The sequence below is a fragment of the Panicum hallii genome, chromosome 9 (genome assembly GCF_002211085.1).
Source record: "Panicum hallii strain FIL2 chromosome 9, PHallii_v3.1, whole genome shotgun sequence".
In the NCBI taxonomy this organism is placed as follows: domain Eukaryota; kingdom Viridiplantae; phylum Streptophyta; class Magnoliopsida; order Poales; family Poaceae; genus Panicum; species Panicum hallii.
Genome location: NC_038050.1, coordinates 56830837 through 56896595, shown reverse-complemented (window position 1 = coordinate 56896595; position 65759 = coordinate 56830837). Strand labels below are relative to the sequence as shown.

General features: G+C 45.7%; 5 protein-coding genes, 1 non-coding gene and 1 pseudogene across 10 annotated transcripts; 3 read left to right on the top strand and 4 right to left on the bottom strand.

Moving 5' to 3' along the window:
* Positions 1 to 4911: 4911 nt before the first annotated feature.
* LOC112877601 lies at positions 4912 to 7776 on the top strand (annotated as a pseudogene).
* Positions 7777 to 10021: 2245 nt separating this feature from the next.
* Positions 10022 to 11238, bottom strand: LOC112876550 (glutathione S-transferase F11-like). The gene is made up of 3 exons (XM_025940681.1): positions 11002 to 11238; positions 10859 to 10907; positions 10022 to 10758 (listed from the first exon to the last, which is right to left on the bottom strand). The coding sequence occupies exons 1-3, from the start codon at positions 11146 to 11148 to the stop codon at positions 10229 to 10231; spliced, it is 726 nt and encodes a 241-aa protein (XP_025796466.1). The 5' UTR covers positions 11149 to 11238; the 3' UTR covers positions 10022 to 10228.
* Positions 11239 to 14149: 2911 nt separating this feature from the next.
* On the bottom strand, positions 14150 to 15144 carry LOC112873177 (glutathione S-transferase F11-like). Its single transcript, XM_025936198.1, has 3 exons — positions 14989 to 15144; positions 14802 to 14850; positions 14150 to 14685 (listed from the first exon to the last, which is right to left on the bottom strand). The coding sequence occupies exons 1-3, from the start codon at positions 15142 to 15144 to the stop codon at positions 14150 to 14152; spliced, it is 741 nt and encodes a 246-aa protein (XP_025791983.1).
* Positions 15145 to 42707: 27563 nt separating this feature from the next.
* On the bottom strand, positions 42708 to 43522 carry LOC112876750. The gene has a single exon (XM_025940923.1). It carries the CDS (start codon positions 43437 to 43439, stop codon positions 43119 to 43121), a length of 321 nt encoding a protein of 106 aa, XP_025796708.1. The 5' UTR covers positions 43440 to 43522; the 3' UTR covers positions 42708 to 43118.
* A 1341-nt stretch (positions 43523 to 44863) lies between these two features.
* Positions 44864 to 44936, top strand: TRNAA-AGC. The gene has a single exon. It is a non-coding gene; the product is annotated as a tRNA-Ala (tRNA).
* Positions 44937 to 46565: 1629 nt separating this feature from the next.
* On the top strand, positions 46566 to 49374 carry LOC112874628 (DDB1- and CUL4-associated factor 8). Its single transcript, XM_025938063.1, has 5 exons — positions 46566 to 46821; positions 47258 to 47509; positions 47597 to 47740; positions 47826 to 48551; positions 48845 to 49374. The coding sequence occupies exons 1-5, from the start codon at positions 46681 to 46683 to the stop codon at positions 49076 to 49078; spliced, it is 1497 nt and encodes a 498-aa protein (XP_025793848.1). The 5' UTR covers positions 46566 to 46680; the 3' UTR covers positions 49079 to 49374.
* Positions 49375 to 50384: 1010 nt separating this feature from the next.
* Positions 50385 to 56014, bottom strand: LOC112874629 (hippocampus abundant transcript 1 protein). 5 transcript variants are annotated; one of them, XM_025938064.1, is made up of 14 exons: positions 55573 to 55983; positions 54079 to 54190; positions 53818 to 53930; positions 53597 to 53719; positions 53303 to 53508; positions 52182 to 52257; positions 51872 to 51958; positions 51682 to 51762; positions 51559 to 51591; positions 51425 to 51478; positions 51291 to 51332; positions 51055 to 51133; positions 50842 to 50912; positions 50385 to 50738 (listed from the first exon to the last, which is right to left on the bottom strand). In XM_025938064.1, the coding sequence occupies exons 1-14, from the start codon at positions 55735 to 55737 to the stop codon at positions 50673 to 50675; spliced, it is 1308 nt and encodes a 435-aa protein (XP_025793849.1). In that variant the 5' UTR covers positions 55738 to 55983; the 3' UTR covers positions 50385 to 50672. The 5 variants fall into 5 exon arrangements, 2 of the variants coding, with proteins under 2 accessions (XP_025793849.1, XP_025793850.1); XR_003225010.1 differs by lacking the exon at positions 51055 to 51133 and adding an exon at positions 51008 to 51054 and having other exon boundaries at positions 50670 to 50738; positions 55573 to 56014; XR_003225008.1 differs by having other exon boundaries at positions 50670 to 50738; positions 51008 to 51133; positions 55573 to 56007.
* Between the last annotated feature and the right edge of the window lie 9745 nt (positions 56015 to 65759).

Genomic DNA, 65759 nt, shown 5'->3' with positions numbered 1-65759 from the left:
TGAATAGGCGCATCTGAAATTTTGAATCCAAAATAGCGGAAAAAATTAACCCGGAACTTCCGGGTGAGCAAATTCGGAACTTTCGAATTTAAGCAGTGGATGAACTCGGAACTTTCAGCTTCTATAAACCGGAACTTCTGGGTTTACATAACTTTCAGGTTCTATAAACCGGAACTTCTGGGTTTACGTGTCAGACCCGGGGCCACCGGGCTGGGCACATAACGTAGTTTAAAGAGGTCTAAGAGATTAAGTCCGTCTTATCTCTTATTCATCTTATTTATCTCTTATTTATTCCGTTTAAATAAGAGATAAGGCTAACCGATATAGGGGGAATCTCCTCGAGATATGTTCTGGTACGATTCCTCAGCTGGTATTGGTTAGTATCTTTATAACCCTAGCCTCTCGGATATATAAGGGAGGTCAGCGACCCCTCTCAAAAAACAGAAGATCATTAGGTCATTCTACACCAAAGGCAATACAAGCCATACAGGACGTAGGGTGTTACGCTCCGTGCGGCCCGAACCTGTCTAAGTCTTGTGTTCCTTGCACCTTCGAGTTCCTGATCTCGGCGTCTCTTCACCCAAAACTTACCACCTTGGTCATATCCCTCGGTGGGCAGCCGGTTAAACACCGACATCACGTAAAGTAAAGTGAAGACAGTAAATCTAGTGCGAATAAATAGTTACAAGTTCAAACTCCAGATGTAGAGTAGGCTAAAAGAAATTTATGGAGCAGGTACACACAGTTTCTGTAAATAAAAAACAATAATCTTTTCAAGAACACATGCAAGTGTTCAATGGAGAGCTCCTCAAATCTACGAGATAAAATCGAACACAATTGACACCAAAATTTTTATCGAAGTTTTGAATCACCGCATGTTCTACACAAACTTAGTGAATCCTACTCTCCGTTGAGGAGTGCCGCAAAGCCTCCCCTATCAGGGCGCTACACAAGCACACCTTGATCTTCCATTATCTTGATTCCCTTCCCTTTCGGAGGTGGAAACCGACACTTACAAACCTCCCATGATAGTTCACACAATTGGATGCTCGCTGGACAACACCTAGCCGTCTAGAAGCTAAAGCTCCAAGAGTAACAAATGTGAAACACACGATTTCGGCCAAACTCAAGTGCTCAAGGTTTGCTGTGCACTCTAGTGCTCTCAAGCTTTCACATTCTCAAACCCAACTCAAGAATATTACAAGAATCACACAATCTCATAAATAGAGGTTGGGGAGAGCTCAACAAGGCTACCAAGCTTTCTTAGAACGACCAGTAAGCAGCAGAAAAATACCTGAAACAGCAGCCCACCAAGGAGGGGGCTCAAGCGTATAAATAGCTGGGTCCAAAGAAACTAGTCGTTATGTGACAGTTAGAATCCGGAACTTCCTGATTCTCATACCAGGAACTTCCAGGTTTTCAAACCTACTAGCCGTTAGTACCACGTAAGCAAAATCCGAAACTTCCGGGTTAAAAAACCCGGAACTTTCGGGTTGCCCTATTAATTCCACTCAATGTGCGCTTGAGATTTTTGTGTCTCTCTTAATTCACTTGGATTACTTGAGCACTGAGGCTAAACCAAAACACAATGTGATGCATCCCTCTTAATAGTGCGGCACACCAATACTCAAGATCAAAGATAGATTACATTTCAACCATTTGAGTTTCTCAAAAGTGTACCATGTGATGCCTTGATCATTCTCAATCTGAGGAGTGCATCCAACTTGATTTCTATAACTTGAGCACAACTTTCTTTAGCTAGTGACTTAAACCATTATCTTTGAATGAAATTCACTTTTTGTTCAAACCACAATCTTTACATTAAGATTCTAGACGGATTGATACTTGCTAATATGAACACCCTACATGACCAAGATTCTTCAAGTTGAATCCAAAGAAAGTTTCTTCATCCTAGCGTTGGTACCTCGGCACAAACCAATTGCCCTTTGTCAAGATTAGTCCCTCGAAACACTATCCCGAATTCCAACTCTTCATCCTTGCATCACATAGAGTTCCATATAGGTTTGTATCATAATTAAATCATCAATAAAATTCATTCTTCACAATTCTTTATAACTTATCTGCTATTTAGATTGTCTATTTCTTCACAAGAAATTTCCTTCTGGTGCTATAATTTTATCAACAAGCTTCATTTGTATATGAGAATAAATGGTTATCATCAACATATGACTCAATCTATATAGTAATTATTGTTTGTCAATATTGTCACTTTAATCATAGCTTAATTACACATCTTGTCATAGGAGCCTTTTATCTTTACTTTCAGTATCTTTCATCATAAATATTTCATTGATATACCAATCAACTCTTGCTCATATACTCAATAAAATCATTAGTTCTTTAATCACGGTGTCAATCTATTCATCAAAACCCACTAGGGGCCTAAATGCACTTCCAGATTTTCAGTTGTCCTCCTAGCTGTCGAACCGGTTTGTAACTATATAACACTGTAAATATCGGATGGTGAATTTTGCGGAGCACGACACGCTAAGGTCTGAAAACTTTGCTTATCTCCAGTGCAGGTCCCGCAAATCGGTTTCAGGACGTGCCAGTCAATTTGACCTACAAATGACAAGGGAAAAGAAATTTAATCAGTAAAACAATAACAAACTGGGTTTCCGAATAGTTCCAACAAATGCATCGGCCAGGATGTCCGAAGCACAGTACCGAATATCGGCTACAAAGCCGATTCCGTGATGAAATAGGATTAAGGATAAAAATCTCATATCTAAACACATACATTTAATTAAGCTAAATTTATTATCACCATTAGTCGGATCGGGTATAACCGAGACAGCGCTAACAGCAAGGTGACAAGCTAAACATAATTAACCGATGCATCTAATTATTTAGAATTTACACTTACCGTTGAGCGACAAGCTAAACATAATTAACCAATGCATCTAATTATTTAGAATTTACACTTACCGTTCAGCTCAGAATCGGCTAGGAAAGCCGATTGATACTACCGAACCATCACCATCATGCCATCGCTAACCAGTAAACAAATCCAGCTGATAAGACTCGACTTAGCATCATTACTCAAGGATCGGACTTAACCGCGATAGCCTGAGATAATGACGACAAGGCAAGCGAATCGTCCAATCGGACTACACGCAACGAAGAACTAGATCGTAGATAATTTAGTAGTATAAGCGATAATTAAAGAATAAATCATCTATAAACTAATTGCATGAAAAGATTTGATGAAGCCGATGACCCGATGACTACCACTAGATAAATTGTGAAATCTAATAAGAACTAGCAAGAGATCCAACGATGCAGACTTACATGAACTTGACTTGTAGATTGAACTAGACGAAACTACAACGATCGAGCGATAGCTAAAGCCTACAAAATTTGATAAACACGAACTTACTGACAAGCCGGAGATCGATTCGATGCAGCCCTACTTGCTGAAGAATTCGCTAAGAGAGTACTCTACTCCTATTCCTAGGGTTTTGGCGAAATGCCAAGAAAAGTTGTATTGATTGATGATTGCTCGTTTACAAAATCCTAAGGTCCACTGTTTATAGCCTGAGGCCATGACTCCTAACTTATCACGACTTAACAAACTTGTTCCGAAAGAAAGCAACTAAATCTACTATATTTATAAGATTTTTCTAAAAAGAAATCGGACTCCTAGATCTTCTGATGATGTCATCTTCTAGTTCGATTCGAACTCCTCCTAACTGTCTCTTCGACCGAATCCACGTCATTTTAACCGAAGTCATGCCTGACAGCCTCGACTCAGACGACTCCTCCCGACCTCATTGGCTTCTTCCCTTTTCAAAAACATCTCTGCAAAATTTTGACGTCAACACCATAGTCTAGTAACCTTTTCCTCTTATTTCAGAAAAAAGAAGCTAATATAAAATCCAGTGTATATTTATCTCTATATAACCATGAGTTTATTATCAACTAGGAAGATGGCTCGCCGCTCCTGCAGGTGCATTCACTTGATTTCCATCTCCCCTACATGTAAGCGCGCGGACTAGCAAGGAAACACTGCACAAACACCAAGCGTTACTTCCACAACCGAAGCTGCAATATGTGCCACATGCGTTAATCCTAGTAGTAGAGTGGCGGATGAGACTACTACTACTGGTAGTTCCAGTGAGGGAAAAATGTGAAAAACATAACACATGCATCGTCCAGTGAGTAGTATAGTAGCAGTAGGGGCCGTGTACTGGAGTACGTACATTGTGCGTCGTAGGAAGAGCTGATCGCGCGGGCCGTGGGTACACGTCTTCAAGCGGACGCATCCATGTGCTGGACGGCCGGGCCGGCGAGACAAAAGAGAAAAAAAGCAGGGCGTTGACTGGGGGCGGGCGCCGCCGCCCGTCGGCGCGGCTCTGCCGCAGCCCGCAGGCTGCTCGCGCGCTCTGCGTCTGCGGCGCAGGCCGGGTTCAATGCGTGGGAATCTCCTGCCACGCTCACCCAACTCTGAACTCACTGCGCAGAACCCCGAGGGCAGCTTCAACGCGTCATCGCGTCGCGTCCCTGTCGATCCCTGCTTCGGCCGCTCCATCTGTGCCGATGCGTTTCTGATGCAGTTCTGACCAGTGCGGTGCTCTTTGGCAGCAAGGAGCAAAGGTCGTTGCGCACAAAGTGAGTAACGAAATGCCACCATCAAACCGCGGCGTGCTGAGGTATTCTATCATGTGGACGGATCCAATCCAACACCCTTCTCAAACAACAGCCGTTCACTATCACCAAAATTTTTAGTCTTCCACGACCTGTTCAAACCAATACTACAAAGTCTTCTCGCTGATGCCTATACATGGACGGTTCACTGCCCAACCGTTTCTCAGTTTCTGAACAAAGAGAACTCTGATACATGTAGCGTTAAAGATGTAAGTGGATGTCTAATAGTATTCTTTTGTCACGTCGTGGAGAAGGACCAGGAACGAGCAGCGCGCACACGTCGTACACGTGCGCTCGACCGTATCCACGCTCGCCAAAGAACAAGCGCTCCAAAAATGGACGTGGAGCGTTCCGTATCATCCCCGAATCCCTATCCGCTCATAGACAACTAACTTCTCGGGCGCTCGGGGGCGCGGCCGTTGTGCTGTGCGGCGCCGGCGCCTCGTAGGCGGCGATACGGCCCACGCCATGGCGGCGGCGGGGCTCGGTTTCTTGAAGGCCGTGGCGCTGATCCTGGCGCCGGTGGCGCTGGCCGTCGCGCTATACAGCCCCATGGACTTCTCGCCGGCGCCGATGCCACCGGAGTACTCGTACGGGCCCGACGTGTCCGCGCTGCGGCACGAGGCGAGCGCAGCGCGCGCGTGGGCGAGGGGCGGCTCCCGGGCCCCGAGGACCTCGCGTACGACCGCGCCGGCGCGTGGCTGTACACGGGGTGTGCCGACGGGTGGGTCCGGAGGGTGAGCGTGCCTGGCGGGGACGTCGAGGACTGGTCCGGACCGGGGGGCGCCCGCTCGGCGTCGTGCTCGCGGCGGACGGCGACCTGATCGTAGCCAACGCGGACATCGTGAGCTAACTGCTCGATTGTTCTTCAGGATATCCGTGAACTGAAAAAAGAATTATTTTGAGTGACGGGCTGCAGAAGGTGAGCCCGGGAAGGAAGGTGGAGCTGCTGACCGACGCGGCGGAGAAGTTCGCGCTGACCGACGGCGTGGACGTCCCCGCCGACGGCACCATCTACTTCTCGGACGTGTCGTACAAGTACAACCTCGACAACCACATGACGGACATCCTCGAGACGCGGCCCCACGGGCGGGCGGGCGGCTCATGAGCTTGTCGAGAATACATGCAAACGCAGAATTAAATTTCATATGAAATTAATTATGATAAATATAGGAATTAGCATGCATGGATCCAACGTACTAGACAATATAAACAGTATAGTCAAGATTTGAGCTTAAGGGACAGATTAGATCACAGATTACGTACTAAGACTTGGTTGGAAGGTTGATGACGACGAACCGATGCTGCTGGAGATGACGAAGGCGGTTGGCCCGTAAGGTGATAGAGTTGGGTGGAAGACGCATCGTGGTGAAGACCTTAAGCAGTCGCACGAAGCGCTTCCGAAAATTTTTATTTGCCCTCTCCTGGTGCAGAATCCCAAAGGCGAAGGGTTCCGGAGATCTGCTTTCCCGTTCGCCGATGCACACCGGTGCTTGGGATGAAGAAGGCTACAGTGGCGGCGTAGCAGCGAGAATAGGCAAATCCCTAGGTCGTTTAGATGTGTTTTCTGGTGGAGACCGATGGGTCATATATAGGGAAGTAAAACAAACCTCGTGTCGTGTTAGCAATCTAAATCGATTAGGTTTAGAATTTAGAATTCCATATCTCGCAGACTTAAAGATCAAGTCACCAAAAATAAAAACTGCAAAAGAAAGCCACATTCCCGCAAGACTAGAGGTCGGATTTTGGCAGACCATTCACGCAGGTGCCGCGCGCCCGTGCTCTTCGCCCTGCCCGGTCTGGCCATGCTCGAACCCGGGGAGGTGAGGCATGCGCGCGTGTGGTGTTTCTCTTTTCTCCCCTATCGTATAGCTTGGAGGGGTGGAGACAAACTTAGTATTTATATCGATCATCTCACTTCTCTGCTAGCTAAGATTTGCACTATTTTCTCTTGCACACGTGAGGAATTCTGAATTTTCAAATCAACCAAGCCCATTAATATCAATAGAGCTTCGACCCGGCCGCGGGACGCACGGAGCGTGCTCGCGCGCGGCCTCTACTTCGCCAACGGCGTCGCGGGTCTCGCCGGACCAGACGGACCTCCCTCATCTACTGCGATACGGTGATGTGAATAGTGCCAGCCCGACTGATCGATCACACTACTCCCTTTCAGAAGCGAGCTAGCACATCTGTGATGCCTCGCGTGCCGCTGCAGGAGGCGGTGCTCGAGGTACCAGTGTACATCACAGGTCACCAGCGACAAGAAGGGCACGGTGGAGAAGTTCATCGACAACCTGCCGGGATTCCCCGACAACATTCGGTACGACACGGTGAAGGCCGGTAGTGGATCGCCTTGTCCAGGGTAACACCAAAAGTTCACAATCTTAACATTTTTTTAGGAACGGCAAGAGATTTCAAGACGACTACGAGAGAACAAGAAAAACGGGTACGGAGGAAAATCAATTGGAAAAAAAAAGCTCCAGCAACAACTATGCTATAAAACCAAACAACAAATTAGGGGATGGTCCCAAACTATTGGTAGCCGTTTGAAAAAGATGGATATCTTTTTTTATTAGGTACGCCATGTCTATAACTTTTTTGGATTCTTCCTGAAAAATTCGTCGATTGCGCTTCTTCCAGATATTCCACCAAAAAATATATCAATAGATCATCAAAGGTGGATTTTTGTTTTTTACTAAAATCCTTTCGGCACCTTTTCCACCGTCGATAAATTGTGCTTGCGGAATTACTCAGCAGCATTTGCCATCGTCTCCTGTTATCTCTGAAAATCTTTCTTCCAGGCAGTTGATCAATCGTTTGAACCTGCAAGGGAGGACTCCTCAGTGAGACCTGCTGACGAAGCACCCGTTCGTCCGGAAGCTGGTGTACCTCGTGGAGAAGTTCGCGGCGATTCCTCACGGGCCGAAGAACTCGGGCGCGATGAGCGTGACGCTGGACGGGGAGCCGGTGTCCATGTACAGCGACCCGGGGCTCGCCCTCGCCACCGGCTGGCTCAAGGTTGGCAAGCATCTGTACTACGGGTCACTGACGAAGACATACCTCAGCAGGATCGACCTCACTAAATCATCAGATGAGTTCCACGAGTGATCCACTTACCCCTCATATGTATGTAAACTAGCCCATCTGTGCTTAGAGCACATGCTAGCAATTTTTGGAGACAATATTAGAGGTTTCATGCCCGTATAGGTATAGCTAATAAACCTTTTATTTGCTATATATTAATTGTATAATGTATATTATTGTATTATTGTATATTATTGTATACAATAATACAATAATATTAATTGTATAATGTATTATTGTTACATTTATTATTGTATAATGTATATATGCCTTTGATCCTCGTTCATATTTTTTTTTCACCTTTTGTTACAGTATGTCAGGATCAAATGTTGCATTTGCTATATATTAATTGCCATGTATTGTACACTATAAACGTTGATCAATGTTGTGGAAGAAAGAAATTGATCAGCACAAGACAAGGAAGCAAAAAAAAAAAGAAACATTCCACATGAAAAGAAAGGGATTTAACAACACAAAGGGAGGGCCGGATGGGGAAATAGAGCCAACAGCTCCAAAATCAAAATATTTAATAGACAAAAGTAGTACGGAAGCGTGTTACGGGCTTACGGCCCAAAACGGGAGGAGGCAGCCACGCGTGCGGGCCCTCGAAGCGAGTCGGACTCGAGTCGAGTCTCGAGTAGGATTCGATTATTGCCACCGGTCTTGAATATGAGCGTATGATGGTATGAAGTACTACGATTCCTTCGTCCAAAGAAGAAACGGAGGAGATCAAAACAGTGTGATTGATCGTCGCAACAATGGCTGCTCGGTTCACCATGACCTTTACGACAGTGGGGAGCGCAGCAGGGACGACGGCGCCGGCGACGGTGCCACCGGCTTCGCGCGTCCGGCAGCTCCTCGACGAGCACCGCCCGCGGGAGACGGTGGACAACATGGCCTTGGTCATCATGCACCAGACGTATGGCGCCTTGCTCGAGATCCTCGGGACCGAGGCGCCGCGTTCCGGCGACGGGCACGTCCAGGTGACCAGGCCCATCGACCCCGCCGACCCCGCCTCGCCGCTGCTCAGCGCCAACGCCAGCGCCACGCACTGCTGCATCCGCCCGATCGACGGCCTACACGGCGGCGGCGCCGCCCCGGATTACTGCTACGCCGCCTCGCCGGAGCAGGAGGGCAGGGCGCAGCGGTACCGCCTGCCCCGGGCGACCATCACCGCCTCGCCCGGCACGCTTCACCTGGCCCGCCGAGACGTCGCCGCCGGCGCGGGGCCCCGGGGGGACCACTGGACGTGAGCGGACGTCCGGCCGGACGTCTCCAACAGGGGCGTGCTCGGGGTGCTGGAGGCGATCCAGGCGCGCGTGGACGCGGCGATCCGGCTGGGGGCCTCGCTGCTCAGGATGGCGAGGGACAGCGGATGCCAGCAGATGCAGATCCCCAAGGTCAGGGAGATCGCCGAGGTGCGCGTCGCGCTGGAGAAGATGAGGACGGCGGTGAACCTCGACGCGATCGTGCGCCGGCGGCGGCGCTGCCAGATGCGCCGCCCCCTCATTCAAGAAGAGGTCGCCTGCCGGGCGGATGTGGTGGATCGGGCGCACGACGACGCAGAGGCGCTGGCGAAAAGGCTAAGTACTGCGCTGTACGTAGGCCAGAAGCGCGGCCGCCGTGTTGAGGAGATGAGCTGCCGTCATGCCGACGATGCTGCCGAGGTGCTGGCGAAGAGGCTTAGGAAACTGCATGTGTGACACGTTGTTAGGACTTTGGAGACTGTTGATGCAGTCTCGCAGCTGAGCCATGGATCGGAGGCGGCGCGTGCAGAGATCGACAGAGCAAAATCCGAGTCGATCGGAACGGAGGATGAGAGAAACGTTGCTAGCAAGGATCCTTTGTAGTAACACCATCGGATTGGCCGTCTGGATTAGAGGTGCTAGGGAACATGGGAAACTTGTTCCCGTGAACTGCACGACAGTTTTGCCCTAACATTGTGTTGTACATTGTTTTTCTTTTGATTTTAACCCTAGAGCCCGCGCTCCAGCAGTACCCTGTAAATTGCATTGCTGATACTAGTGATTGTCCGTTGATTTATCAGTATATTAGACCCAATCACTGTACCTTTAACATGAATGTTCTTCGTAGATTGGATGCTTCCTGTAATCTGTTGTAATACAAGGCCCAAATAAGACCTCACTGGAATTGTACACGAGAGTTCTTTTTCATGACTTCTACTGGAATTTAACTGTTTTTTTGTGATATTTCCGGTTCAAAACAGTTCCTTAACATGCGTGAAGTGAGTTTGACAGCAAGCTCAACAGAAAAAACTTCAAGGCAATGAAGGCCAGTTCGATTCAATATCATGAAAAGGGGCAGCATTCTCTTGCACTACGATTTTATTACACGACGAACAACGGCCACTGACGCAGCCAGGCAGTGTTTATTCATTCAGAACAGTGGGAATTTGCAGAAACCAGGAACAGCAGAAGCACGATGAACAATGGCCACGGGCCGCTCGCGACCGGGCTCAGAACGGCGCCTCCGCGGACGGCGGGCGCTGCAGCTCCTTGACCCTCTTCCAGGAGTCGCGGCCGGAGATGGTGTACCACCACCTGCTGACGTTCTTGCGCGACTCGATGAGGCGCGCCGAGCGCGGGTCCGCGGCGAGGCGGTCGGCGTTGGGCAGGTGCGAGAGGTCAGCGAGCGTGAACTTGTCGTCCGCCAGGTACTCCATCTCGCCGAGGCGCTGCTCGTAGATGTCCAGCAGCTTGCCCAGGTCCCTGCGGCTCTTCTCGAAGAGCTGCAGCATCTCCTCCATCTTCTGCCGGTGCGACGGGTGCATCCCGGCCGCGGGCACGCCCCTGCCGTCGAGCGGCATGTCCGGCGGCAGGTAGGAGAGGCTGTAGACCATGTCAGCGCTGGGGATGTCGAAGCTGTGCGCCTCCGTCTGCAGCCACTGCTCGATGGAGGCCCGCTCCAGCGCGCCCTGGCCGAACAGGTCCTTGTACCCCTGGTGCTTGTACTTGGCCGCGATGTGCCGCAGGATCTTCCTCGACTCTGCAATCCATCCACGCATTGTAATCTAGTACTTAGAAACTAATCGATGAGCAGAAGCAGATGCTTGCAAGATTAGTTCTTGCATCGGTTCCGTACGTACCGACGAGGGTGACGTTGCCGTCCTCTAAGGTGAGCGCCTCGCCGTGCGGCTGCAGAATTTGGCACTCGCGCGTCAGAAATGAACACGTTCGATTCGATCTTGCATGTGCGTTCGAGCAGTAGATGATTGCGGAACCAAATTACCTGGAGCTTGAGGTACTGAGGCATGCGCTTGGGCCCGCGGAAGGAGTCGACGCGGATGAGCTGGAACTCGACGTCCTTCTCGAACAGGCAGGTCAGGACGCGCGCCACCTCCGACGACGCCGGCGACCCGAACACCTTTACCGGCATCTTCTCCGGCCGCCGGTGGATCGATCTGCCGCAGCCGCAGAGGTTTGCGAAACGATCAGGAACGAACCTGACTGCTGGGTGCTCTGGTTGCTGATGCTGCGTGTAGGTTTTTGGATGTTCTTGGTGGCTATATATACGCATCCAAAAGGGAGAAGAGGGATCAGAATGCCATTGCAGCTTGCTTCCCAGCAGGTCCATACGGGCAAAAGCGAAAGGGAGATAAAGAGGCAAAGCGCCGATTCAAAGAAGCGGCCTCAGGTTTGCCGCGATGCTGTCGTCTGCGTATCATGGCCTCCACAAGCAATCGAGGCAAGAATTTTCTTTTCATTACATTAATTAATCTGTGCCAAAGAAACAGACACTATCAAATCAAACTAGAGCTTTTTAGCTTTGAACAAAGGAAACAATTGGTGAGAAACGCGGATCGAACGAAGCAGGGCTGGCACTGGAAGTGGCAGTGATCTAGTCGCGTGCATGGAATTTTCATTGGTGACTGCCTTTGTGAAGAACTGAAGACCATAACTACTTGTTAAACTCTTTTCCTTCTAGGGCCACGCCGGTGCTGGTTAAACTCGACGGCACGTGCGAACCTACCTTAACTTAGAAATCCCATATGCTTGTAGCTCTCGATTAGCCTGTTTCCCGCTGGAAGTTCAGGACATGTTCTTTCCGTCGCCTTGCTACCAACTCTGCAGCATCAGACACAGTTCGTCTTTATATCGAGGTAAAGTATCAACTATTCTACATACCCACAAAAAAAAGTATCAACTATTTACTATTCAACAATATTCTACGTAGTTCGCGCATATGTTTCCCTGTTCTTTGCCAAAAAGGGGACAAATTGATTGCATGTTCGATTTATGTACGGGAACATGCAGATTTTGTACCGCCCTGTTGTCTCTGGGCTTTTTTTATTTTTCAGTTTAACAAATTATTTAACGCTTTCAAAAGAGTATCAAATATACGTTCTTGTCTCTCGGGGCGATCGATATACAAATTATCGACCAACGATGCCATAAAATGAGGTGGCAGCCATTTAATGGCCGATACATGTGGCGATCTATATGAATCATCTCCCCTCCGAGTAGCCAATTATTCCTCCATCGTATAGCACTTCAAAAAGTCATAACTTTTTAATATAAGCTCGGATGGGAACAAAATTCATATGAATTTTAATGCTCAATAAGATCTAGAATCTAGAAATTTATAATGTCATCACTTTTCCCCTTAAAGTCATCTTGTTGCCGAAATAATGTATACAAAAATATTGTATTGGTTATTTCAGCATCTATATGGCATCAAAAGAAAAATTTATGAACTATAAAATTGTAGATCTCAGCGAGTGCTATAATTTTCTTTAAACTTTATCTCATATCGTTTTAGATTCATGACTTTTCTTATAATCTCGAATGAAGATAACATTTCCAACAAAATCTTTTAGAGTTTGATAAGATCTACAACTTTGTAATTGAACGCCAACTCATTTGAAGCCATCTTTTTTTAGACAGAAACCGGATTTATATTTCATTCATATTTTGGTGATTACAGCCAAAAATTTACAAAGACATCTCTGGAAAAAAGCGGAAATACATTCTAGTCCTTGTAAGCACCTCCCAGTCTTGCTTGCCGCTGGCAGCCGGAGCCTGCAACTTGAAGCCGACTTCCTCTCTGGCGAAGAAACACAATTTTTGACGCCATCTTGAGCAGCACACCAAAAATGACATGCTTTGTTGACGCTGAACGACCCGGCTAAAAAAATATGGTCGTTGACCATCGCATCACTAGGCGACGAGGAATCCGACACCTCAAGGACTGCCGGAAACTCCAAATTGCCGGACGACGAAGAACTCCAAAGGGAAACTAAACCACCCAAAAAGGCGAAATCTGATGACCAACCCAATTTCTCTTCGTGTTTGTGAGCGAACACTGACGAGGAGCCACAGAGGAGCCACCGGAGAAGACAAATAGGAGCACACACAACCAAATCGACGCCATGGTCGATGGTAGAAGAAAACCTAACCTACCTACCTTTATTAGATGGAGGTATGTACATCCGACCAGCAAATCCCCGGTCCCCCCCCCCCCCCCCCCAACCCACCGGAGCGTGAGAGGCCACCGGGAGCGAAAGGAACCAGCGAGGATGAGGCCGCCGGAACGAAGCTCGCCCCTCTTCACCTTTTCGACGCTACGGTAGAGAGGAGAAGTTGAGAAAGAGCGTACACTTATTCTCGCCGACTGACAAAAGGCGAGGGAGATGATTGTGCTCCTGGACGCTGCCATTTGAAGCCATCTTGATGCCAAATCACCGGCTACAGTACTCATACCATGTGACCGAGGTTTCAGCCCAGCCCAATACATGAAGAAAGCCTAAATTAACATGGGCTGGGCAGCAATATCAACGTCCGGCCCTCATCTTGTTGCTGGGCTCACGCATCAACTCGCTGGCAGCCCATGGGAGTTGAAAATTAATGCCCGAAACAAATCCCACCCCGAAGCGGAAGTGGAAGGGCTGAAGCAGCTCGGGTGCATTTATACAACTCGCAAGCTTACAACGCACGCACAATAATTTTTATAAATACACGTACGTAAATCCTACCACTATAAGCATCTTCGAAGACTGAACCGATAAATTCTCGAAATTGAGCAACTGAAAACACAACGGGACCTGAGGTGCTATAGAAGCAATCACTAAATTACAAACATGTTATCTCTATTAATCTATTCATTCACCAAGGTCAAACACTCAAACTAGCTAGCCTCTGATCCATGTTAAACAGGGGCATATATAGCTATCACTCCACACACACACTACACGCATCGCATTCTTATATTCTAACTGACACAACAACGTTTGCACGCACACAAGCAACTACACAAGCAGGACGACGTGGCACCAAGCCACCAGCACGTTACGGCGCTGCAGCAAGCCAGCAAGCTCACGTCGCTTGCGCGCAGATCTCATCAGACGCAGCGCTGTACCGCAGCCGCCGTGACCTTTCAGTCACGCCTCGAGCGCGCACGGGCAGTGCGCGCTCCGGGCCTGCACGCCGACCACCCGCCTCCACGCCGGGCGCGCCGAGATGGCCGCGTACCACCGCGCCACGTTCCCCCTGGACGCCAGCAGCGCCCTGCCCCGCGCGGAGCACGCGACGTAGTGCGCGTTCGGGAGGTGGGACAGGTCCGCCAGCGTGAACTCGCCGCCGGCCAGGTACGCGCTCCGGCCGAGCGCGTCGTCGTACACGTCCAGCACGCGCAGCAGCAGCCGCTCGCTTTCCGCGACGGTGGCGGCGCGTCGTGCCTCCTCCTCGTCGTCGATGCCGTCCGGCGCGGCGGCCGGAGAAGATGACGGCACCCCGACCAGCCGCGGCGCGAACGCGAGGTGGAACGCCAGCGCGGCGCTCGGCGCGTCGAAGCTCTGCGCCTCCGCCTGCAGCCACTTCTCGACGGACGCGCGCTCCAGCGCGCCAGCGCCGTACAGGTCCCTGGTGCACCACCGCGGGAACTCAGTGCACACGTACCGGCAAATGTCTCTGGAATCTACAAGCACAGAGGAAAGAAGAATTGGCAGGAACAGTGATGAGGCACTAATCGCTAGCTGGGCGGCATCGATAAGCTGGCGAGTTCTCGGAGTTCAAAATTTCCTGCCCAGTTACCGGTGAGGGTGGTGTCGCCGTGCTTGAGCATCACCTTGCTGCTGGGATCCTGCACGCATGGACAGATCAATGAAGATAGATCACGAGCAGAACATGAGATGCACATGTGCCATTTGTTGCAGAGAGTCAGAGAGAATGTGTTGAGAGTTCTGAAGAACAAAGTTTGAAGTATTATTGATGAACGTGCCCTCATCTTGACGAGCTCGGGGAGCTTGCGCCCGCGCCTGAACGCGTCGGTGCGGACGAGCTCGAAATCGAGCTTCCGCTCGAGGAGGCACGCCATGACCCTCGCCACGTCCGTCGACGCCGGCTGCCCGAACACCTGCACCACCGCCGAAGCCATCGTCGAGAACTTGTAGTAGAAAATACCTGCGGCTTGCATGCATGGTGGCTCTTGGCTCTGGTCACACGCACGGTATTTATAGAGCAGCTACCCAGGCATGCCGTGTTACAACCTGATCACATGCATGGGGGGCGAAAATAAAGAGAAAGCGAAAGCGCGCAGGCCACCGGGCTACAGGAGCTAGACTCCTAGACATTGCCGAACTAGAACCTCGTCGCCACACTTTGGTGATTCCTTGCTTGGCGCGAGCTCTGGTTTGGACTGACGGGACATGGTGGAGAAGATGATACTGTTACTGTTGCCTGAACGGCACTCTTCGATCCACATGCATGGGGATTAAAGCTAGGAACGCTGCAGCTGCGTAACGTTGGTGGGCTTCGAGCTCGTGGCGATTGAAGGCAGCGTTGTTTTTGGTTGAAAGCTCGTGCCGACCAGGAGGATTGATGTAAAGCTCGATCGAGATGCGCGTGCAGGAAAGCAGGAAAGCCTGTGCTTGCTTGCCAGACAGTTACACGACACAAGACATGTGCATAAATGATGCGCGCTAGCTTCGTGAACTTGTCTTCTTCGCGATGGGTTTAAGCCTGCCGTGCGCTGGTCTTAAGCAATGTGGTTAAACTAAAAAGAAAGAAAGAAAGAAAGAAAGAAGAACTGAATCAGAAACGCATTGGCACCGATGGATCGACAGGGACGCGACACGATGACGCATTGAAGCTGTCCTCAGGGTTCTGCGCAGTGAGTTCAGAGTTGGGTGAGCGTGGCAGGAGATTCCCACGCATTGAACGAGCCCAGCCTGCGCCGGCAGAGGCAGAGCGCGCGAGCTGCCTGCATGCGGCAGAGCACAAGGACGCGTCGACTTGAAGACGCGTACGTGCGTGATCAGCTCTTCCTACGTACAATGTACGTACTCCAGTACACGGCCCCTACTGCTACTACACTACTCACTGGATCATGCATGTGTTGTGTAGTAGTGGCCTCAATGGCCACTCTACTAGTAGGATTCACGCATCTGACACATATTTCACCTTCTACGTCTCCAGTGAGCTCCGAATCTCCGACCCTATGCAACTCCGATGAGCTTGTTGCCTCCGGTGAAGAGGTTAGAGAGTCGGAAGCAGGATAGAATGTTAGGGGGCCGGCGCTTAACTTTCATGGCTTCCACTTTATAAAGTGATGTGTCCTACACACTACATATATATGTTTCTTGCCGATAAGATTGCATGAAGGATTAGGGGATCCAGTCACATATGGATTAGTTGCTAGAGGATTTGGTGGCACATTTACTTGCAGTGGTCGAAGTCTGGGTCGCGTCCACGGGCTCGGGGTCGAGGCGAAGGCGCGGACGGTGGCCGGCGGTGGAACTTCCCGTCGCTACTGCGCGTCCTTTAGATCGGCTAGGGTTGCGATGTCGGTGGGGTGGCGGCGGTGACGAACTTCATTACCCATGCCGCTGGCCCCCACCTATCTTTTATAGCGCAGCGCGACGGGGGCCCACCAGCTAGGGACGAGCCAGGGTGCCCCCGATCAAGGCGCGGGGTGAGGAGGCCCATCGGGCCCGTTAGGGTCCGATGGTCAACGGGAGATCAAACTAACAGTCTCCCCCTTGATCTCACCCTGTAATTTTCTTTTACTTTTACTTTTTCGCGTTTTGTCATAGATTTGTGCATAGAGCTTGCCTCATCGTCACGATCATCGGTCGATAGATTTAGCAGCTACAATACACACTTCTATTCAAATACGGATTCTTTAACCTTTTGGGCCCTTGTAGTCCGAAGATCACAGGCTTGCCGGCTACGTGTTCCTTGAACACGCTGGGTGGTAAGCCTTTCGTTAGCGGATCCGCAAGCATTTTTCCTGTGCTTATATACTCTAGATTTATAATCTGATCTCGGACTTTATCTTTCACAACATAATACTTTATATCTATGTGTTTGGCAGCACCACTTGTCTTGTTGTTGTGTGCATACATTACTGCGGGCTCATTATCGTAGTACAACTGTAATGGTCTAGATATGTCATCAACCATTTTTAGACCGGGAATAAACTTTTTTAGTCAGTTCACCTGCCTCGTAGTCTCATAACATGCAACAAACTCGGCATACATTGTGGATGATGTAGTGACGGTTTGTTTACAACTTTTCCATGATATTGCTCCCCCGGCAAGGGTGAACACGTATCCAGACGTGGATTTTCTATCATCTTCTGCATAATTGGAGTCTGAGAATCCTATGATACGCGGAGATTCTGTTTTTCTGTATGTTAACATGAGGCCTTTCGTTCCTTGCAAATAGCGCAAAACTTTCTTTACTAACTTTCAGTGTTCTGTTTTTGGATTACTCTGGAATCTGCCAAGCAACCCGGTAACGTAAGCTATATCAGGGCGTGTGCACACTTGTGCATACTGTAAGCTTCCCACGGCTGAAGCATATGGTACCATTTTTATTTGATCAATTTCATATTGAGTCTTGGGGCATTGGAATTCCCCATATCTGTCGCCCTTAACTATAGGTGCAGGTGAGGCACTGCATTTATGCATATTAAATTTTTTTAGGACCTTTTCTATATATATCTTTTGAGATAGTCCTAATACCCCTTTCATTCTGTCTCGATGAATCTCGATTGCTAGAACGAATCTTACTTCACCAAGATCTTTCATCTCGAAATGTGAGGATAAAAACTTTTTCGTTTCTAGTAGCAGACTGACGTCACTATTTGCCAGTAAGATGTCATCCACATACAGGATTAGAAAGATATACTTTCTATTCTTGAACTTTGCGTAAACGCAATTATCCTCAACATTTTTCTTTGAACCCGAATTCTTTTATTATTTTATCGAACTTTAAGTACCACTGTCTTGAAGCTTGCTTTAGCCCATAAATCGATTTCTTCAGACAGCATCCTAATTTTTCTTTACCTTCCATGACAAAACCTTTCGGCTGTGCCATGTAGACGGTTTCATCTAGGTCCCCGTTCAGGAATGCTGTCTTCACATCCATCTGATGTAATTCTAGATCATAATGAGCCACAAGAGCCATTATAATTCTGAAAGAATCTTTACATGAGACTGGAGAAAAAGTCTCATTGTAATCAATTCCTTCTCTTTGTGTGTATCCTTTTGCCACGTGTCGTGCTTTAAATTTATCTATATTCCCTTAGGAGTCATATTTAGTTTTGTAGACCCATTTGCAGCCTACTGTTTTGGCTCCTTTAGAAATTTCCTCTAAGTCCCACACTTCGTTGATACTCATCAATTTTATTTCATCTTTCATGGCATCAAGCCATTTAGACGAGTATTCACTTCTCATAGCTTTTTCAAATGAAGTGGAATCATCCTCCATTTGAATTTCTTCGCTATTATAGACTTCATAGTCGTCAGAAATAGCGGGCTTCCTTGTTCTTTGAGGTCTCCCACGAGCCTGAGCCTGCGGTGCCTCATCTGTTTAGGGCTGCTGTTGCTCCCCTTCTTGTGTGGCAATGGGCTCGTCAGGAGCCTGATGAATAGGTTCCACTTCCTCATTCATCATTACCACAGGAGGAGCCACTACACGTGTTGGCATCGCAATGACTTGCACTGGCGGTGCAGATACAGCGGGCAGCGAGAAGAAAGATTCCTGAATCACGGGATTGGGTGTATACACCCGCTTCTCCTCAAGATCAATCTTCCTAGCTGTGGCGCTTCCCCGGATCATTTGATCTTCAAGGAAAACTGCGTGTCTCGTTTCTACAAATTTTGTGGATCTGTCTGGGCAGTATAAACAAAAACCCTTTGACCTCTCTGGATAGCCAATGAAATGGCAAGATACTGTTTTGGAATCTAGTTTTGCAATGGTCGGGTTAAATACTTTTGCCTCAGCGGGACTCCCCCATACCCGCAGATGATTCACTGAGGGTACTCTACCTGTCCACATCTCATACGGTGTTTTCAGCACCAATTTATTGGGGACTCTGTTGAGAATATCAATGGCGGTTTTCAAAGCCTCCATCCATAAACTCATTGGCAACGTAGAGTAGCTGATCATGCTTCGCACCATATCCATTAGGGTACGATTACGTCTTTCAGCCACTCCGTTCTGCTGAGGTTCGCCCGGCATCGAATACGGGGCCACTATGCCTTGCTCCATCAGGAACTTCGCAAAAGATCCTGAAACTTGGCCATATGGGGTATGTCGACCGTAGTATTCCCCTCCACGATCGGATCTTACGATTTTAATCTTTAAATTGTGTTGATTTTCTACTTCGGCCTTGAATATTTTTAATTTATCCAAAGCCTCAGATCTTTCTTTAATTGGATAAATGTATCCATAACGGGAATAATCATCTGTGAATGTTATGAACGAGTCATAGCCATCCACACTCTTTACATTGAACGGACCACAGATATCTGTGTGAATTATCTCTAATACACCTGTGCTACTCTTAGCATTTTTTTTTATTTTTTTCATGAATTTTCCTTTTATGCATTCAATGCATTGTTCTAAGTCAGAGAATCTATTGGAAGAAGAATTTTATTTTTAACTAATCTCTCTATTCTCCCTCTCGAAATATGGCCTAAGCGATAGTGCCATAATTTCGACGATGCATCTTGAGTTCTTTTCCATTTTCTATTCTTGAGTGTAGACGAGAATACATTCGCGTTGTTATCACATACGGAATTCACACTTTCGCGTAACGACATCAAATAAATATCATTTTTTCTGAATGCAATGGAAATAACTGTATCATTACATTCGATCAAACACCTGCCATCTCCAAATAGACAGATATAACCATCTTTGTCCACGCAAGACACACTAATTAAGTTTCTGTGTAAAGAAGGTACATATAAAACATCTCTAAGAATTATAATAAAGCCAGTGTCGAGTTCCAAATGAACGTCTCCCACTGCTTCAACGTCTGCCTGGGCTCCGTTGGCCACTTTAACTTGCTTTTCGCTTCTTTGAATGGTTCTCGTCGAATGGAATCCCTGCAATGAATTTGCAACATGAACAGTTGCTCCTGAATCAATCCACCAAGTGGTTTTCGAATATTCTATGTACAAGGATTCATTTACGAATGAAATAATATTCTCACCTCTCTTTTCCATGATCATTTTTAAGTATCTGTGACAGTTCTTCTTGTAGTGTCCCCTTTCTTTGCAGTAGAGACACTGATCCTTCTCAACTAGAACCTGTCCTTCTTGAGGTCTGTGTTGATGAGAGCTTTTGCCTTTAGAGGAGGATGAAAAATTGCCTTTGACATTGGCATTCTTCTTTTTGTTCACATAGTTTAAAGATCCGCCAGTGGTGAACCTTATCCTTTCCTCCTCCTGAACACACATCGCAATAGTCTTTTCTATGTCCCAAGTATGTGGTTGGGTGTTGTAATTGACAACAAAAGTGTCAAATTCTTTTGGCAACGAAGCAAAGACCAAATGGACGATGTGATCCTCCTTAAAGGTAAGGTCCAAAGACTTAAGCTTGTTATTCTGGTTGACCATGCGATGAATGTGTTCTCTGATACCACCACCATTGTATCTTTCCGAAACCAGTTGTTTAATTAACTGGGTTGCATAAGTCTTTGAAGAACCAGTGTACTGGTTCTTTAATTTTTCAAGATACTCTGTTACAGTGGCACAATCTGGGATTGAGCCCATAATGGCAGGCTGAATCGTGTTCTTTACCACTGCCAAACACTTCTTGTTGGCAGGGAACCATTTAGCATAAAGCCGCTCATACTCTGCTTTTGCATTCATGTAAGAAAGCTCTGTTTGCTTCCAAGAAGCATCTGTGTCTGTGTCCTGCCTCACAGGAGTCACAGGCTCTGTGGGAGTCGGTGTCGCTAGAACCCAATCCAGTTCACCCATGATGAAATACAGGTCCAGCTTTCTATACCATTCATGGTAATTGTCTCCCTTTAATATAGGAATATCATTGATAATCCTCCTGAAAAAATATTCATGAGTGGTGAAAACATTAAAATAAATTCAAATAAATTTTTGCACATGTAAAAATACGACGTTGGTCGGAATTTAAAAATATGCAATAACCTTGTGTATTAAGTCTAAAACACCGTTGGGCAGAATTAGAGATAATACATGAAAATTATCTATCAAAAAGACTAAGGCATAATTTCTTTTTGTATTAAATCTAAAATATCGTTGGGCATAAATAGAAATAATACATAAAAATATCTATCAAAGGATAATACCATAATAATTGCAATATTGTCATTGTTAATGTTGGTCAAAAATAACAATATTACAATTCAGAAAATTATCTATTTGCCTTGTGAATTTAAATTCTCCTGTTGGTTCAAATTTAAATGACAAGACATGTAATCATTAAAATTGGATCTATTCAATCTTTGCAGCGGAAAATTTAAATTATGTTAAAATTATGTCTAATTTTGTCTTTTATAAGCAGTGCATCAAAGTTCAATCAATTTTGAATTTGAAATGCATCAAATTCATTCAAATTCTATTGAAAAGTACTTCTGGAAATTGAAAAAATGATGCACAGCTCTTTCTATTGGAACCAGCCCAGCCGGCCCATTCCCCTCGCGACGGCCCAACGCAACAGGCCCGCGCACGCGCGGCGGCCTGTGGCAGCGGCCTCGCGCAGCAGCCCACGGGTGAACAGACCCGCGCGCGCATCTGTGCTGGGCCGAGGCCTGTTAGCACCCGGCGTGCTTGCCCTTGCGTGCGCCTGCGCGAGCGCTCGCGGCCGCGGGTCGAGGCAACCTGGGCCCGGGCCGCCATTTCACTCTCCCGCCTGGGCCAAAAGGAGCCCGAGCTCATTTCCTCCCTTCTCCTTCCCCCGACGCCTCCTTCTTCCCTCCCCAGGAGCAAGCGAGAGAGAGAGGGCGGCGACCGGCGGCACAGAGCGAGCGGCGCCACGGCGAGCCCCCTCGCCGGCGCGTGCGTCCATCGCAAGGTGAGCGCGCCGCCGTCGAGCGGCATCACCGTGGTGCCCAGATCTAGGCGCGGCGAGCGGCCCCGCGGCGGCTCGCGCGGCCTCTGTCAACGCGAGGCCCAAGGCCTCGCGGGATCGGGTCGACGCGCCGGCGTCCCGTGCACGCCGACGGTGGGCGGCGCAAGGAGGAACCAAGTAAGTACTCCCTTGACCACCGCCCCTTTTCTGTTTGTGAGCTAGGGTTAGGGTTTCAGTGGTTCTAATCTAGGGTTTCTTTGGGGTTATCTGTGGGTTTTCTGGGTTCTTTCCTCTGGGAATCTTCCAATTTCTAATAAACGCAAGTAGATAGGCGTCTGATACCATTGTTAAGATTGGAGATTGGCTACCACATTGATTAGATTAGGAGAAACCATATGATACTAACACAAGCCGATCAACAAAGAGAGATAGAGAGACAGGCGAGGGGGCACGGGGTTATACCTTCGTGCCCTTGTGTAGCGCGTGATGCAGATGTGCCCGCCATGGTCGGACAGCGCTGGTGCTCGCGGTGGCCGAGGGTGTGGTACAGGTGCTCGCTGTGGTCGAAGTCCGGGTCGCGTCCACGGGCTCGGGGTCGAGGCGAAGGTGCGGACGGTGGCCGGCGGTGGAACTTCCCATCGCTACTGCGCGTCCTTTAGATCGGCTAGGGTTGCGATGTCGGTGGGGCGGCGGCGGCGACGAACTTCGTTACCCGTGCCGCTGGCCCCCACCTATCTTTTATTGCGCAGCGCGACGGGAGCCCACCAGCTAGGGACGAGCTGGGGCGCCCCCAATCAGGGCGCGGGGTGAGGAGGCCCATCGGACCCGTTAGCGGGTCCGATGGTCAACGGGAGATCAAACTAACAGTTTCAAGTTCAAAACAGGAAAATTTTAAATAAATTGAGCAGATACTACCCAAATTGGTGAACCGAAGTGATTTCAATTATGTTATGCTTTCTCTCATCTGCCATTCATCTTTGGATAATTCAGATAGAAAATCTCTAACCATGGCCTTGTTACCAGTTAAATCAAACCAGCACCTAGCAAAAATCCAGTTCAAAGTCCATAAGTTGATCAAGTGAAGTCATATCTGCTCGTTTTGGATTGCTTGTGCCTGATCTCTAGACAACAATTAGATGAGTGGCTCCATATGTTCCTTCCTCCCCCTCCCTCTTGTTCTTCTTCTTGTTGTTGACCTGCATCACATCGCCTTAGATTTCTAATATATCGAACTCCACATACCTAGATTGACTTTGGCTTCTTGTATCAATCTCCCTAAGGACTCTTTTGCAAGAAATGAATCAAACAAACAGACTAAAGACATGCCAAAGAAAAGGAGACAATAACTCATTAAAAAATGGCATGCTCCATGGCTGGCCGGACACATATATATTTATCTTTTTTCCCTCTTTAAAATTGATACATTATGGTGTAGAGTTGTATTCATTTAAGTTATCTAGGTACCTATATGTAGCCTTAAAGCCATGCAATCACACCAGTTAAACATATTATTGTTTGATTATTTATGCTCTAGAATGTTTAAGAAATATTTATGCACAAATATTGGTGTGTTTAGAAATTATTTTGTTAAATTCAATTCAAATAGGGTCAACACTTTCTAGGAGCATTTTAATGAATGTCAGCCATGTCTTGGTATTTTATTTCCCTACAAAATGTTTAAGCAATATTATCTCAACTTATAGTGCCCATCAGCTACATACATAGTATTTTGGCTCACGACATGTGTATGTTAGATAAAATAATCTATAGCATCAGGCTATATTAGCTTAACTGGTGTATACATATTTTTGTTTGACTTACTTTATTTTTCTTTACCTAATCCAATTCGTGAGCTTTTCAAGAATTGACACTCGTATCACAATGACATGGGTGAATCTGAGTCATTGACATATTGTCGATGTTATAGGTGACGAGTGTCATCACCTCGGGGGTATCACCGAGATCAGGAACTCGAAGGTGCAAAGGAAAACAAGGTTTAGATAGGTTCGGATCGTCGAGAGCATAATATCTTAGGTCCTGTGTGGTTTGTATTGTCTTTGATGGTGATTGTCTCCGAGAGGGTCCTTGTCCGCCCTTATATAGTCTTGGAGGACAGATTTACATGAAAGTCCTAGTTTGGTACAAGCCCAGGAGTCCTACCCGAGTACTTCTTGGGTAGTTTCCTACCATGTCCGACTAGCTTCACTACTGTATAAGTAATCCTACTGTATTACAAGTAATTACAGTAGATGTAGGGCGTGGACCATATCTTATCCCTTATCCTAAGAGAAATGTGCCACGTGGACAGTCCCGTGTGCCCGGATCTGACAAGTCCGCGAGCTCTTCGTAGCCGAGTACTACAGGCGTCCGAGTACTTCTGAAGGTGTCTTCGTGTTCTCCCGAACTCCATCTTGAAGGTGTCCTCCGAGTACTTTCTTGGCTGCGTCGAGGATGTGAGGTGCTCATGCCCCGAGTAGTTGTCCAGTCTTCTTTAAATGGGGTGCGATTAAACTCGCACTCCATATGGAGTAACCCCGAGCCTTAGGTTAACTCGTGGAATCAGGCTGAGAGTCAATTTAATCTTGAAACTTCTATCCTTATCTTCCAGCATATTTGAAAAATAAGTTATCGATGACACGTGTCCCGCAGCCTCTGAGCCTTCAATCCAAATCCTTCAGTTTTGAAATAAAGGATCTAAAGAATCGTGGCATGCAATATATGATAGGTAAAGATTTGATGTGAACATGGGCAAATTGGTGTGGTAAATTTGAAAATCTCATTTTCTGGGATGAATTTCCTGAAAAAATGGTTAAACAAAAAACATCCAAAAAACACCCAAAATTACCTCTCAAGTCAACTTTTATACCCTGAACCAATAACTAAATAAGTTCTCTGGGTAATAATTTGAACAAACCTCTTATTTTGGAATCAAATTGCTGAAATAATAATTAACAAACATCTACCTAAGATAAATCTTAAAAAGCCTCTTGGATCGTATTGTCAGTACAGCATCCAGCATGTAAGCATGAGAGCTGTCCCTTGAGGCATGCTGAGTGCCTTGTCCCATCAAGCTCCCGAGCCAAGAAGCCAGATGAGTATCATAGAGTATACATAGCAGTAGGAGGCGTCAGCCCCCGAGCCCAGACATCGAGCAAGTAGCCGCTGGTGTTTGTGCAGTCGATGAAGCCATCTAGTTGGAGTCGGTTCCGACTAGGATTGTAGTCAAGACGAGTAGTCGAACATGTGTAGAACTAGTCGTAAACTAGTAAATTTCTTATCACGGGAGCGAGTCCCCTTCAATAATATAGTGTACAAGTCGAAAACAAGCAATATGTTACTGGAAAATTAGGGAGCGAGGCCCCTTCAGCAAACTTGCGCGTAGTAGTTGTAAACCAGTAGAATGGTGTTGTACTGGAAGTATGAGGATAAGGCCCCTTCGGTATCCCAAGAGACTAGTCGGAAACTAGTAATTAGTTACTGAAAATATGGAAGCGAGGCCTCTTCAGTAAACATGCGTGTAGTACCAGTCGTGAACTAGTAAAACGGAGTTGTACTGAAAATATGAATCTCCAGGAATTCATAGAAGATGCCACCAGTTGATCAAGGATGAAACCGATGTAGATGTTCAATATTCCAAGAATTTGGTACCTCCTGGCCATCAGGGTACTGTAAGCGATAAGATCCAGGACCTGTAATCTTGTGCACAATGAAAGGTCCTTCCCATCATGAGTTAAGCTTGTGTAGTCCGGTATCATTCTGGATTCGTTGAAGAACCATATCACCAACGTTGAAAGAGCATCGTTGAACGTTCCTGTCATGGTAACGACAAACGTCTTGTAAGTAGCGGGCCGACTGGAACAATACATTGCATCGGATTTTCTCAGCTGAGTCAAGTTCGAGATGTCTTGCAGTGTCAGCCTCGCCTTCTTCAAACATCTTCAGTCATGGAGACTTCCACATCATGTCAGTTGGTAGTATAGCTTCAAAACCGTATACGAGAAAGAAAGGTGACTGTCCTGTGGCTTTGCTTAGTTGTGTGCGAAGCCCCCAGACTACTGATGAGATCTCATTGATCCACTTGCCGTCCTCTTTGTTTTTCTCGTCATAAAGCCTTTTCTTCAATCCATCAAGAATCAAGCCATTAGCGCGCTCAACCTGGCTATTGGCCTGCGGGTGAGCCACTGAAACATATTTGACTACAATGGAACTGCGTTCACAGAAATTTCAGAACTGATACGAGTGGAAATTGGATCTCAAATCTGTAATGATGGTATTGGGGAAGCCAAAGCGGTGTAAGATGTCGCAGATGAAAGTAACCATTCGATCTGTAGTGCGCGTTGCAATTGGCTTGTACTTGATCCACTTGGTAAATTTATCGATGGCCACCAACACGTGTGTGAAACCTCCTGTCGCAGTTGTCAATGGCCCTATCATATCCAAGCCCTAGCATGCCAACAGTTATGAAGGTGGTATGGTGATGAGGTTATGAGCTAGAAAATAGGGCCGTTTGCCAAAGAACTAGCAATTGGTATACCGGTGAACGAGTGCTTCGGCATCTGCCAAAGCAGTCGGCCAGTAGAAACCAGATCGAAACGCCTTGCCGACTAGTGTCCGAGAAGCCGCATGGTTCCCGCACACGCCTTCGTGAATCTCTTTGCCCTCCTCCGTGCTGACACACTTCATGAGTATGTCTGATGGTAAATCCACGCTTGTACAGGTTGCCCCCGACTAGAACAAACTCTTTGCTACATCTTAGGATGCGAGTAGCTTCAGCGCTCTTTGGATCGACGCCGGGGGGTAGTTTGTGTTCCTTGATGTAGTCAATGAAGGCCACCCTCCAGTCGATCTAGATCATCAAGATCTCTCGGTCGGGTTCCTTGGGACCCTGAACAATGGAACTTGAGTCTGGTGCTCGGATGGAAGCGTGATGCAATTCGTGAACAAAAACTTCCGGTGGGACGTTAGCTCGATCAGAACCCAGTTTGGAGAGCATATCCATGCCCACATTGTTGTCGCGAATCACATGGTGAATTTCCAACCTCGAGAAGTTGTTCTCGAGCTTGCGTATTTCTATAACATAGGCGCCCATGGTATCCTTGTTGATGTCCCACTTCTTTTTGACTTGTTGAACCACCAGTAAGGAATCACCATAGACAAGTAGTCATTTGATGCCAAGGGAGACTATTAGGCGTAGCCCGTGCAGTAATGCCTCATACTTTGCTTCATTGTTAGAGACCTCAAATAGTATTTGAAACACGTACTTGAACTGTTCTCCTCTCAGGCTAATGAAAAGTACGCCCGCACCACCACCACCGAGCTTGAGTGAGCCGTCAAAGTACATGACCCACTTCTCTGGCTGGTTGGTTGGGGCTTCCACTTGATTTTCTCGCCACTCCGCCATGAAATCGACTAGTGCCTGCGACTTGATGGCTATCCGGGGCTTGAAGTCGAGTGTAAGAGTTCCCAGCTCCATGGCCCACTTAGAGATGCACCCGGTAGTGTCCCGATTGTGGAGGATATCCGCCAATGGGAAGTCGGAGACCACCAGGATATTGTATACGTTGAAATAGTGACGAAGTTTTCTGGCAGTGATGAGTATACCGTAAAATATTTTCTGAATCGTTGGGTAACGAACCTTAGATTCAGAGAGGACTTCGATGATGAAGTAGACTGGTCGCTGCACCCCGAAGGCGTGGCCTTCCTCCTGGCGTTCCACCATGATTGCCGTACTGATGACGTGAGTAGTCGCGGCGATGTAGAGTAGCAGATTCTCGCCTTGTTGGGGAGCCGTCAGGATGGGTGGCGACTGTAAATGGTATTTGAGATCTTGCAGTGCTTGGTTTGCCTTCTCGGTCTACTAGAACTTGTCATGGAGCTTGAGCAATTTGAAGAAAGGAAGTCCCCTTTCTCCAAGTCGAGAGATGAATCGATTCAAAACTGCCATGCAGCCTGTGAGCTTCTGGACGTTCTTTATCATCCTTGGAGCGTCCATGGTAGTGATGGTGTTGATCTTCTCTGGGTTTGCTTCAATTCCTCGGTGACTAACAATGAACCCGAGAAGTTGTCCTTATGGCACACCAAAGACGCATTTCGTGGGGGTTAAGCTTCCATCGAAACCGTCGCAAGCTGTTGAACGTCTCCTCAAGATCAGTGATGAACTCATCGTGGGATCTGGTCTTGATGACCATGTCATCCATGTAGGCTTCAACGTTGTGGTGTAGCTGGTCCGCAAGGCACAGTTGGATGGTCCGTTGGTAGATGGCTCTTGCGTTCTTCAACCCAAATGATATTGTTGTGTATTCGTATGCTCCAAAGGGGGTGATGAATGTCATTTTGATCTAATCTTCCTCTTTGAGAGCTATCTGATGGTAGCCCGAGTAGCAGTCGAAAAAGGAGAGCAAGACGCAACCAGCCGTAGAGTCGATGACTTGATCGATGCGTGGGAGCGCGAAGGGGTCCTTCGGGCAGTGTTTATTGAGATCAGTATAATCCACACACATCCTCCATTCATTATTATTCTTTTTTAAGACTAGTACAGGGTTCGCTAACCACTCGAGGTGGTACACTTGTTTAATAAAACCAACCGCGAGTAGTTTTGCTAGCTCCTTCTTGGTGGCCTTCCTCTTGTTGGGGGCAAAGTGTCATAGTCGTTGCTTCTTCGGAGTGGCTTTAGGGTTGATTTTTAGGCAATGCTCGATCAACTCCTTGGGTACCCCTGGCATATCTGCTGGTTTCCACGTGAATATATCACGGTTAGCCCTAAGGAAGCTGACGAGCGCTTTCCTGTTTGTCACCCAAGCCGCCCCCGATCAAAGCAGTCTTGGATGGATCACCTTCTTGCAGCTGGATGGTCTTGATACCAATGTCGCTGGGGTTAGGTTTAACCCTCGACTAGCTAGGCCGCTGGTTGAAGATCTCCATCTCTAAGTTGGTCAGCTTCAGTGCAGCCGAGAGTACTTCTGCAGATGGCTCTGGAATGTGTGATGTCGTAGCATACTCGATCGCAGTCCTATGACTTCTTCAGATCACCACGGAGTGTGAGTACACCTGTCTTGCCTGGCATTTTGAGTAGTAGGTAAACGTAGTGGGGAACGGCCATTAATTTGGTTAGTGCCGGTCTACCAAGAATGGCATGGTATGACGAGTTGAAATCCACCACCTCAAACTTGATGTACTTGGTGCGGTTGTTGTCTTTCGTCCCAAAGGTGACTGGCAGGACCACTGACCCGAGTGGTGTAGTCGCGTGACCCGGGACGATGTTGTAGAAAGGGGCTTTGCTTGGAGTGAGCATCTTGAAGATGTCCAGTCCCATCTTCTTCAGAGTACTCATGAAAAGCAGGTTGAGGCCGCTCCCGCCATCAATAAGTACCCGGGTGAGCTGTGAGCACGCCATGACGAGGTCTAGGACGAGCGGAAATTTTTCCGACTCGGAGAAGCTGGTCCATTGATCATCCCTGTAAAAGGAGATCAGGACCTCGCTGTATCTCAGAGGCCTTGTCGTGGCTGGCTCCACAGAGAGTATTTCGTGCAGGGTTAACTTCTGCGCGTGCTTGGAGGGGAATCCTCCGCCTCCGCTGAAGATGACTTTGACGACGTTCTTCGGGTCCTAGAAGTCTTGAGCCCCAAACTTGTCACCTCCCCCATCATCTTCCTTGTCTTTTCACTTTCCTTCTTGAGGGAGGGGTGGTGCATTGAGTGACTTGCGGATGGTGACGCACTCGAAGAGTGTGTGTCGCGACTTCGGGTGTATTGGGCACTGTATATGCATGACTTGCTCATATTCTGCTTGGTTGTTCCCCTACTTCTTTCCATGTGGATTGTGCTCAACAGCCGCGACTTAATGGTCTAGCTTGCACTTTCGGGTGTTACCTGAGTGGTTCAGCTGGCAACGGATACGTGTGCTTCGAGAAGAGCCTGTTCTGAAACAGCGGATGACGTCTTCGTCGGTGATGTTGGCGATGCTGGCGCGTGTCTCAAAGAAATGCCGTGTGTAGGACCTCAGGGTCTCGTTCATGTCTTGCATCACCTGGGATAGGTTGTGGCGAGTGCCCACCCTGATCATGGATCCCTAGAAGTTGTTGATGAAGGCCGGCTTGAGGTCCTCCCACGAGTCGATGGAGTTTGGCTTGAGGCTTTCAAGCCACGTGAGGGGTGCGGACTCCAGAGCCACGGGAAGTAGAGAGCTTTTGTGAAGTTGAATCCCCCTGAAACTTCAATGGCAATCGAGTAGCATTGAATCCACTAGCGCGGGCCCTGCTTACCATTTACTAGGGGATTCCGACTGGTTTGAAATCCTTTGGATAGGACCTGTCGGTGATGCTGGTGGTGAAGGCTGGGAAGTGGTCGCTGTCATCATCGTCGTGGCGCCCGCCGGTGCAGTCCCTTCACCTTGCTTCAATAAGACGCTGCGCGTCACGGCCTTTATTGATCTTCTGCCTGAGGTCGATTGTGGGGGCATCGTGAAGGTTGGCCTCAAGCGGATCTTGGACTTGATGCCTTGCACCACGCTAGATGCAAGTGGGTTGTTGCACCTCTTGTTCATTGTTGCCACACGCGGACCAGTGGCCCTTGTTGCGCTGGCGGTTGTCGTTCCTCCAACTGCCAGGGCCTCCTCCAGACGTGCGACTGATCGACGTAGTTTCGCTATGGCGCTCAGACCTCGAGGGCAGAATCAGAGTGGAAGACACTGGATGTTGCCCATCAAGTTGCACGAGCGCGCGCTTGGTAATATACTGCAGCCTTTGTATCTGAGGATTGGGTGGGAGTTGTTGAGCTAAGAGTGCTGATTCTGCGATGGCGCCAATCAGCGTACGGTACTCACGATCTGTGACTGCTGTAAAAGCGTTGTTGAGATTCCTTGGTTTGCAGGCGAGGCTGCGTGTTGCGCCTGCGTTGGGCGCGCTTGGCGTTCTTTGCCCGCCTGATCCGTCGATGCTCCTCGTCTTCATCCTGGGGAGCATCAGCTGTGGCCTCATCGGCTGAGACGTCCGTGAGTTGCTCGTTGTCGTACTGGGGGGTCCAGCTCATTGTCCTTCGCGTTGCGAAGGGAGGCTGTGCAGACTTAACGATCCGGCGAGTGGTTAGCCGTAAGGCTGTCCTCGAGTAGCTCTATGCTAGTTTCTCCTTCTTCCGTGATGGGAGAGAGAGGTCTACCCTCCTGGAAGGGCAGTTCCGGCGTGAAGGCCACAAGGCAGGACTTGTCATCGAGTAGTTTGGAGGGCGCAGCGTTGATGTTATGGATAAACCCAGATGGCTGCCCGAAAACGATTTCGTGTGGCCATCGGGTTGCAAGTGGTTTTCAAGGGCGGGGGCCGCCCGACGAGTGGTGACTCCCTCATCTCTGAGTCCTTCTCAAGACCAGCTTAAAGGTGTAGTACTGCACGGGGAGTACTCTTCGTTGGAGTCCGAGTAGATGTCGAAAACGGGGGCCTCCCGGCAAGCGGTGGCACCCACGTCCTTGATCTTGAGCAGCAGATCCAAATCCTCCTCCAAGTCGGAGAGGGATTTAGATCGTGTGGTGTTTTCAGATTGGTTTGAATCTGACCTGACTAGATCTGGTGCGTTACGAGTGGAAGTCGTGTTGAAAACGAACATCTTTTCGATCTGCTGGGCCAGATCGGGAAACAACGGATCGTCGAGTTGTCGATGAACTCATCGAGATCGCTGCTTGGAGTTGATGAAGAGGCCTCCGCCTCGTTGGAGTTGGCTAGGTGGTTGTTGAAGCCAACAAAACCATTGGCGACGCAGATCCAGGAGCTAAAAATGAAGGTTGTACCCTCATCGAGCATAGCGCTGGTGCTGGTGAAGTTGAAAGATACCATCAAATTCTCCGGTGTATGCTCGATGAACACCCCTACCTGACGCTCCAGCTGTTGGTGTTTTACCGCCACGCCCACCAAAGGATACCCCCGAGGTGGTGAGTTTGTAGGTAGGGTATCACCGAGATCAGGAACTCAAAGGTGCAGAAGAATATAAGGTTTAGACAGGTTCAGGCCGCCGAGAGTGTAATACCCTACGTCCTGTGTGGTTTGTATTGCTTTTGATGGTGACTGTCCTCAAGGGAGTCCCTATCCGCTCTTATATAGTCTGGGGGGATAGATTTATATGGAAGTTCTAGTCGGGTACGAGCTTAGGAGTCCTACCCGAATAGTTCTCGGGTAGTTTTCTACCGTGTCGTATCCGAATAGTTTCAGTACTGTACGAGTAATCTTATTGCATTACGAGTAGTTACAACAAATGTAGGGTATGGACCATGTACCATCCCGTATCCTAGGAGAAGTGTGCCACATGGATAGTCCCGTGTGCCCAGGTCTGACACATGTGGATCAATATGTTAAATCATTGGAATTGGATATCGGTTTTCAAAATTTCTCAATCGAACATAGCTTACACATACGCACACTCATCTAAATTTGTTATTTACACGTATGGGCAGCTGCTCCACAGATTCTTTTTATGACTGCATTTCTTCGAACGGTCGAGAACCATCATTTTGCCTATATACTAATCAAAACATGTTTCAATGGCTGTAGAAAAATGTTAACGGCATACGATGATATTTTTACTATTATTTTTGGATGTCGCATGCTTAGAGTTTTAGAATTTAACATTCCTTATTGTGCATCCACGCATGTATTCTTCTTTTTTCCTTTCTCTTATGCTTTTTCACTTGCCAAACATATATATGAGTTATATGAAATCAGCAAGTGCGTTATACAAGTGTAAATGCATGGAGAGTTGTATTAGATACGGACTCACGTCCCTCTTTCCAATCATTAAATTATTTACTAATTTTCTTATATTATATTAGTTGTATTTTATATGGACTCTTTTAATTAGTTTAGACCGTTAGATCTTTATAAAATCTGATGGTCTAAATCCTTCTCTTTTTTAGATTAACGTGGAAATTTCTAGACCCTCTCGGCAAACGTGGTACCTTCTTTTAACACTCCCTTATTAATGTAAGTAGCAAGATAGCCCGCGCAAATAGCGCGGGTAGCTAGTTTTTCATATTAACGGTTGGTGTCTTTTTTTATCTCAAAAATTAATTTATTCTAATAATATTATTTTGTTGTTTCAATACCATGTAAATTTCTAGACCACCGAACTTATAACACCAAGGTAAATTAAGATTAAAGTAGCGTCATTTGTTAATCAAAGCTATTAGATTATCATAAAATTTAGTATTGTATGTTCTTTTATATTTTTCAATTAATGTGGTAATTTATAAATCCTCTAATATTTAAAACTTATTTATATTTATTTGTTGTACTCATCGACGCTTGTCTACATGCTTTATTTTTCTCAAATATTGTATAGTCTAAATTCGCATATGTATACGGTCGATCAATAGATCTACTTTGTAGTTCATATATTTATAAGGACAATGAGGCTTCATCAAATTTCAAGATCTTATCAACCTAGTCTCTCGAAGTGTTTATAAGTATTTACATAAAAAAAACTTAGATATTGTAGGATCCCAAATTTTGCTCATCACTAAACCACCAACAGCTTTGCAAGCTATGTCTTACCCACCGGTTGTCTAAATAGTATAATGTAGTTGATCCACATCTTCATAAATTTCTTGTCATTGCTTAAGGTTGCGGTTGCATGGATATATCTGATGTCTACTGGTTGTGCTTCCTCTATCACCTAATTGTGCTTTGCAACAACTAAGTGTTGTCTAATCTTTAATTTTTTGATGAATTGTTTATTAAATGCAGCTCGTTGCAAACATGTTTGCTATGACTTTGAAGAACATAGCCCAAGCTCAGCTTCTAGATTTTTGTACCGATCCACAACTTTGTAGCTTCATCGTGTGTGGCTCCTCAGCCGCACCTTGCCCAAAGTTTGCCTGATAATAACTAAATGTCGTATTGCCAAAGCGACTCTCGTATCCTTCCCGCTCTTATGTCACGGGCATCATGGTACTCCTTAATTAAGCTCCCATAAGTTGTTGCACCATGACCAGTAGCGTGCCCTCCTACTGGACTGCTAATTCTTCCCTTCTCTGGCGCCAGCACCCTCCTCCCTTCTCCTTCTTTCGTTAAGCTTGCACAAACTTCAGAAAGCAAGCTGTGTAGCTACCTCTGGTTCTATTCCTTCTATGAGACAGTTCGTAAGTTTCTTGGGTTATAGATGCTGACATATTCAACCTCACCCTTCCTAGCTTCCTCTATGATGTGGTCAGATTCTCTCCTAACAAAACAACCACTGCTTCAGTCAGGTTGGACCAACGACTGATCTCTCTCACGTTTTGCACTGCTTGACACGCACCTTTTGGTCACCACTGAGTGTAGGCAGGATACGGCCAGTGTCATTGGCCTCACTTCCTCGATCGATCGATGACGACATCATCAGTAATTGCCCACGCGAGCTAGGAGTCGCATTTTCCCGGCTGTGGCTAGGCGTCGGTCTCAGCCAGTGCAGATGTTCTAGAGCATGAACCGATTGCTCCCGATACCCAGACCACATTGCAAGCGGCAGCTGCATGCAGCTTGGGCGTGCTTGATCATGTGGCTTCGGTGCGGCTCCCGTCATCCGACTCCCTGCTATCGCAACTCCTGCTATATGATGAAGCAAAGGGTACAATTGGATTGAGATCCATATTTTGTACATGTTACATGTACAATATTGCGTATGGACCCTTGTGGCCTTGAGAGATCGGACCAAAATACAGTCTTTGAATAATATGCTAATTATTTTTTATTCTCAATTTACATATGTATATTTATTAGTCGTATTTAACCTAGACTCCTTAAGTTAGTCAAACCAATAGATCTTCATGAAATCCTATAATGTATATTCTTCCTTTTTCCAATTAATATGGTAATTTCCACGGTATCCGCCTCATCATATTCTACCTGAGGTGGCCCACACAAATAGCGCTATCAAATTATCAATTTTCAATTGACTCTGCGATGGAGGACAAAAGCTATATAAGTGGTCTGCAAGCCGTGTCGTGCTCCATTCTCTGCATATGAAATGCGATAATCTTGAGCCGTAGGTGCTCTGAATTCTCATATAACTCAAAAAATTGTATGAATGTATTTATTGTAAACTTAAGATTGTGCTAATTGATCCCTCCATCACTATTGTCGGCGCTTAAGCATCTACCGAAATAATTGACCTGGCCCCATTACCACAAGATGCACTACACACACATCTTCAAGGTGTTACTGCACTCTAGGTTGAACTCAAGCTAGTGATCCATACATAGTTGATAATCACCGCCTCATATCCTATGCCAGGCGCATAGTGTAGGACCGCCCTTCTTCATGAAGTGTTTAGACGGCAGGGTAGAGAGTCATGGTTGGCTTTGAAAAGCTTGGTGTCAGTAAAAAGAGAATATAGACAGGCTCCGTAAAAATTGATTCTTGGACTCCCTGCCATTCATCCTTCTTGGCGACTTGCGTCCGCCTCGTATCCAAGATGAACTGGATACATATCGCATCGTGCCCGACTTACGTTGACCTCATATCGATGATGATGGACAAGATACGTAACTCAGCAACTCATACTCAGCAGCGGCAATCACGACACCAGCATAGATACAAGGAGACTACTGTGGCATCTCAGGCTCGTTGCAACCTCACGAAGCGACTCGATTTTGATGACATCCACCACAGAGCTGGTCATGAGGGCTTGATTTGCACTTGAGTGTTGATTTTCAGCGGCATAGATGGATTTGGTCCTCCGGTGCTTCAATTTGCACAGCCCCACATAGATTATGTTACCAAGCATCCATCACTGAACCGGGGCTTAATCTATCATGTTAAAATATGAAGAAATAGAAACACACATGTTCACATTGAAAAAAATTAGATCCTAGAGTAGTATCTCTTAGTACTTGCGGATTTCTCCCTACTATATTTATTAGTAGTATTTGTCATGGACTCTTTAGGCTAGTCTAAACCGTCAGATCTTCATAAAATCTAACGGTACATGTTCTTCTCTTTTTTCAATTAAAGCGGTAATTTCTAGGCCCTCTCGGCGAATGTGGTGGCTTCTTATAACACTGTTATATTAATATAATAATAGAAAAAATTAGATCCTAGAGTTGTATCTCTCATTACCTGCAGATTTCTCCCTACTATATTTATTAGTAGTATTTGTTATGAACTCTTTAGGCAAGTCTAGACTGTTAGATCTTCATAAAATCTAACGGTATACATCTTCTCTTTTTTCGATTAACGTGGTAATTTCTAGCCCCTCTAGACAAACGTGGTGACTTTTTTTAGCATTGTTATATTAATATAATAGATAGATACGCGCATGCAACTCTAACTCTATTAGCACCTCTGAAGACTGAGTCGGTAGATCATAAGATTGACATGTCAACATAGACGTCTCGCTGTTGGAAGACACATCGCCTACCATTGAAAAAAAATAACGGCGACCATTGAAAAAATAGTGCTGGATAAATTATAGAATAAATAAATTGAGAAAAATACGAGCATTTGTGTAATTTTTTATTTTTATCACTTTTTAATAATATTTTAAAAATAATCCCTCCCACATTTTATTTCCAAAGTGTCACGCCATGTTGCGCGGCGCAGCAGCAAAACTCTGCCGAGCCGCCGCATGTGGCGTGACTGCCCTGCCACGCTGACCGTGCATTTTGGCGCTGGCTGGGCCTATCCTTGTCGTGCCGCCACCTGCGGCACGACAGGGCTGCCACGCAAAGTGGGCTGGCGCGACAAGGTTGACTTACCAGTCAGCGCCCAATCCTTCCCCTCCTCTCCTTTTCCGACCGAGGCCGGTGCCTCCCGCGCTGCCCGCCGGCGGCGGCTACACATCCACCCCAAATCGGCCGATTTGGGGTGGGAAAATTTGGGGGAATCGATCCCCTCCCTCCAAAGAAGGTAATCCTCCAATAAAATCCTTCTCTTACCGGTTCATTTGTTAGATTTTAGGATGCATAGGTGACCTAGGGTTTGATTGATAAAATCAAAAAATGTTAAAGTAGATGGTGTTTTGTTTGTATGAGATGTTTGGTTTAGACGTAGTTTTATTACTGCCCGCAGATTTAACGTGTAGAAATAATTGCATGCATATATTTTGTTATATAGTAAATCTTTTCTAGGTAGCCGTGGTATGTGGTGACTTCTGTGAACGGATTATGAGTTTCTCTTGGTGAATTAGTTGATTTGGAGCTTGTCATGGTGACTTTTTAGGTTTCATGGTATGTGGCGATCTTTGTAATGGAATTTTCAAGTTGAATAGGTAGTGGAAAGAAGTGTAACCTAGAAAATAACATGTAGTAATACTTTGGTTGTATGGGGCACATACTTGGATTAGTGTCTATATGCAAAATTATATCTTTGGTGGTTTTGTTAGGTCTAATCGATTAATAGTGTTTTTTTGTTCCATGTCGTTTTCACCGATTTGATACGCCACGTAGGGGAACATATAATTCTTTTTAATATTCAATTATAACTTAAATTTTTAGATACAAAAGTGAAATAACTTGAAACAAGTTATAGCTATGGAAGTGTAGCATTTGAATAAATTAAATTCAAGTGGAAAGTAGAATAGTGAAATGGTATGTAGAAAAGTTTAAGTCATATATGATTAGCTTCTGAGAAAATGTTAACATAAATTTCGAGCGATTGTATTTTGTAGATGGACCGTTTAGTTTATTTTTTCATGGTGGAAGTATCAAAGAAAATGGGAAGTTTGAAAATATGAATGAAGACCTATAATTATTTGATGAGCCTCCTTCCTTCAAAGATCTAGTTGACCGCGTGATCTCAAAATATCTTTGTCGTGGAGATGAAGTTGAAATGAGGGGTCATTTGATTGTGGCAAAGCTAGGTCGCATTACGTAATGGTGAAGTTGAATTCGGAATCGCATTGGAAACCGTACAAAGAGGTTGTAGAACGGTCAAATATGGTTTGTTGGGAGGTTATCATTGATATATGTTGTAGACCTATGAAACATCAAAATGACGCACCCGTTATGGTTGAGAACATGACTCATGAGTCAACTATTTCACACCAAATACCTACTGTTGCCCCAAATAGCCCCCCACCGCCCATAACCTGTTATTGGGGGGGGGGGGGCATAACCTGTTAATACCACAAACCAACACTCATGCCAGCAACATCATCATCATCTCCTTCTTCTTCTACGTCGGAGGTGCTGATGTAACCTCCATCTTCTACACAAATAGAATATTTTGTTTTAGATTTTGGTTGCAAAACACTAGTTGTCAGGGTTAAGATACAGTTTACTCACACTTAGGGCTGGAAAAAAAACTCGTAAGTAGGAAGTGGAGCTAACTAGTTTTCGGTCGATTGGAGATCTTAACATATATAGATACATCAGAAAGCAATATGGACTTAAAGCAGATAAGCCCCCCCCCCCCCCAAAAAAAAATGGTCCTAGTCTTGATTTGTCCGTGGCGGGCGATGATTTTGACAATGGCATCTTTGAGGAAGAGCAATGTAATCAAAATGATGATAAGATATCCTTAGGGTCTGAAACCGATGAAGGTGTTGAAAATTTAGAATGTGATGAAGGCGAAGAGGAGGTCGAGGATGACGGTGAAGCATGGGGACAATATGATTTTGGGAATGAGCACGAGGAAGTCTTTTTTGGTAGGTCGATGACTTAAATCCAGGTGAAGTTTCACCATAAGAATCCATTTGTGGCGAGTCGATGACTTGAGTCCAGGTGAAGTTTCACCATATGAATCTTACCACCTGAGCTACAGTCAATTAAAAAAAATTTGTACGAATGTTATTTTAATATCCAGATAAACTTTTTTTAGTTTTGGCTGGCCATTTGATTCCAATTTTAATTTGTATAGTGGTACTCTATATGATCAATTGACACTAATTAATAAGCTAAGTTCGGCACATGCGTGCTCCTAGCAATTTCTCTTGCATTAAAGAAATCATATCCACAATCAGGATCAAGATGATGTGTGGTAATAAGTAATAACTGCAGGTTACTTTCGTGTTCCTAGCATTTCCGTGTTGCGCGCAAATGGACGTGCATCGCCTAGCAGAAGGATGGGGAATCTCATTTATGTCTTTGCACCCACATATGCGCATGCACCATCATCTATGCATGAAAGAGAGTGTCAGCTTGGTAGAGATCACAGAGAGAGCGCTTGGTGTTTCTATTAATGCTGCGGCCTTTCTTACTCATTTGGTAGCCGGGAGGAGTTAAATGCCTGCACCAACACGCAGAGCTAGCGTAGGGAATCAGAGAAGCCCATAAGACGGGTCTCCTCCCCCAAGCCCAAACGCATTCCTACACACCAGCCAGACAACCCTACCTAGCAACCTGCGGGGGGCTCCTCTCTCTCCATGGTTGCACGCCATGGATGCCTTGGAGCTCAGAGATCCGTGGCCAATCCTTCGTCCACATACCTCCTTGCCTTCATTCTATCTCCTTCTGCCATCCACTAGCTAGCCGGAGGATGGAGAAAGAAATGGAAGTGTAGCTATGGTGTTGGCTCGGCTCACTCAGAATCTGCAGGAGCCATGGCCCATGGATCTGGCTAGGCACAGCCTGCAGTGCTAGCTCCTGGCGTTTCTGATTGAGCCGTGCCAATATCTTAGCACCCTTTCATGTTTGCGCCGCACCGTCTCTTCCTCAATTCCCCTGCCTCGTCTCACGCGTTGTTACTGTGTTCTTGTATATTCTTGTAATCTCTCTTTGAATTTTCCTCTGCAAGTATGGATCATACATGAACTGCAAGCATGCCCTCTCGATTTGTTTCTAAATTTTTGGGGTAGTACTGTGACTAACCAGTAACCATGGCCTGCCTTGCATGCTGGGGCACAGTTAGGTCATGCAGAAATCGCCGGTAGATAAAGCATCAGGAGAAAGAGTGCAGGCGCACTGCCCCCAGCATGTATGCGCATGTTCAGTCCATGCAGCTCTTCGGATGCATCGTGAGCGTTCTTGAACACGTCCTAATAATCTTGCATTGTGCTATTGCTACAGGCCCTTCCATGGATGATTTGGTATTCAATATATTTTTGCAGTGTGTGATATATACTTGATTTCCCATCTGACGAGTTTCCAGATTATTTAATTTGCTGCTCATCAGCCAAGCCACTATATTCCATGGATTATATGACCCAGTTGAAGCAGATTGAAGGCGCACGGATCGCACTTCTGGACATTTCTTTTAGTAAGGAAGGGCATGGACTGCTATATGATCTAGCGTGTGTAGTAGCCATTGCTTAGTGGATTATGCGTAGTATGTGTCCGCCTCCTTCATGAGGGAGAGAGAAAGGGAGAAAATGTGTGGACATGTATGATCTTTGTACATTTCATGTGACAGTTGTGACCATGTGTTTCCTGATTCTCTCATGTAACGCCTGTAGTAATCGTGCCCCGGACAGAGACTTCAGCAAAAATTCAAAAAATATGAATTGGTTGATAGTATATATCCAAATGCAGTTCTTGTCTCCAATGTCTAATTTTTCTCTACCATCAGCATCCGTCTAACCTTATTGTACTCCTTTCTTCTCATGAGAAGACTAAACTTATTTTACACTGAAGTTCTTGGGTATGTATCCTGTACCCAGTAGTGCAAGGTAGTTGATCACTCCTGCAGATATATCATATGTATGCAATCTGCCGTGTGTACTATGGAATTGAAAACCGTGGGCTTTAGCATCTAACCAAAGATTGAAAATGAACTAGCAAGCGAGTTCTGAGATGTTCAGACGTTGTTCTTGATATGATCTACAGTGGAGTAGATGATTCAGAGCAGAGAAACATATCCATGTGCCAGCGCCTCATCTTTCTGACCCACTTCCAGAGGTGTTCATCATGGCATGCACATCCCCGCCGCGCGCGTAAATTGATTCCACGCACGGCACTGGTCGCTGCAGCTTCCAACTTCCATAACTGTTAATACAAACGCAGACATTTATGCACACAATGAGATGCCTCCATGCTCTACTGCAATTCATCGTCCCATGCATTCGATCTTTTTTCTTTTGAACACACATCATCCCATTCGATCGCACTGAAGTCTGAAGATGAAAGAGAGAAAAACCCACAGATTTCATGATCCCCTTTCATCTGAAAATCTGTTTTCTCAAGCCAGCCGAGCCACCGGTTTCTGAACTCTGCGACGACGGTTTTCTCACGTCGACCATGCAGTTTTCAGACTGAACACGCGCGCGCGACAGTTCTGAACAAAACCAGCAGATCGAAGGCTAGGTTCGCGGAGGAGGACGGTAGTTGGGGCTTGCGAAGGGGAAGTAACTGTGGCATGAGCACGCGTAAATGAGGAGCAGAGCAGGCCGAAGGCATGCATATGCATTGCATCGATCAGAGGAAGCCGGGGGAGCGAATATGGGAGGGGCAGCCTTGCATTTAACACAACACGCACAACGCAGTAGATGATGGATGGACGGGCGGGCGGAGACGAATGGCATCGTCGTCAGACAAAGATTCCCCGCATTCACTCACTCCCCGGCCCGGCTCCAGAACCGCAGCGGCAGCTCTGCGTGCCTGCCCCCCTGCAGAGGCACCCATCCCCATGCCGTTTGGTAGCTGTAGCTTTGATCGTCCACCGTCTCGTCAGTGGGCACCCTCCTCCATTAGTCCACCATCCTCGCTCGCATCCCAGCCCAGGCATGTCGCCATTGCCTTCTGTCCCTCGTGTTTCTGCTTTCTAATTTCAATACGGGTGTTTAATTTGGTGGTGCATTTTAAATTGCCAAGTGGCGAAATTTGCAGGAAAGAAAAAAATTCAGATAACTTTGGTTCTCGAAACGAGGTTCAGAAGATTTTTATCTTGAAAGAAGGGGGAGGAAATGCTGAGACGGAGCTGATCATGTGACCGGGGTAGGTGGAGGCTGTTATGATCGCTGGATGCTTGCTGCTTTTGCAAGGTGTGAGCAAAAGGAATTCAAAATTGATGCAAGAAGTGTGGTCGCCCCGGACGTTGCCAGGGGACGGCCGGACGGTGGCCGGCTGCGTGGATGCAGGGACCAGAGAGAAAAATGGTCCAGGGTCAAAAACACGAAGGCTGAGCCAAACCGTGCTCCTGGTTTTGCCTCCAGCAGAATCTGCAGCCTCCGATACGCTTGATGGAGAGGAAGTTACGGCTTAAATGGCTTACAATTACAGAAACAGCAAGAACCTGATCAAGGTTGGGTTTCGGCTTTGAGCCTTTGAGTGGTACTTTTCGTGGGTATTTGACTGATAATAACTTGTGTAGAAAAGTTAGAAGAAACGAGATGTTTAGCGCTTGGTCGACACTGCAGCTGCGATTCTCTATTTCGGCCGATCAATCGGCTGAGATTCTGAGAATTGCATGCCATTCTTCAGAAGTGAGGAAATACTCCTGAACTACTGAATATGTCACTGCGCCATAGCTTCAACTACTGTACTCTGGCTCGCACCCTGGAGAAGATATCTGTAGGTATTCAGTATTGATCACAACTGCCCCCCGAAAGACTCATCAGTAAACTTCACCTCTCCGTAGTATGCGTGATCTTTCGTACGCTAAACGACGCTAAAGATTGATGGGAACGCAGTAAACTAAAGCATACGATCTGACGCACAACTAAGGCACAGGAGAACTCATTGCAAAGGATTGCCATATGGGGGCAAAATCAAGAGGCGCTTTCTCCCCGCAGCAGAGATGTGTCGCGACAGTATCGACCAGCGAGTGCTCAACAGTAAGTACTAGTACATGGTTATACATGGCCTCCATACCGCTGCCGGGAATCTATCTAACTAGCTAAGCTCATGAATTTTGAATTCCCAACAGTAAGGTAGGCTGGTATACGGAGCCCAACACAGGCGAGAGAGAGGGAGGGACTGCACAAGAAACGGAGAACCTGAACTGAAACAGTGCACTTCCATGGCCGTAATGCAGTGCCAATGATCTGCAGGTTTGATGGACCCAAATCACAGTCTGGTAGGATCTGAAGCCACTGATTCGCAAGGAAGGATTAGGGAGAACTATATACACGAGAGATGGGGCGATGCAGGACAACAACAAGATTATATTACAGAGAGAGAGAGAGAGAGAGAGAGAGAGAGAGAGTGATCCTCGGAGTAGGGAAGGCGGGGTCCGTTCAGATCTTCTTGTACTTGTGCCAGCAGACGAGCATGGCGACGCAGCGCCGGAAGATGTAGAACCGGGACCGCTGCTCCCGCGCCACCGCCAGGCACCCCCGCCTCCCCTCCCCGGCGCCTCCTCCGCCGGCGGCCGCCACCGACCCCTGCCGCGACGCGCACTGGCCCATGCCGCCCTGCCGTCGCGACCTCGCTCCTCCCGAGTCCTGGTCCTCCCTGCTGGAACCCTCCGTCCGCGACGAGGCGATCGCGGGCGGGGCGGAGCGATCGAGCGCGGGAGAGGACGTCTGGACGCGCGCCCCTAGTTCTCGCCGCCGCATCGCGGGCGACGCGGCCCTCGTGGTCGTGGTGGGGTGGTGCTTGCTTGGATTGGATAAACCCGTGTCCGCGGTGGGGCCCGCGCGGCGGGGACGCGGCCTTCCGGCTTGTTTGACTGCGCGGCGGGGCCTGGCCTCGATGGTTGACCCCTCGCTCCGGCGTGACGTGGGCAGGGGGGCGGCTCGGCTCCCGTCGTGCTCGTGCTTGGAACGCAGCGGTGGTGTTGAATTGAACTGGTGGCCGGTTACGACCAGGTTGAAGGTGATTAATCTGGACGGGCTCTGAATTTTGATCTGCTGGGTCAAGTTTGGTTTGAAGTCAAATATATACTACTCCGAAAGTCTCCTATTTGCTGTAGGAATCCGATGATGACCAGAAGTCCGTGATAGGCCTCGATCGGGGGGTATTCGGCCTCCGAAGCCTAAAGCTCGAGTCCAAGGCCCAGAATGGGTTAATACGCGCTGGGCTAAGCCCATGTAACGAACATGTAATGGATTGAACGAGGAGGCAGATGACATTGACTTGTACAGCAAACAAAAACCAAATCAGTCTCAAACTTTATCCTCTGTTCTTCCTAAACCTTGTGCTCTGTTCTTACACATTCAAATCCAATCCCATACTCCTGTCTCGGCTACCTGCTGCTAACAATATCGGTGTTAGAAATGTTCGATTTGGAGCCGCAGCAAATGAATCGCCAGCACTTTGCTCAATTCCGCGAGCGATTGTGGGGTGATGGATCCTAATCTTAAGCTCATCCTCGACGAGTTGAAGACAGTGATGAACTTGGTGGATCTCAAGATCTCCCGACGTAGCAAATCGATGGAGTGGAGAACATGTTTGCGGAGAGGTGCGTATATCCGTAGTGTAGGCGGCTCAACTGCTCAATGATTGGAAGCCGAAGACCAAAGAAAATGATGTTTGGCTCTGGTTCCCGTAGTACTAGTTCCGGATCTAGTCATAAAAAGTTACCCAAGGTGCATCTTGATTTTTTTTATGGGAGAGAATCCAAAGTTGTGGATTCGTCGGGGTGAGGATTATGTTGAACTGTATATTGTGGATCAGTCTATGTGGATCACACATCAAAGTGGCTTCTATGCACTTCTCTACTGCAACTGCAAGACTGTTAAAGCGTCGTCGTGGTCTGAGTTCTGTCAGTTGATTTTGGAACGTTTTGGCGAGGATCAGTCTATAAACTGGATCAACATGAGTTTTTTTTTAATCTTTTGCGGAAAGGATCAGCATGAGATTGTTGCGCAGCAAACAAACCGTTGCTAACAATCTCAAAAAAAAAAACCGTTGCTAACTTTGTGATTTCTGCAGGCGACCAGGCGTTTTGGGCCGAGGGGGGACCATGTGCATTTTTTGGTACTCAGCAACGAGCAGCTCACTTATACTAATAGCAGTTAGCATAATAATTAGACAAATTGGGGATGTAGCTCAGATGGTAGAGCGCTCGCTTAGCATGCGAGAGGTACGGGGATCGATACCCCGCATCTCCATTTTTTGTTCTGTGCGACAATCTCTGGTTGCGTCAATGCGTCCGGTATTGTGGTCACCTGAGCCGATGGTAAAAGCACACGACATGTGTGTTAGACACTTGCCAGCTTTGAACTGTGAAGCTACAGGCACCGTTGAAAACCTATATGTAACAGTAACACTATATAAATTTGCTTCGGTTCTGGTGTATTTCCATTACAAAGTTACAGAACCTATACTGTGTGAATGAACTTACTTCTAGGCTTCGTCACTGTATCTGCTACTTTGGTTCTGGTGCTTTCCCATCAGAAAGCAACCTAGGAATCTCATTACCGAAGAAAGCAACCGAGCTAAAAGGTGTTCAACTACATCACAATAAAAGCAGTGATGGAGAGTAAAAGCTCGAGAGGTTGCAGATGATGAGGAACAGTTCTGCTACTATGCCAACCTTCTCACAATGTAAAGTTCAAAGCGAAAGCCTGGCGCTTGAATTGAGTTGTCCATGATGCTGTCTATAGGGTGGTTCAGTGAAAGGATTCAGAGATGGCAGTAAGCCAGCAACTGCGATTGATCCCGGCAGCATCTCCAGCGCCGTAGCATCACGGTGTGTACCGGGCCCGCTTGGAAGTCCGGACACCGTGAATTTTTTAAAAAATTAGCAGGAGCACTGCTCATTCATTCGTTCAAGAGAGGAAGCAAGAAAGCGAGAGTCTTACAAGAGAGATATTATATAAAAGAAAATAAACTTACACACCAACAGTAAAGATAATATGGAAACTAATGGGCTGTTTGGATGCGGACTAAATTTTAGTCCCCATCACATCGGATGTTTGGACACTTAGAAGTATTAAATATAGGCTAAATATAAAATCTATTGCATAAATGGAGCATAATTCGCGAGATGAATCCATTAAACCTAATTAGTCTATGATTTGACAATATTGTGCTACAATAAATATGTGCTAATGATGTATTAATTAGGTTTAATAGATTGATCTAATGAATTAGTCTCCATTTATGTTAGCTCCTATTTAGTCCCCTAATTGGCATCCAAACATTCGATCCTGGATCCAAACAGCCTCTAAGGGCCTGTCTAAGGGCCTGTTTGGTAGCGCTCCATCTATTCTGATTCTTCGTGGGAGTATGGGAGCTGATACTCTGATAGAAGTGATTTTGTGGCTGAAAGTGATTGTCTTTGATTCTCAAGCATAAACTCCTAAGATCAGGATGGAGAGTCACTCTTCACAGAACCAGAAGAAGATATTTTCAGCTCCCAACCTCTTAATTTATTTTATAAAATTATTTAATAGAATCAACAGAGAATCGTTTCTCTCTGAAAAACTATTTAATAGAATTTCTGTTGAATTCTATGTAGAATCAGCTTTAAAAGCTCTGCAAAACCCACCCTGTTATAACTCAGTGCTGCCACAGACCTCCACATGCTGCAAAAGTTCAGATCTGATCAGTCCAAACAGCTGAACACCGTGGTTTCGCAGGACACTGCTATTCTATTCACCGCGAAGTTCTTGCCCAGGCACTGGCAGGTGGCCCGTCCCGCACAAAGCCGTAGACAGCGCCGTGTCCTCGACACGTGTACATCTCATCGGCCGCGGGTAAACCCTCCGGTTCCGGCAGCAATAGCATCCTCCAATCTACGCTCCGCCTCCCTTCGTTTCCACCCCGTTCCTCTGCGGCTCCTGCCCCTTCGCCTTCTCCAGGACTCGTGCTCGCCCTCACCGCACAGCGCGACACTCCCGCCCCGTCACCATGCGCCGCCCGTGGAGGCACCCGGGCCCGGCGGCCGCGGCCGCCGCCGTCGCGCGGCGCCACGGCGCAGCGGACCTCTGCCTCCGCGAGGTCGGGGACCTCCTCCCCCGCCACTTCGCCCGCCGCGCGGCCGGCTCCGAGGTCGGTCGGTTCCCTAGCCTCCCTTCTTCCCCCGCGGCCGCGCCTTCCTAATCCCCTATCGCCCCCGCGTCTCGATCCGTGTCGCGGGGGGCGGATCGGCGCGCGCAGCGGCAGCGATCGGGCTGGGCAGCTGGCCTGTTCAATGGCGTCGCCTGCTCTCGGGCCTGGTCGCCGCCTTGTGCAAATTGGGACATGCCGAGTTCCGTTTAGCTGGTGGATTTGAAGCATTATTAGGTGGTGCTAGTTGGTGCGATTTTGCGTGTAGCCTTGGTGTTTGTTTGACGAATTGGTTTGGTCATTTTGCTGCATTAGAGTTGTTCAGCAACACGGTCCAAATTTCCAGCTCATTGCTACCATGTTCCTTAGCAACCTAATCAGAATAAGTGAATACTGGATGCATTCTTTGTGGGTTTCTAATGGAGTTAACTCCCTGCAGGACCTTGTGATGCGGCTCCAGATTCACCGGAAGCTTGACAGGCACACAGGCTGCGTCAACACAGTGGGCTTCAATGAGGTCGGTGACACCCTCATATCAGGGTCTGACGACCAGATGGTGATGCTTTGGGACTGGGACACTGGTGCCGTCAAATTGGAGTTCCATTCGGGCCATGGTGGCAACGTGTTCCAGGCACGCTTCATGCCCTGCAGAGATGATCGGACCATTGTCACTTGTGCTGCTGATGGCGAGGTTGGCGTGTTAGCTTCTGATCATGTTTACAGATTTAGTTGATCCTATTATCTCTATCATCATTAACAAGCTTTCTGCCACTATCAGGTGAGACTCGCCAAGATACAGGATGGTGGAGATGTGTCCACTACATTGCTTGGTGAACATGGGGGAAGGGCTCATAATTTGGCTGTAGAGCCTAGTAGCCCTTATATCTTTTACAGCTGTGGTGAGGATGGCCTTGTTCAACATGTAAGCCATTAAACAAGTGCAGTGTTTCACATGTTTATAAACGGACTTATAACCAAGTATAATTAATAACTGCCTTCTTGTGCAGTTTGATCTCAGAACAAACACAGCCACAAAACTATTCCTCTGCAGAAGTTCTTTGAGGAAATCAGGACTCGCCTCCTGTGTTCACCTTAATGCGATTGCAATAGATCCGAGGAACCCAAATCTTTTTGCCGTTGGAGGAAGCAATGCATATGCTCGTGTGTATGACATCCGCAAGCACAAGTGGGATGGGTCATCTGATTTCGCTCACCCATCTGACTGCTATTGTCCACCACATCTTGTTGACGATAAACGTGTTGGGATAACAGGGTTAGCATTCTCTCACCTGAGTGAGTTGCTTGTATCTTATAATGAAGAGAATATTTACTTATTCCCTAAAAATGGAGGGCTGGGATCTGACCCAAAGTCATCTATCAAGATTGGAGCAAATGAAGGTTACAAATCAACAATGGCTGCATCTGGACAAGATATTGCTCAATCTGCACCTCAGGTATATGTCGGTCATTGCAATCGTAAAACCGTGAAGCGTGTGACTTTCATTGGGCCAAATGATGAATACGTTGCTAGTGGGTCAGACTGTGGACGGATATTTATTTGGAGAAAGAGAGATGGGAGGTTTTTACGAGCCATGGAGGGTGATGAGTGCATAGTGAATTGCATTGAGCCTCATCCTCATGATATGACAATTGCAAGCAGTGGAATCGATAATGATGTAAAAATGTGGACTCCCTCTGCCATCGAGCGGGCACCTGTGGTAAATATTGAGGAGGTAATATCTCCTGTTTGGGAGATCTATGTCTCTCCTTATCATCTCTACTTCCAGTCAGCCTATATCCTCCACATATATATATATAGTATTAAGCATTACTATTAGCCGTAGATATAGTATCAAGTGGGCAATCTGTTTGTCAAGATGCAATACTTATTTCATGATCTATCGGGGGCATTAGTACATCACTTCTCACTCCACTCTTTACAGTTCAGCATCATCCATTTTCCTTTGATACGTAAAAGTTAAATATTTACGATTCACTTGGGTACATTCTTGTTTGCCTTCTCCAGTTGAGACCTCGCAAGAGAAGAGCCAAGCTTTGGCACTTTGACTTACCAGAGCTGTTGATCCAGCACTTACTGGCATCAGAGCGTAGGCAGCAATCAACTGAAGAAGATTCATCGGAGGACCTTGAGGACAGCACAGGATTACTTAGTCTAGTACTACGTGCTGCTGATGGAAGTGTGTCATCGACTGATGATGAAGAGATCTCTGATGGCTCTGAAGAGTTTACAGTCAACTGATCCGTTGTCCACCTTTCAGGGCCATTTCAAAATTGTACATATACAGTAATAAGTTATCATGCTCTTATGGATGATATAGCAGCACAAGTGTGGTTTAGTAGCTTGTCGTTTCTATGATATAGGTATGTGTTTCGGAGGCCATTTTAATGAGAAAATTGGGTTGTGCTAGTTGTGTGCCAGCATCTTATGAAAATCTGCCAAGGTGTTGCATCATTTCTATATTTATATTTTTCTGACAAAAGCTTTATGTGGTTTGTCGCTGTCAATCTCACCTTACTTGATGTGTGTTCTTGGCTTCTTGCGTGTAGTAGTACATTTACTTAGTGGCAATGTCCTGTTCTTATTTCACAGACCCTTTTAGCTTCATTCCCACTTTGCTGTTTATTTAACTTACTGATTACTGATACCAAAATGCTGTAAAATTGTTGCTGTGTTGAATACTTGAATGTTTTTGGTCCCTGCAAAGAGCTGATGGATTGGGGCTTGGAGGTATATCAGAGAGGGAGAGAGTAGTTTTTTGTTTCTTATTCTTCTGAACTGCAATATTCTGGTTTTGTTCTCTGGCATTGCAAGCATGGAGTACTACACGGACAAGCATTTTTTGTTTACTTAACTCGACAAAGTATTCACTGGCATTACTTCCTGCATAATAGCCCTCGATATAAATATTGTGAGGCTTAATCATATCACTTCACTGGATCAATCTGCTTGCAGCATGAGTTGTGTGCTGATCGCTGCTAATTAATAGGATGAAAAGATTGAAGGTTCATCAGTTCTTAGGTGTCACTGGGGTGAACAATAATCATTGTTAGAGGAACAGTGATGAACTTAGCACCATGGATTGTGTAAATGGACGAGGAATTCACAGAAGTGGATTTGCTATGCAGTTATGTACATGGGAGATCAAGAAAAACAAAAGATTAGAGGAACAATGATGAACTTAGAGCCATGGATTGTGTAAAGGAACAAGGAATTCACAGAAGTGTATTTGCTGTGCACTTTCGTACATGGGGGACCAAGAAAAAGAAAACATCAGCATTAACAGGTCAGTACTCTTCATCAATTTCTCAGTATTCTTCTATTAGTAATGTTTCAGGACACATGGTATATGACATAACATAACATATCATTATTAAAAGCTTGGTCACATTATTCTGTGGGAAAGACACCTGAAGCCCGAGCTAGAAAGGCATTATTATTTTTCTAAAAAACTGCTGTACTTTATCTATCGATTATTCGAGATACACTTTAAGATCAGGAAGACTGAAATTGTGGAACTATTGAGCACGGCTTGTAACAGCATTACTCAGGAGTCAAGCATTTCAGCCTTATATTCTCAACGAGGCAACAATTTAGGAAAGTCTGTTACAAGTATGAATGTGTTTTACATCACTACACACTGTCCATGTTAATCAACTAACCATGATGGAGTAGCGTGCAAGTTATATATAATGCTAACTACATAAAACTTCACAATGGCTATTGACAGTGGTTAGTAGATGATAGAAGATTAATGGTACAGAGATGTATAAACTATGTACATTACATGCATGCATCCACCATTTTTTTTCTTCCAGAGTGGTCTTTAGCTCATCTATTTCCTATCTGGCCGCTGTACTTCAGCTGGCCTCATACATATGCTTGTTGCAAGCGCTACCAGCTGCAAGAATCAAGGTAGAGCAAAAGTTAACATCAAGTGGTTATTACATGACGAACAAAACAGCTTTATTGTAGCAACAGAAATATTCAACTTATGAGCCTACCGTTGCAAATCCAGCACAGGCAAGGCTGAAACCTTTTAAGTAGAAAGGCGTAGCTTCTGATAGACACCAGGCTGTCAGGCCAAATGGAGACAAATTATGTCTAGAAATACTTGGCCAGGCTCACGATTAGGAAATTAGTATGAAAAATGAATCTGAAGAACTTAACTTGTTCTTAGTTGAGATGTGTTAGTAAAGACAACAACAGGTACATACCTGTGAGTGGAGTAAAAATTAGAGGAGATATCACATTTGCAGTTGAGCTTATTCCAGTGATACAACCTTGGACCATTCCCTTTATTACAAGTAAAAGTTAAATCATGCAAAAGAGTTGCTTATATATTGTGGAAAATAAGCAGCTTCAATTTGATTTGTGAAGAAATTCCATTTGCATTAATATATACTGGGACATCAGAAACTATCAGCTGCCAGTGATGGACATGTGACTATACCTGCTCAAAAGGTCCCACTTTCTTTGATATGATGCTCCTTATCTGTTGAAACATAGTCAACAAAAAAGATTTGTTCATATGGTTTAATGAACCAAAAACATCTGACTAAGGGGACATTAACATGTGTTACTTACACATGGGGTGACCAGCATGCTTAATATTACACAACTTGCAGCAAGATAAGGGACCTTCAAAAACCACGCATGACACAATTTATCAGAACTACTGCAAATCAAAATCTCATGGGTGAAAAAGTACACTTGCATACCCAGAATGACCATGCGATGCTGTATAGGAATGCCTGCAGCAGCAACGCCAGAACAAATGAAAATGGTTATCACCAAAATTTATTTGGAAACAGATATGCAGTAGATCCAACGAACATCCTTACGTGCCCACAGCTCGCTGTGAGTGCTATGATAAGTAGCTTCTGTTCACCTAGCTTTGGCACTAGAAGTGGCATCACAGTTAGCTGCATCACAATTTTACACGGCTTTAGATGCGGTTAAGTAAATTTGAGCATGATGTAGTCACAAATAGTTATTGTGGAAAATACTACTCCGTATGAGATAAAACTGTACCTGTGAGAAGCTTCCTGTAATGCCAATAATAAGTAGCAAATTGGCATACTGGTTCTTGCTATAATGGAATTTTGCCTTGAGAAAATACTGCAATTGTATCCCACAAGGCAGAAGAGTTAGAAGCAACTTTCAAAGACACCCATCAGGTGTATATGGCAATGCCTGGTTTTGACATTTAAACATAAGTTTTGTTCATGGATCTGCACACTTAATTCTTTCAGAACTGCATAGAATTTAGTAATTTACACCATGATAATTTACATGTTCATCTGTGATGTTGTGTATTTTGTACCAGAGAAAAGAGATGTACCAATAGTGTATTTAGCTGGCCTGCGTCGCCAAGGCCATGGAAAAATGTGACGACTGCCGCTCTCGAGAAGGCTGAGCTGCAAGTTGTTTGGAGCATTCAGGAGGTGAATTATCTATCTGTAGCTTCGCCAATATTATAGATCAGTACCAATGAGTGTCGTTCTCTAAAAGAAACGTTCACTGAAGGTGTATCAGTATCTAAAAAGTTCATCAAGTGCATCGTTATGTCAAATAGTATTCATCAGGTGCATGGACTTGGTAAGGGCAGAATCACAGAACAGGACTTACTCAAAAGCTTATAGTCTTATAGGCACAGTCACAGGGAACGCGGATCGTAGCCGCGTTCCCCGTTCCCGGAACTTTCGTTCCGGATCGCGGATCGGGTACGGCGTGGATCGGACGACGGATCGCGGCTGGAACGACGTACCTAAGAAACTGGATCGAGAGGAAGAACAACGCATCGTCTTGGGAGGGAGAAACTTACGAGTTCAGTTTGGCCAGCGGCCGTCGGCAACCGGCGATGCGGCATCGGCCGGGGGCGCGGCGCTGGAGCGGCGCGGAGTAGCTGCCAAGGTGCGACGCTGGAGCGGCGGCGTTCCGTGGCTGGGGGTGCGACACTGGAGCGGCGGCGGCGTTCTGTACTTCCGTGCCTGTGTTGACGAGAGGAAGACGAAGGTCCTGGCGCGGGGGCACTTGTTGGGCTGCTCAAAATGGACCCTAAGTGCATTGTGCGTGGCCCAATAGCTAATGGCCAAAGGGTCAAGTCCGACGATCAACTTCCACACTGGCCAGACACAGTAACGCAACAGGTTTGTCTATTTATCCGCGTTCCGTACTTCCGTACCTAAATTCGGGATGATCCTACCCTCAAACAAAACGTTCCGAAAAGGTATAACTATATAAACTGGGAATTTAAAATTATCGATCCACGTACCACGTTCCTTATGCCTACGTACCAAAAATTTATGACTATGCTTACAGGTAGGAGACTAAAAGTGGATTTTGCTTGCAGTTCTGGTTCTGCTACTAATACGCTTTGCAATGCAGGAACTCGCTACAGCTTTCAGAAGATCTCAGAGGCCCATCAGGAATTCAGACAATGGAAGGCTCAACAAACGTCACCTGCTGGTAAGAAGGGCGGCTATCTCTGACAGCGACGGCGCTTTCCGAAGAGGCGGGAGCTTCGGCGACAGCTCCTCGCTGCTGGAGGGAATGCAGAGTGGCTGGGAGACCTCCTCATCGTAGCTGCACGAGGAGGCTCCGCTGTCCGTCTCCTGAAGGAAGGCCTTCATGTACACGGCCGTCACCACCGCTGCCAATGCGGCGACCTGCAGTGCCAGAAGAATGCAGCTGGGTGACTCGGTCCGCCGAATGCTGAGGATCACTACCGGCGTGTGTGTGTTCTCGGACGCAGACCTGGCACGTTGACGAGACGGAGAGGAAGCGGGCTGCTATGGTGCTGGCGACGAAGCCGGCGCTGCAGACGCCGGAGAACACGCCGAAGGCCGCCGCGCGCCGCGCCTCCGGTACCCTGTCAGCCTGAAGCAGGGGAGAGGACTCACGGTTCAGCGCATCAATCCTGCCAAACTATTGGCTGCTGGTGAACGGCAGCTCGAGGCAAGGACGTGCTGAGATACCACGTAAGCAAGGGAGAGGCACATCATGCTGCCCTCGCAGACCGTCGCCGTCAGCGTCTTGGTGATGTAGTACGCGTAGAAGTAGCCCCTGGTCCGGCCGTACGCCAGGATGCCTTGTCGGACGGAAGAACAGGTCAGTCCACAAGACCACAATGCCTGACACTACTGGAGCGTGCAAGGTGCTGTGTAGTATATAATGTTCGGACAGGAATGTTCAGCTGTGCCCATGTAACGTGCAAGGTGGCCTGAGGATCGGCTTACCCAGTGGAACGATGGACGCCGTGGCCGGGAGCGCCAGCAGCGCCTTCCGGCCGTACCTGTCGGACAGGTTGCCGACGACCGGCGTCAGCACCAGGGCGCCCAGGCCCGTAACCTGCATCAAGTTTCAGAGGAGATCAGGAGAACACGGAACACAGTTGGACGACACGGCCGGGTCGAGCACGGTGAAGCATCATGGGATCTGTGGCATTGCGGCAGACATGCCCCACGTTTAACCGACGTGAAGGCAAGGCACGCGTGTTCCGCTGGGACCCTGCTGCGCCGTCGTGGGCCCGCTCGTCGACGTCGAGAGAGCGCTCGGAGCGGTGCGCGTTGGCGTCGCTGGCGTGCGCGGCACAGCGCGTGGTTCTGTCAACTTTCTTTTTTTCTCGGGATGACATGATGGAAGTGGAGGCTGGCGTAGGGCCATGGTGATGTCGCCGGCACGCCTGCCGGTGGTCCGAGTCCGAGAGCAATCGGACATCCGAGTTCACTGGTGGCCGGTCGAGGGACGCGTCGCCGTCGCGCCTCATTTGACAGGCATTACCGCCGTTGGAAAAGTCGCGTGAGACCGGGCACGGTTTTTTTATTTATTTTTACGCTCTCCCTTTTACTACGTACCACTCTGGTTAACTTTACTATCTTCTGGGGGTGATGCTTCTTTGCTTTCGACATATCGGGCGAAGTCAATGTGGTCGGTGCGACGCTGGTTAGCAAAGGCGCCGGCCGCTTGCTTCGGACGTCGACAGAATCCGGTGCCTGAGTGGTACAAATCGCCGCGTGACGTATGGCGACAAGCCGACCAGACCGTGCACCGGTTCTCGGGTGCAGGGTAGTAGAGTCTGGACTTACCGGGTCCGGGGCTGGACCTCCAAAAAAAAGGAAAAAGAAAAAAAGGAAAGAAAAAGAAAAGGTGATGACCGACATGGCCGTTACAGCGTCATCAGCTCTCATCACCGAGAGTACGCCGGGGGAAACGGCGCCGGCCAACAGCCGTTCTCTCGCTCTCCGCTCATGGCGAAAGTTAAAAAAAATAGTACGTCATCTCAGTAAAACTCGCTTTTGACTTGTTAATGCGAGGGCACTGTCGCGTGAGAGGGATCGGTGTGGCGGTTAGCTGATGGCGGCAATAAGGAACTGCGAATGGGTGCTCAGTGGAGCTTCCACTCTAGTCTCAAAGCATCTCCGCGTGTGTGTTCTCGGAAACGAGATGAATCATATCTGAAGATCGATGGCTTCAGAGCAGGAATCGCAAGCTTAACTGAGGTCTCAGGAAACACGAGCAAATCATCACAAATTCATGTGCTATGCTAATCCGTGCCTTAAAGTTTTAATCAGCCAGGTGTACCGCGAATGGCTTGCAAATAAAAGACCAGTACCGTCGATGGCTGGCCAGAGGTTGAGCATGTAAGAAAGTGACAGGATCGAGCAGGGCGCATGCAGCGGCGGCCATGGATGATGATGAGGAGGAGGATCTCAGAGGTAGTAGTAGCTTACAGCTTGCTGGATTCCGGTGAGGTAGATGGCGAGGGAGCACTCGTCGCGGCCGGGGCAGAGCGCCCCCATGGTGACGTCGGTGATCACCGGCCCGACCATGAAGGCGGCGAAGCAGAAGAGGAAGGCGAACACCAGCAGGTGCCCCAGCTCCGCCACCTCCTCCATTTTCCTCCTCCTCCTCCTAGCTAGCGACGTCCCTCGTTTGCTTCCTACTATACGCTGCTAGCTCGCTCGATCCCACTGGCCCCTGCTCCCTCTGTTTCTCCCACCTCCCAGTCCCAGGCTCCCAGCTATATATGTGCTTGACGACGCATGCAGCAGTGTGGCCACGGTAACTACTGGAGTTGGAGTAGCTAGCCAGCAATGTCTCAACTCTCAAAAGTGTTACGGACGGAGGTCGTTGGGTCGAGATGCTCTTTCTTAACGCAACAAGCAAGGTAGGAAATTCGATCGTCGTAGATCCAAAGGAAAAGTAAACAAACAAAGGTGGTGAACGCTTGCTGGAATAGCTTTTTCTTCTTGAAGATTAGCCAGAAGGAGAAAAAAAGGTGCCATTAGTGGGTTCGAAAAAAGCAGCTGCTAGCAGCGATTGAAAATTGGTGTATATTTGCCCACGACGAAAGAAATCGGTATATGCCTGTATGGACACGCTGCTGGCTTTCACCTTGGCCTTGCTTCCTTTTCTTTTTCTTTTTTCATGCTTAACTTGATATTCGGTGGGTTCACGTTCAAGGGTAGCCTGGTTTTTAAAAATTAAAGTATTGGCAGCATCCATGAGCGAGACAGCAAGGATCATATCGGCACAGGCGATCGATGGATGTTTGGTCTATTTAATCTGGAAAGAAGACTACACCTTTTCGTTTCATTTCGTAAAAGACTGAAGAATCGGATCTGTACGGTAGCGGGCGCCACAAGTTCAGAGCCGCTCCTCTGCGAGTCTTGGCACGCACCGGGCTAGCTTTCGATTCGTCACTGTCCGGGCATCACTACTGGTGCGTGGACTCGTCGCAGCCCCGTTTGGTATGGCTTTAGTTTCTCCTAAAACAGCTTCAGAAGCAGCTTCTATGGTGAAGATGAAACTATTTTGAAATGAGATTTTGCTAGAAGTAATATAGATCGTCCATTTAGTTAGATCTAGATAAATATTATCCAATATTACCTCCTAGGAGATAATAGGAGGAATATATATTTATATATTTTATTTTAAGAAATAAGAAATAGATAAAATATCTTGCAATTAGATCTATTAGGAAAAACGGATTGGAATTAGCCATTACATGTTGATGTAATGACCTGTTGCACATTTAACGTGTTGGATCTGGTAAGCCACAACGTGATGGCATCCACATGCATATCTTTTTTTTTAGAAAAAGTCCGGTTTACATCTTCATACTATCATAAAAGTTAGATTTTCAACCTTCAACTACAGAAATGGATAACATAGGCCATTCAACTGTTGAAACCGTGCAAATTTGATCCTTTGGGTGGTTTCAAAGGTAGTTTTTCATTTTGTAAAAAATTAAAAATATACAATTTTAAACTAAAAAAATTATAAGTAATTTATTTTAAATAAAAAAATACGAAATGGGTATAAAAACTTTCTAAAAATATAACCTATCTATTGACACTCGTCAGTTATTCGGATCCAATTTTTTTATATTTAAAGTATTTGGTTGATTGTAGTTATACCTATTACTTTTAAATAAATAAATAAGTTTCAAATAGAGCAATAGTAGATAGTTACATTTTTTGAAAAATTTTGATACTGTTTTTATATGTTTCTGATTTTAAATGGATTATTCTTTATTTTTTAAATCTAATTAGAATTTTTAATTTAAAAAAATATAAAACCACCTTTGAAACCACTCAAAAGGCTAAATTTGCACGGTTTTGATAGTTGGATGGCCTATGTTACCCAGTTTTATAATTAAAAATTAAAAATCGGATTTTTGCGATTGTTCGAGGGTGTAAACCGGACTTTTTCTTTTTTCTAACGTGATGGACCTCTGCTCTTTTTACGTGATACATACCTTACATTTTTATTAATATATTTTTAAATTGACATATGTAGAGGTGTCTAATATGCATACAAGATTATCATCATGTTTATTCCAACGTTCTCATTTCTGATCAAAGCATAATGTTTTTATCTACATATAAACAATAGCGATCCCAAGGTGTGTGACAACTTTAGGAAAAGCATGTATATATGTACCATAACGTTGTTACGTGCAATTATTTTAGAAGATATACATGATTTATTTTTTTTAAAGGTGTACATATAATGGAATTAATCTACCAGATTCTGTTCCAAGCCTACAACAAGATTAGATCCATCTCAGATCAAACGTGACATGTCTGTTAGATTCCACCTGCATGCATGGCTGCATCCCGTAACCGAAATAGAGCTAATATCTTTTTTTCCTCTTTAATTAATTAATTGGTTTACCTTTTCTAAAATTCAAGGGTCGAGATTTATTTAAGCCTCTCCTAAAAGGTAAAAGGAGTAATCGTTTGGCGAAATAGCTGAAGCCACGCTTTCTGGTTTTTCCTTCCCAGTGTAAGCTGAAAATATTTCACCACGTGCTTTATGGATGAAGCTGATAATAAAATACCCGTTTGGCACAGCTTAAAGCTCTATATCAAGCCATATATGAAGCTGTGCTAAAGGGTTCCCGGGAGCTGCTGCTGCGCTCGTACTCGCACTTGCCACCAAGTGACCAAACATTGGCAGCATAGCGCCATGTGACCCGGGAAATGAACGAAGAGATCGACGAGAATGCGGAGGTTCAGGACAGGCAGGCCGTTCCAGACTTGCCCGATGCGGCGATGCGCCGACTGTACTCGCCGGGCTGCGGTGCCGTCGCCACTCGCCAGTCGCCTTGCACGCTCTTGGGTTCGCCTCTTGCCCCCGTCTATTGGACCATTGCGGTTGCGGCCCACGCTTCCTTCCCTTTTCATCTCCCTATTCCCTTTTTTTGTTCCTTTCATTCTTTTTCTTTCTCTTTCTTTCTTTTCTATACCTTCTAATCCTCACGTAGATATGTTTTTCTTTGGTCTGTGTTTTTTTTGTCAATTCGTATCATCCATCTGTTCCTGGTACTTTTTATTTGTTTCTCTTGTTGCTTACGACAATGTCTATTTTTTATCGAAACATTTTTCATGTCTAGAACGTTTTTTCACTAAAGATGAAACATTATTAAGCTATATTTTAGGAACAAATCACAAATCCAGTTTTACAATACATTTTGTTCAAGCTGAAAGTTTTTAAAAATCAAAATTTTACGGAACAACTTACAGATATTTTCAATACATTAAGCTAGAATACCTTTTTTATGAAATTTGACCCTTATTTTATTGAGTAGATCTTTTTCAAAAAAAATTGAACGCGTATGTTGAAATCATTAAGTTAGATGGAAAATGTTGACATGATTTTGTATTTTTTTGAAATATTTCCAAGATTATTTACTACAATTTTCTTGAAACCCACTCAGTTCGAAAATGAAGGCCATTTGTCATAAGTCAAACTTTTCTAGCTTTAATCAAATGTACAGAAAAATAGACCAAAAGCTATAATATCAAATTAGTTTGTTAAAACCACCCTGAAACATGTCTTTTTAGTGCATTTGTAACTTATTGATCAAAGTTAGAAAATTTTAACTTAAAATAAAACTAAAATGACCTATATGACAATATAAAAATCAGAAGGCGTAACCTTCATTTACTTTAAGTTTTCAAGAAGTACCTACAGTCCTACACATACAACCGGAGTACTAGCATTTTCGTGGTGATTAGCCGGAAGCAAATGAGCCATTAGTGAAGACATATTTCCCCAAAAAGCAGGTAAAGTGCTTGAAAATTGGTCTTTTTCACCATCTCTTCCTACTACATCCGTCCTAAATTATAATATATTTTATTTTTTCTAGATATATATTTTGTTATGTATTTAGATGTATACTATATATAATACAAAACTATGTATTAAAAAGTTAAAATAATTTGTAATTTAGGAGCATTTTGGACATAACTCGTTGAGCTTCTTCCGCGAGGATCGTATGCCATTTGTACTGACGCATGCAGCGAAGCATCGAGTGTCGCTGTCTTTCTGAAGAATCGACGACGTTCTTATCTTTGCAAAAGGTTGGCCGGCCTTCCCTAAAGAGTCGGTAAGATTTGATGCGCGCGACACCAATGGATTTTTTTTTTACAGACGTCACGTCAGCAAAGCCGCGGCCACTTCGGAGAGATCCACAGGGGACCACTTTTGCGATCATCGAGCACCGACACTGGCCAGCTTTCGCCTGGCCACTGGCTGTGCACTACTAGTGTATTCGCTGCGGCTGTAGTGGGGTCTAATACTTTCCATGTTTTCTCTTGCTTCATTGAGAAAAAAATCGGCACCACTCGGACGTCCGATATAAAATTTCTTATTGTACGGACCGTTGCAACAAACAGAAACAAAGTCTAAAGCATTCAACCATATCTTTTGCAACATCAAATACTTGTTGGCATCCGATTTTCGCAGGATTGTAAAAGAAACAAATTCCCACCGCAACTAATGAACAATGTTTTATGCAACATCAGATCCAGCTCCTCCGTTTTTCTCTAAGAATTATAACTTTGCAAAATCAGTTATTGAAACATCGGAAGGCATGTTATGCAACATGAAAAAAAGAAGACTAAAGCAACAAATAATATATCTTGTTGTAACATCAAGAAAAGTTTGCAGCACCTTAATTTGCTTTTGCTGCAACATGCCTAATCACCAACTGTGACATGCGAGACGATATACTGTCAAATAATCAGAACATCATCTCCCCATACCAGGCACACTGTCGTCACCGTCTTGCTCCTGTGCTCACCAACAACTCTGTTCCCCAGCAAGGCCGGCATCTCCTAAGGAGAAGAAATCCCTCGCACCGGTAGAAAAAGATCAAAGATCCTCTCAAAAATACCAATAGCAAAATGATCCGGTACTTTTGAGGTGGATGAAAAGGTCCAAAATTCTTTTAGTACCGAGTGGTACTTTATTACTAAGTATCTCCAGCCACATTGGTACCGGTTGGTAAGATCATCTGGTACTAAAAGTGACCATTTAGTATCGGGTGTTGTTACCATCCGATACTTAAAGATTCTCTCTACACTTTACTTTAAAGGAAAGTATCTTCCTCAATCTCAATTGCTATGTAGGTGAGATGGTAATAGAGGTTCGCGCGAGTTAAAAGGTCGCATGTTCGAATTCCGGCCACCCCACGCGCACATATTTCGCGTGAAAAAATCACGTGCCTTGTGCGGGTCTTGTCCCGGGTTTAATATACTTTTTTATAAAAATGCTTAGGTAAGGGTAGAAGCATCGCCCGAGACTAAAGAGGAGCTTTGGATACCGGGTGTTTTAACCGTTGACGAAGATCGAGACTTTTAGTGTTGAAGATTTTACCAACCGGTGCTGAAGATCTTACCAACCGGTACAATAAAAAATAAAAACTTTTTCTAGTAGTGTTGGTTGGTACGCATCAAGACAAGAAAAAGGAGGTTGCTACCATCGTGTAGTGGAATAGCTCGCCACCGTCTTCCTCTCGTGCATCTCTAGCGCCAGCTCTATCTGATTCCCAGTCATCCCATCGATAAACCATGGAACATGGAGCAAGAACTGGCAGCCTCATCCATGGGGGTGGGGACAACATGGGGAAGACGGATGGACGTAGTACGTGGGAGCAAGTTGAGAGCGCCGCCGACAGCAATGAGGGTGACGCAGCATAGGTAAAAGAATCTTAATGTTGACTAGAGAAGGTAAACAGTCGAAATTGAAAATTTATAACACTTAAAATAATTCTATCAGGAGTATCCGGATATTTGTGTGGAATCTCTGTAACTTCCGAAGATTCCAAAGAAAAGTTCAACGACTCCGAAAACTTCACTGAAAGCACAAACGACCACTCAAACCTTAACCAAAAGTATATCGAGTGAATTTCCATGGTTTATAAACTTGTTTCCACTCCTTTGCATCAACTACCTGTAGCCAAAATTTTTCCTACAAATAGATCGAGAGCAAACTCTAGAAATCTAGCGAACTTCGACATATCACAAAAAAAAAGCACACGAACACAAGAATTTATTTTCCGAAGTTCAATTTCTTAAAAGGAACCTACGTCAAGAAGACAACTTTCATCTTAAGCTATATATGAAGTCTCCCCTTAGCGACCCCAAGATCCTCAAGATCTAGCTAAGGTCACTTACTAGAATGTTGAGGTCGTACAAACGTACCGGGGCACACCACAAGCTCGGGTGCTTGACGGGCAACGTCTAGCCGGCTAGGAGCTTGAAGCTCCAAGAGTGATGAACACGAAATCTACTGGCTCGACGAAGAACAAAGTATTAAAGAGATGGAAAATCAACTCACCACCACTCTCACTTGCTCTCCCTTCAATTTACTTCAATCCCCTCACTAAATCTCACTTGGAAGTCAAAGAGGAAGTTTGGAGAAGGCTCTTGAATGCTTAGGAAGGAGGCAGGTGAAAAATTGGTCTGAGAGCCTTAATATGGAGGGGTGGGTATTCGTACCTCTTCACCCAAAACTAGCCGTTAAATGGTTAAGTTACAGAGTTTCTGAAGTATTTTTCGAAGATTCCAGACAACTCTCCTCCGGAGACTCCGAAAATGTGCAGAGACACATGTCCAGACTCCGAACAAAATTCCGCAAAAAACCTAATATCCAAAAACTCTGGACTTTCTGCAGAAACACTCTAAAGTTATCTTAAGTGGTATGTGAATGCAAAGGTGTCTCTCGTAGGTTTGTTAGATTATCTTGACCACCTTATTTTAAGCAAAGCAAATAAAAATCATATCTTGTAAAAATCATATCTTTATTGTACGACATTCGTATATTCAATTTCAGAAGATAAAATATTAAATTCGTATGAATTTTTGCTTTGCAACTTTCATTTCCTTTTTAGATACGTCCGTGACTTAGCTCATCTATCACGTGTGATCCCTATTCATCATACTCTATAAAAGTATTAGTCCCACGAGCATGTGTTATTAATCAACCAAAACTTATTAATCGGATCTAGATGTTCCTTCAACAGGGAAAAGCAGGGGCTGGAGCGTAGAGAGGCGATGTGCGGGGAGCAAAAGAGCATGCGGAGCGGCGAAGCAAAAAAGAATAAATGGAAGGATAAATGAGGTAGATATATGTGGTGTGGAACTGGGCGGGTGTTGAGCTTGCTATCCGATATTTTGCTTCCGTCCGTCTTACTATTAGAATTGCCGTAAGAAAATCCCTTTAATACTATTAAAAATTGTAACCATCCCTTGTATACCATCAAAATTATAGCAATCTTCAATACCATTACTTTTAGATTTCCATCCCCTATATGCCATTCAGACCAATTCCGTCAATTCAGACCAATGCCATTCAGCCATGGCCGGCGGCGCGCTGGAGTTCGGGGCAGCGCACTTGGGGAAGAAGACACAAGACAGGGAGGCGCGGGGTTCGCTACGGGAGGCAACGGCAGCGGACACAGGCGGGGCAACGCAGGGCGGGAGCGGCTCGACATGGCCGGCGTGGCAGCAAGCCGGGCGAGGGGCTCGTCGCGGGTGGCGGGTGTCCACCGAGTGGGGCGCATACGGCAACGGCGCCTGGCCCTCCGCGCACTAGGAGGGAGATGAGGATGCTGCAGAGGCTGCTGTTGAGGCCGCAGGCCAGACACTTGCAGGTGCAGCCGAGGCATGAGACGGCGCGACTGGTGGAGCACATCGATCTCCTTTTCTAATTCTCCCCTGCTGCTCTGCTCGGTAGGATCTCACGAGTTCCTCGTGTTACCGTGTGGGTGGTGGAGGCTGGATGAGGACGGCAACTCTTCCGTTCATCTCCTTCTTTCAACATGCTGAATCTCGCACCTAAGCAGCAGTGCAGCACTCAGTTCATCTATCTATTATTATATTAATAAATAAGGAAGTGTTAAAAAGAGAACCACCGCATTCGTCGAAAAGGTACACAAATTCCTACAGTAATATAAGAAATAGAAGGATTTACACCGTTTTTAGATTTTATGAGTATCTAACGGTCTAAACTAACTCAAGAGTCTAATCAAATACGATTAATAAATAGCTAATTTTGAATTTGAAAATTAAAGAAAATTAGGACAATGACCAAAAAATCCATGCCGAATACGATTAGTAAATAGCTAAATTCAATAAAAAAAATAAAAAGTAGCAGTTGACCAAAGAGTCCCTGCCGAACACGATTAATAAATAGATAAATTAAAAAATTAATAGAAAAACTTAGCAGTTGATTTGTACAGCAGTTAAGAAGCAAATTTAGATGACAAATAGCTAAATAAATAATATAGGTCAAATACAAATAAAAATAATTAAATTTGAGTTAAATTATGAAGATCTAATGGGAGTCCATAATGAAAACCACTAATACATAGATAATTTCAAGAATTAATAGAAAAAATAGTAGTTGATTTGTAGAGCTATTAAGAAGTAAATTAGAAAGAAAAATAGCAAAATAAATAGTATTGCTCAAATACAAATAACAAATAACTAAAAAAGGAGAAGAATTTGCACCGTCGGATTTTATAAAGATCTAACGGTCTAAACCAACTCAAGAGTCTATATCAAATACGATTAATAAATAGTTAATGTCATATTTAAAAATTAAGAAATTAGGACATGACCAAAGAGTCCATGCCGAATACGATTAGTAAATAGCTAAATTTAAAATAAAAATAAAAAAATTAGCAGTTGACCAAAGAGTCCCTGTCGAACACGACTAATAAATAGATAAATTCAACAATTAATAGAAAAATTAGCAGTTGATTTGTATAGTAATTAAGAAGCAAATTTGGATGACAAATAGATAAATAAATAATATAGGTCAAATACAAAAAATAACTAAATTTGAGTTAAATTATGAAGATCCAACGGGAGTTCATAATGAACACGACTAATACATTGATAATTTCAAGAATTAATAGAACAAAATAGTAGTTCATTTGTAGAGCTATTAAGAAGTAAAATAGGAAGAAAAATAGCTAAATAAATAGTATTGGTCAAATACAAATAACTAAATATGAGTTAAACTATGAAGATCTAATGGTTTAAACTAATCTAAATAATTCATATAGAAGAGGGATAATAATAAATACATAAATTCTAAACTTACATAATAAGTGTTCTATATATGGAAATTAGAATACTAAATGGATAAAAAAATCACGTTCCTTGGAACATGCAAGATATCACATCACTTAAATAACTACAAATCTACCCATTATCAATTAGCTAAGAAAAAAGGGGAGAATGGTAACATATTTTGCTATACCAAGCTAGGGCCTAATAAACTTGATAAATAGGATAAGTAATAATTTTGTGATAAGTTAAATACACGGAATTAAGACGTGTAAGACAATAAATAGATCGAGCAGCTCGCTAAAACCATGGAACATCATGAATGCAAAGGAGTGGTGTACCAGAGCTAGCAACTAAGCAAAGCAAGTGAGATATAAAAATCAAATAAAGAATCAGATGAAGGGGTGAATCAATAAATCATGCATACCAAGGTTTTCTTCTGACATAGGAATGGTAAATATATGTGTCAATCAAACTAATAATGGAGCATGCTAAGGTATTTAGTGAATCATCGCCTATTTTCATCTGGTATGTTTTCAATCTTCTCTAATTAGTTGCCGCAATTCCGCAAAAGGGGACTTTCTAGATTTATTCGAGAATTTGAATAGATCTAGGCAAGTGGAGATTGATACATTTGATTCATCACAAATCTTTTTTGCGAGTAGTCATTTCTTCTTTGGCCGGCCCAATGCTTTGCCTAGGCAGGAAGTTGATCGTGGCACCTCTTGCGCCTCTATAAACTCTTTTCCTCCTTATTAATGAATGCTAGACTTTATCGTCTAGGTTTTTCAAAAAAAGAATCTCCAGGCAGCGAGATGCAAGTCAGCAAAAGGAGGGATGAGAAATAGAAGAAGACGATCTAAACCACTGAGGGTATACTCACCCTATTACTATCCATATAACAGGCAGGTAGGTGTGAAAGATGAGCAGATGTGACTTCGATTGATCGATTTATGGAGTATGAACTTAATTTCTCCTAAACACTGGTAAGATTCAACTGATAACAAAAAATATTGTGCAAAATAAGAAGATATTACTCAAGCTAACCA

Excerpts from the sequence above, each read along its gene's own strand:
- LOC112876550 (XM_025940681.1), bottom strand. The coding sequence starts at position 11,148 with ATGCCGGTAAAGGTGTTCGGGTCGCCGGCGTCGTCGGAGGTGGCGCGC. Across the intron at positions 10,908-11,001 it reads CTCAGTACCTCAAGCTCCAG|CCGCACGGCGAGGCGCTCAC; the intron begins GTAATTTGGTTC and ends CAAATTCTGCAG. Across the intron at positions 10,759-10,858 it reads CGGCAACGTCACCCTCGTCG|AGTCGAGGAAGATCCTGCGG; the intron begins GTACGTACGGAA and ends GATGGATTGCAG.
- LOC112873177 (XM_025936198.1), bottom strand. The coding sequence starts at position 15,144 with ATGGCTTCGGCGGTGGTGCAGGTGTTCGGGCAGCCGGCGTCGACGGAC. Across the intron at positions 14,851-14,988 it reads CCGAGCTCGTCAAGATGAGG|GATCCCAGCAGCAAGGTGAT; the intron begins GCACGTTCATCA and ends CCATGCGTGCAG. Across the intron at positions 14,686-14,801 it reads CGGCGACACCACCCTCACCG|ATTCCAGAGACATTTGCCGG; the intron begins GTAACTGGGCAG and ends CTGTGCTTGTAG.
- LOC112876750 (XM_025940923.1), bottom strand. The coding sequence starts at position 43,439 with ATGCGGCGGCGAGAACTAGGGGCGCGCGTCCAGACGTCCTCTCCCGCG.
- LOC112874628 (XM_025938063.1), top strand. The coding sequence starts at position 46,681 with ATGCGCCGCCCGTGGAGGCACCCGGGCCCGGCGGCCGCGGCCGCCGCC. Across the intron at positions 46,822-47,257 it reads GCCGCGCGGCCGGCTCCGAG|GACCTTGTGATGCGGCTCCA; the intron begins GTCGGTCGGTTC and ends AACTCCCTGCAG. Across the intron at positions 47,510-47,596 it reads CTTGTGCTGCTGATGGCGAG|GTGAGACTCGCCAAGATACA; the intron begins GTTGGCGTGTTA and ends TGCCACTATCAG.
- LOC112874629 (XM_025938064.1), bottom strand. The coding sequence starts at position 55,737 with ATGGAGGAGGTGGCGGAGCTGGGGCACCTGCTGGTGTTCGCCTTCCTC. Across the intron at positions 54,191-55,572 it reads TCACCGGAATCCAGCAAGCT|GTTACGGGCCTGGGCGCCCT; the intron begins GTAAGCTACTAC and ends AACTTGATGCAG. Across the intron at positions 50,913-51,054 it reads AATTTTTACTCCACTCACAG|CCTGGTGTCTATCAGAAGCT; the intron begins GTATGTACCTGT and ends TTGGCCTGACAG.